Source organism: Diadema antillarum, unplaced genomic scaffold (genome assembly GCF_040938485.1).
Source record: "Diadema antillarum isolate AM-2024a unplaced genomic scaffold, OU_Dant_1.0 seq00000485_RagTag, whole genome shotgun sequence".
NCBI lineage: Eukaryota > Metazoa > Echinodermata > Echinoidea > Diadematoida > Diadematidae > Diadema > Diadema antillarum.
In genome coordinates this window covers 704,102-776,190 of record NW_027271448.1, presented here as the reverse complement: position 1 = coordinate 776,190, position 72,089 = coordinate 704,102, and the positions used below count along the sequence as shown (strand labels likewise).

Genomic DNA, 72,089 nt, shown 5'->3' with positions numbered 1-72,089 from the left:
CAATGCATTGAAGGTAAAATGGATTTCAAGGTTTTTGAATAAAAGTAGCTCTCTGTGGTCAGTTATCTTTAGATATTTCATGAAGAAATTTGGAGGTCATTTTATTTTATTTTGCAACATGTCCAAAAAGAGTTGTAAAACAATGGGCCAGTGCCCAAGTTTTTACAGGGATATACTGAGTGCCTATTTTGATTTTCGACTTTTAGATTCAAAACATACAGAAAAAAGTGAGATTATTGTATGGAATAATGAATATGTTAGAGTAAATGGTAGAACGGTGTTTTTTGCAGAATTTTTTAGGGCTGGTTTATGGTATATTTCAGATCTGTTTGATGGAGAAGGCAGATTGCTAGATTTCAACACATGGGTGAGGAGGGGAGTTGAAAAGCAAATGTATTTGAAATGGTGCTCGGTTGTTTCTGCTATTCCAAAAGAATTGAAGTTGAGATGCCTTTCCAATCGGGAAACAATACCAGCCTTAAAACTCAGTTGTGTTTTTAAGGGCAATGAAGTAGACTTTCAGAAGCTAACAACGCAGATTATTAATTGTATTTTGAAAGGCAAACATTTTGAGACTCCAACATCGGAAATCTACTGGAGTAATAAATATGCGATAGATGATATTACATGGAAGCTTATATACAAAATGCCTTTTGTGTGTTTAGTTGATACTAAGAGCAGAACATTTCAGTATAAAATTAATACAAGAACACTTCTTTTGAACAAAAGATTACACAAAATGAAAATTGTTGACTCTGAATTGTGTACCTTTTGTAAGCAAGTGGAGGAAACGCCAGAACATATATTTGCTGAATGTCAACATGCATGTGATTTTTGGGAAGAGTTTTTGAAATGGTGGCATGCAAAGTTTGACATAAATCTACAATTGAAGGAAGAAGAGATCTTGTTCGGTGTATTTGGTGGAAGCCAGCATAGACCCCTTTTGAATCATTGTATAGTTATAGCCAAACAGATGATATATGTATGTAGACATGTGGGTATTTTGCCAACATTTGAACTGTTCTGGTCAAAGCTAAAAATTATATATATGACTGAGAGGCAAATTAGTTTTCAAAATAGACAACTAAGTAAATTTGAAAGGAAGTGGATAAATCTGCATGCCTCCTTGATATGACATTCTGGCCGTTACTTTTCTGTGGTACATATATGAGATATTGATAGCATAATTCAATATGTTATCTATGCGAAATTTAAATAAGCGCAAGCTTGTGTGCACCTGCTAATCTTCCCTCTTTTTTGTCTGTTTTTGGTTTTTGGTATGTATAATTATGTACGATGATTATTATTGTTTTTGTGAAAGGATGGAAATAAAAAAAAAATGAAAGATAAAAAAAAAAGAAAAATATAGTAACATCTCCGTAAGGATGCGTTGCTTTATTGCATTCTTTTTTTACATTGTAGGATATTTTATGATACAACTGAACTATACATATGTATCAAAATTGTCAAAAACTATCCACTGTTATGTCATTTGTTTTTTCATTGGGGCCGGCCGAAACGGGGGGGGGGGGGGGGGGGGGGGGCTCGGGCCCCCGTGGCGTCAGCCATGTTGATACTCTGTCAGTACATCCTCTGAAAATTCTGGACATTACCGTCTATCATGAAATCATAGTGATACACAGAGTTAAAAACTGGGACTTCAGGAAATCATGACCAATGTCTGATCAGCGCTTGACATTGGTTTGATGGAACGTATGGTTTCCAAGTGGAAAAAAAAAAATGACAAATCTAATCTTGATATAGTCTTCCATTACACGTTTTAAAGTTCATGGAGGTCTATTTTGCCTAGTCGAATTAATGATTCTTGATTCCAGTTGTCTTTATTGCAATGGATTGACCAATAAACACCGATTATCCAATGTTTTGAATACATATAGCCATGAAAAATATCATGGACATAATGGACATCATGGACATATCATGGTACATAAATTTTGAATGAACATGAATCTCGGTAGCTGAGTGAATATGATCTTTGCATAGCAATAAGAAGGTCGTGGATTTGAATACCTATATTTTTGTTTTCAACTTTGGCTATTATGACCAGTTCTCTCCTTTTTCCAACGACCTCTTTTCGGGATTTGTTTTGAAATTTACAAAATTTTATTTCTGTTCGTAGCTTGTTTTTCATTGCACTGTTGTGTTACTAAGTGTGTTAAGATGTTACAATCATATGTGTTGAAAATGAAATAAAACGAAAAGAACGTTTTGTTTGTTTGTGTTCTTGGTTGCCAGTTTCATGTTTGTTTGTACGCCATTGAGAAGATAAAGAAATCTCATCGATGCCCACTACTGTGTGGAACTTGAAACCAGGTTTTGTTTTTCTTTTTGACATCTATGTATTAAAGAAAGAAACGTAAAGCCGAGAGACGATGTACAGGAGACAGCATGTGCTTCCACATGAACTCTCGGTGAAGGTTGAGTTAGACAGTACTCTGGGGTAGATGCAATACGACAAGCTTAAAAGCCATATTGTTGATTGATAAAAAGTAGTTACAAATCCAAATTTCGATACAAGGGCTCATACACTTCGTTAAAAGAGTGAGACATTAATTTTATCTTTTTCATGCATCATTTTGACAATAGCAAATTGAATTACCTAAATACATCACATAAATATGTAAATGTATATTAAATTTCATCTACATACCTGTATAATATTCGTATTGTATGTGCCCATTGTAGGCTCAACTTTGATCTTGAACCACTCAATTCTGTTCTGCAAGCACATAATATACTGTTACTTCGGACCTTGAAAAAAATAAACTTCACCGCCACGTTGAATAACTATATATGCATGGGGTAAGTTATGCGACGACAGATGACGTCATCAATCAAAGATATTCAAATATCAAGCGAATGAATTGATATCGAGAAATGACACGGCGTGGAATAGATCGACCTATATATCCACTCTGCGGCCATCATTGGTGGAAAAGAATTGACACGACTCTTTCTCCAGAGCAAGAACAAATATTGAATTTCCAGAAGAGAGCAAATATCAGTCGCTAAACCTCATTTCTGTCTCCATGTATATTCAGTCCCAGAATTATTAGTTTGGTAAATGTAAATGCTGAATTAGTGTTCTCAGTCTTGCCGATATTCCAGCTGGACAGACTTGAATCTCGCAAGCTTTAAGGGACTTCTCCGTCTCAGTATTATAAAGAGGGAAGTAGACATGTCATTCAGAGTGAATTAGATTATTTTTCACATGACTGTAACAAAGTGTAATCCTTCTGAATAGCTGTCCATATCTACATCTTCCATTAAATTTGTATCAAATTTCTCAAATCTCACCTGGTGATTTCGAATTTGATAAAAATTTGGAATTGAATCGTGTAAATTGGAACTGAAGTACGCATAATATTTTGCATTTTTATCATTATTTAGATTTGTATATGGTAATAGATTTATATATATATATATATATAATGAATATGTGTGTTTGTTATATATATATATATATATATATATATATATATATATACATATATATAGATATATATATATATGCTTCTGTATGATTTGCTTGATGTGTGTATTATATTGTTTACGTCCTGTTTATGTAAGTGATTTTTCAAAATTGTTTTAGCATGTATATTGTACCTTTTATGAAGTGAATAAAGGAGAAACGATATATGAAATGAATCACTATTTACATATCTGCCGGCATGCAATGTATCAACTCGACATAGTTTGTGTACAGTTGTACTTTCATTTCATCAAGCAAATGTTGACGTGACGTGCGAATAGGCCTACCTCTACACTAAGTCCCAATACTAGTTTCTTCTTTTATGATAATGAACAAGCTGTGCCGTATGATTATCATGGTCTTCTGCTGCATGAGAAGCTTTCACGTTGTAATAACAAGGTGTACAAAAAAAAGAAAGTTTGGTTTGGTTTGGTTTGGTTGGTTTGGTTTATTTCTGCATTTTCTTTCTCCAAATACAATAACAACTGAAAACAAAGTGATACAGAGTATGCAAAAAAAAAAGTTAATACAAGAAATATCATTTTCATAACAACATCAGTCTGTAGTGACGTATGAATTAAAATAACATATTAAGGTATACTGTATCTATGAACAAAGGAAAAATCAATACAGGGGACCGTCATCATAAACTGATCATAAGCAGAGCTTGACGTGGATGAGGCCCAAATTCCTTTTAATACCAAAAGTCGAAATGAAATGTTAGAATCTGTCTGCACTGTAGTCGCATTGAATAACTATTTGAAAACAAAAATCTCTCTACCGATAATAAATATCAAACCATACTTCCAGTTAATAACGCTGCTGAAGAATATTAACAGCAACAACGTCTTCAAATATGTTTGCTAATTTCACGACAAAATATTCCTCTCGTGTCGACAAGGACATCTATACGAAATGAAAATGAAATGAAGGTAAGCAGACTGAAAGATACAACAGACCTACTTTTACAATTAGAAAAGTCATCATAGTATAACTGGTCAATGACAATTTTCTCGAGTAAACACGTATCAACGAAGAAACCAACCGGGAATTCCTATTTTCCCTAACACCAGTTTATCAATGTCATCCATACTGTAACGGTTATTGATGCAAATATTTTGTCACCCCTCCCCCCCCCCCTCTCTCTCTCTCTCTCTCTCTCTCTCCCTCATTTTTCCCCTTTTTCATTCATTTCACCCTTTTCTGCACAAAGGACGAATCTATCACCCTGGGTCAGCCCAGTTCATCGGCACACAGCGATTGTGGGTCAAATTCCTTTTAATACCAAACGATCCTTGTTGAGCTGATCTATCAAATACGCATGGCAAAATATGAGAATAATATAATTGCATTGCATTACATCTTCATGCTTCCAAATTCTCCACTACGAATTGACCCGATGCTGCGCAAATAATAATGAGAAAAGCGTAATAGAAATAAATCTAATTAAAAAGTAGGGCAGGTTTACCTAAATCTAAGTGTGTCAAACTTGGGCCTATATATTTTTCTCCCGCTGCCATGTCGAAATGAGAAAAATAAACTATACAAAGCAGTTCTTTGCCTAGAATATGGAAAGAAGAGGATGATTTAAACTGTAAAACATGAGAGCGTATGCAAAGTTTTTATTGCTCTGTTAGGACATGCAGCATGTCTGTGACCCTTGACTGCAATTAATTCCTTTACAAATGTGTATATATATATATATATATATATACATATTTAAATATATATACATTATTATATATAAATATAGATAAATAAACATATATATGGGTCAGAATTTTGAACGATGTACAATTGAGCCAAAACAAGGCAAAATTTAAAAAGTAGGAAATTCTCCAAATCATTCATCTTACCTGAAAGAGTATAACTCAAGCTTTAATATGAACCCAATTATACTAGGATTTTCCCAGAGGAACAAGTTTTTATTCACCGCTGAAGTTTACCATGTCCAGAGCAGCGAACGTCCGTAAGGAATAGTACTGCACATACATTTGAATACCATTTAACATAGTTTCCAAAGATCTGGTTCAGTTCAAAATCCTAACGAAATATCTTAAGGGACATGTGTACGTGTTTGCAGAATATTAAGCTTGTACTCTTAACCTATACGTAATGGTAGACAACTGATGATTTAACTAAATTCGTCATTTCTGTAAAAATATTGCTCTTCCGCTAAACACTTTCTCCACTTTACGCGCATTTTACAGAAACTCAATATTTTCACCTCTTATTTCACTATCCTATACTTTAATCCTCACTCCCAAATAATAATATACCTTTTTAAGATGTATCTCATCTGGGCAGTCTCTATAACCCAACAAACATAGCATAGTTTTCATCACGGAGGTTCGCATGTAGCTCACGGACGTTCGGAACAAACAAGATATTGAACAATGCAGCTCTCTTGAGTTGGAAACGCATTCTACTCACAACAAACAGCAATTTCATGTCGAGAACAAACTCCTCTGCAAAATCCTGAATAGATATTACCAATTCTCATTTATATAAGCTTGTTTATCTTCTCACACTGAGGAATCAAAGAAAACAATTTTCCATCTCTCGTAAATGAACGTACAAACGTACGTGTAATCTCAGTGACGTAGTCCATCCTTGAGAACGAATATATTTATCAAAATTTCGCTATCATGAAGTAAATATTCAGGTCCTAAACTTCAATAAAGTCTACAATGCAAAATTTGCTTTTTATATAACGAACATGGTCACAGCTAGAATTATGACAAAGAATTAATATAGAAAAACAATAGAAATGTGCTCCGTTATAGAAATACGAAGTTTAGCTGGGGAGGGCAAACGAATACGTTAGGAAGAAATCCTTCTGTGTTAATTGCTCCTTGTGTTACACACTGTTACCGAGAAAAATTTGTGTTATTATATTAGTCAGAATTGATAACAGGTTCGATACTGCGAAGTTTCGTCATAACAAGACACAATAAGTCCATATATCTTAGATAGATGTTTGTGACTTCGATATTATACACTATGGTTTGTTATAACAAACCTTTTGTAGCGCGTCATTTCGGAGGCTCGTTATTCATACAGTTTGTCAATACGAAAATTGATAGAGTTCGTATAATTATGAAGCTTTTTTATTCGGTAAATGATAGGAATCTCCGAAGGTTAACCGAAAGGCTTATTAATTGGAACATGAAAACTTATGTTCGCTTATCCAAATGTGGAGAAACAACAACTAAAATCCTGCAATTTCAAAACATTATAATAACAGTTTTCACCTAAACGAATATCAGACCCATTCCACTTTTAGAAAAACGGACCTAAAAATAATGATCCTTAATATCTATTTTTCGAAGAACATTTCTAAAAACAAACCTCCTGAATTAACTACATTTTTTTTTCATTTTGGAATAACAAACCTTTGGACATCGGAGTAACGAAACTTTGGAAGAGCGAACGTATCAAAGTGCAACCTTAAACCTATTCTTAATCATTACTTTTTTAACATGTGTTTTCAAAGTAAGCACAAAAGCACAAACAAACTGACGATCTCTCTGTCTCTTAAATGTAAAATGAAAAAAACAATCTTGGAAAAAATTGCAAATGAATATTGCTTTTCATTGATGAGTATAAAACAACACCATGTGATGATAAGCGGAGGATTTGTGTGTTTTCATCAGACAATAATTGTATACTGCATGATTATTGCTCGCTTTTGACGGCTTTTCGATGAATAAAAAACATAAATAAATAAACAAAAACTTCTCCAGAGGAATTTGGTATAACGGGAGTGCACTGGCAATTCTTTTCTCTGTGTGTTGGAGCTCGATCCCTTCTCTGTTTCTCACCATTTTCATTCAACTGCTTCCACGTCCTTTTGAAACTTTTCCGTTTCTTATTCAACACATGCTCATTACAGACTTCTTCCGTCATTATCCTGAATGTGATTGCGTAGCACTTTTCGGATTCGTTTTGGTTTGTTTTGTTTTGTTTTTGTTTTCTGTTTGGTCGCAGCATGTTCAGGCTATTGAGGGAATGAGAGAAAAATCGTCATGAAGAGAAAAATAAGAATGAATTAAGGCATTTAATATCATGACAATTACAGCGAACGTCCGTTATGGAGACCAAAACTGGATGTGTTCTGTTTGAGACGGCAGCTACCATACTCAAAAGATAAACTCTTAGAGCACCTGTCACTAAAAAGTGGCACTGATCCTCTTTCTCCTACTATGTAATCCATTGACTTATTCAACCAACGAACATCCGTGAAAAAAAAAAAACGTTTTCCGTTTGTTATTACAGGTAAATTGAGTGCTGAACGCTATTCATTTTCGGGTATGAGCGGCTCGGTGATTTGGTAATATTTTCAACTAACATTAATCTTATGTGCAGTGATATATTTGTAATTGTCAGAAATTTCCTTTCTCGGACAGAACGTCCGTGAGCGAAACTTTCAGAACCTGTAACAGTACAAATTGTCTCCAGAACCTCATTAGAAAGAAATTTAAACGCACAGAAATTACAGATTACGCAAAATTCCATTTTCCCATAACTTTGTTTTAAGTGTTTAGCTGTTTTTGTATAATTAGAGGGAAAACAAGCGTAAAATTGTGAGTAAATTTTCAATTGTTTGTTCATCATGATCACATAACGCCTTAAAAATTCTTAAACTACTGCTCTAAACTCATTATCTACTTTGTAAAACTTTATTTGTCGCTATTCGAGCCAAAAGATTTAAAGAATACAGGACACTTTCGGGACAAGTTATCCCTATCGGAGGGATTGCATACGTCACGGACGTTCTCTGGAATTATCACGGACGTTCGTTCTACTACTAGGGTCATGTTCCAGGACGGATAACTAATCGGCAGAGAGTACCTAGCCTTCCTAACTCTTTCAAAAATTTGAAAAGGTATTGTCAATGCAAATTATAAGAAATTTGACATCCTTACAACATATGTATTGCCCAGAGGGGGATCAGGAGGTGAATTTTCAGAGAAAATATCAATTATTTGCTTGGTTTTTGGTGAATTGCATGGTCCAAAAACTGCGGACGAACCTCAGTCCGCTCCAAAAATGGCATGCAGCTCCTCGGCAAGAGAGCCAAAGGTAAAATGCACCTTCGCCATCAAAGCAAGATGGTGTCCCACTCGAAAACGTTTTAATCATCACGGATGTTCTTTCTTTCTTGGAGGTTCGTCTAAAAATACAATTTCCGTTCCTATTTGACAGAGGATGGACAGAAACTCAAAACAAACATATTATCGTGTTGCGAGATCTTAGTTGATTACGACTCAGAACAATATCGCCGATAACGTTTCATGGGCTACGATCTTTATTAGAAAATAGCGGAAGCACGTCCGTGACGAAAACTGAGTATAATTTTGCAAAAAAGAATATTACGTCCCATGTACAGCCAGCAGACGTAAAATTTTTGCAGGATATGTTCATTAAGTGGAACACCAAATTTTCGTATACGTTACAGTTGGGACAACAAAGTAGAATTTGCAGCAGCGATAGAAATAAAAGCATCACGGACGTTCGTCTGTTTAGGACTTTGATATTTTAATTGTTCTCTGTTATTATGTACGTGCTCATAAAGTTCTTATAATTTTGTGGTACATACCCATGATATGTAAGATCCAGAACATGGTCAGATATTAGATGCCACGTACCATTAAAAATGCACATCATTAGTTTGAAAAACAAAAATTATTGTGAAAATAGCGTTTTTACCGTATTTTTACGCTTTAAGTCCTTGTGAAATGAAAAATATCAGGCAAAAGGCAACCAAACCATATATTTCCTGAAAGGAAATTTACCAATCTTTGAGATGACATGAAAAAATCTGGTTTCTTAGATCATCCTGGCGTGTTCTAAGGGAAAGAATGTCAGAAGGTACGAAAATTGGCAATTGTACATCGTTCAAAATTCTCACCCATATATATATATATATATATAATGACTGCATTTGTGTTTGTTTATTTCCTTGTTTGTTTGGTTGTGTGAGTGTATTTGTGTGTGTCGACCTGGTGAGCCTGTCAGTGTTGATGGTCAGTCTCACACATTATGCACACACTTCTAACTCGTCAGACTTTTTAACAAGACAATAGCTACAGTGCTGACTTAGTGGTAAATGAAAGTCGCGAGTAAAGCGTTGGCACGTTGCCCATTTAGAAAAAACAACAACAAACAAAACAACAAAACTCTTGCACTATTTCTGTTTAAATATCTTTCGGCCGGTCCAAGTTGAATTTGGATTTTCTCCAGGTCCGTGAAGGGTCTCCCGGGTAATCTCAACTACTGCATAGAAATTCGGCGCCTTCAGTTCGTTTACCCGGACAGACAGAAGTGCGAAGTTAAACAAAACACATCGTTATGTCATTATGTCACTGGCTGTTTTGGCAGTTAGGGAGGCACAGATACGCTCACCTGTCACTCTGACTGTCACCCGTAGAGTGAGTCCATCCGTTTTGGCGAATTTGCGCAAGTTTGCTCCCTGCGTTTTGGCGGGGAACTCGGTATCCCATAGCTGTGCCTGATTCAAAGTCAAATTCAAGATACAACAACAACAACCACAACGACCAGACAACAGTCGCTTGGCTGTATGACTTTCGTGCATCATGGAAGAAATGTTGGAATAACGTTTGTTACAGAATGTCACACGAATTATCTTACTTCCTTTGTAAGGAGTATTGAGCATTATAATCTAATGACCCCCGTCGCCCTCTCTCTCCATCGAGTATCCCAAATTTTTCATTTGATTTATTCATTTTCATTTTCAGCAACAAATTATATAAGTGTACAAAACATATCAAATATCATGTCAAAAAACAGCAACAATATACATGTACATATTCTATAAATAATCTATATCGAAACATGATTGTATTTATGATGAATTGTGAAGCCTATATAGATGCATTATATTTACCAAATAACGTCAATAATGGAGGGAAACTTTAATAGCAGAGCTTGTAATATGCATTTCCCTCAAAACCATCATTAATAAGGTACAGAAAATGTATGATATACGGGCAGAGAAGCGTATTAATAAACTGACAACTGCACATCCGGCATCGACAACAAAAAACGGAAAAACCCTTAAAAAGTCCTTCACAAAGGTTTCTTGCAGCAAGGAATGGGAGGGTTTGAGAAGGAGTCATGAGTTGAGTTTGAAACGGATCATTTTGGACTGGGAAAGGAAGTTGTAGATTCAAGTTTGCTCCCTGCGACGATTCAATAACCCATGATAATTATGAGAATTGGTAGTATATGATAAAGGGCTTCAAAATTACGTAATGTGACTAAGTTCACTAAATCTCGCATGGTCAATATCAAATTGTGTCATGAAATCAATCTTCAAGACATTACATATTCATTAGAATATTACATGCAACATAATGGTAAAGTATACCTATTTCTATTTTTAGATAAATAAGATTCAAATAAAATTTCAATTAGATTTGGCCATGAAAAAAAAATGGAGGAATGCGGTCTTCCAAAAAAGGTTGTGGCTCAGCGGTGATCGATCAAAACTGGTCAAGGCAGCAAAGTAAAATGCGTGTAGTTATCAAGCACTGAACAGTGAGGTTTTTTTTTCCTTTTCTAGATAAGGAAGACACATAAACAAAACAAATATATTGCAATATATTTCTTAAATGATGATTCCCCAACATCTATTTAGCGTGGCCCAGTGCCACTGGGCAACTATTAATCTTCAGCTGATCTCGCTAAAGTAAGCTTGGTAAGGGAGGTGTTTATGTCACTCCAACATATCTTACACGTTGCCGTTTAGCCAACATGTGTGCACCTTCAACATATACCACTTACCCACCACTTTACTTATCAAATTCTAAATGTTATCCTCCAGTTTTGTGTATGTCATAAAGTTGGAATATAGTCATTGTATAAGGAGCATGTTTTGTGTAGAGGAACGCGGGCTGAAGTCAGTGACACATGAGTCATCAAGGTTACTTATACTGTACTTAATGAATGAAAAGAATTTCAATAGCAAAAACAATGAGTATGAAGGAAATTTATATAAGTAGTACAATGTTATTGTCACAAATCTGAATGTTATCGCATGATCATAATATTATGGGATATTCTCTTTCTTAGACTTCAATCTCTGCTGATTTAATATTGAATCCTGGTGAATTCACCGTCACGTTGCTGCAGGTATTAATTTTGACAACTCCAAAACGTTGTTGAATTTGAAGAAGCTTTGTTTAAATAAAGTTAAAGGGGAATCAGTTAACACTTCTACTATTCTGTCTACAGATAAAGAAAAGACTCAGCAGTAAGAATAATTCAAACAAACAAACAAACAAACGAAATTAATTCAACTTCCATCGTCCTTTTTAAACGTCTTTTTTAAGACGTACGTTGAACTTCAATGAATATGTGTACAGTGTATAAATCCTGGGAAATCAACCAATAGATTTGTTTTGTGTTGTCAATCTTTTATTTTTCTTTGTTGTTCAAATAAACAATAATTATACAAAAATTAATTACAAAATAATACAAATTTTATGATGACATCATTCTGATTTTCTTTTGTGTTTAAAAATTTCACTCATCTCTTTGCTCTAATAAAGCACCAATGGCTTCTTGGAGTGGTCAATATTCTGTAGCTGTCCAAGATACATAATGTGCTATAGCTACTTTATACTTGACGTGGATTTGCAGTGATAGATATACGGGCCTTGATCTGAACATCTCTCCCTTTTGGACAAAGTTGTATGGTTTTCTTGTGTGGGTTGACCTGATAGAGGCGAGAAAGCGGGTCAGTCAGCAATCACAATGGCGTAATGGTGGCGGGGACGCGTAGGCGGGACAAAGCCGATGGACCGTCGTTCGCATTCTCCGCACCCAAATTCCATTTTTTTCTGCTGACCTCCACAAGCATGACAAAGGTTTTTTTTTTCATCTTTTTTTTTCTTTTTTTTGGGTAAACCTTTTATCAATTTATTCGTATCATTCTGTCTGACATGTCCTCGTAGTCACCACTCTGCCTGGCATATATCCATTTATATTGTTCAAAATTCTTATATAGTTATTATCATTTTGAGTTTGTATACACGCATATTACACTCAACAAGAGGTTGACTCATAAATATACAGATTGAATTTCATTTAATGTTATGTACGTGTATTTTCTGATATTGATATCTAAGTTTATAACTCTGTATGGGATATGCATTCTATGTATGTATCGATGTAATGTGCATGCATGAAAACAAAACGAATTTTCACAAATGGACAATAGAATAGAATAGAATAGAATAGAATAGAATAGAATAGAATAGAATAGAATAGAATAAAATAAAATGAAATAAAATAAAATAAAATAAAATGAAATGAAATGAAATGAAATAAAATAAAATAGAATAGAATAGAATAGAATAAAATAGAATAGTATAGAATAGAATAGAATAGAATAGAAAAGAATAGAAAAGAATAGAATAGAATTTAATCGAACACTACTTTGCATCTAAAAAGCTCAATCATTCACATCAGCTTTGTTTTCTAACATGAATGCAATACGATTTTCTTAATCATTATACATTGTCAAAGATGAATGAGGCGAAACAGATGAGCTTATCAAAATGAGATAGGAGATGTACTTTTGTCCTACTTTTTAATAATCACGCGGTCTCACACACACACACACACACACACACACACACACGCACATACACATACAGACACATACACACTGACACCCAAAACGGAATCCGCTAGCTGAAGAGTACAGATAATATCTTTCTAAACATACTCCTTGATTCAACACGTCCACGGTCTTGCCCTCAGTCCACTTGCGTAACAAAATCAGTGATACTTTGCAAAACTTACACTTAATGATTAGGCCTATATGGCTACAAAATACATTAGATTTGCTAGTGGCAGCGGTCATTATTCTGATACCAAAACCAAACTCTGTTTATTTTTTTTATGTTAAATGAGTGTGCGCAATTTATGTTATTTTTTATGAATGTGCATTTATGAAAATAATAATTATGAGAATTGATTTGATTTCTGACCCTGTTTCATTTTATAGATGTATGCATTTTGCTTGTGATATCCTTGTCGTATAAAGCAGCGATCACCAGTTGGAAGTTGGATGGGCTGAAAGTTCATCAAAGAGGCGCCATGGCGACAGATAAGGCGCCACGGTGTATACTACTAGTGTACGCACGCCAATACCAGTCCTGCCGTGTATACTGTATGGGTGACAGGTGGCGCCTACCAGGTTCGCTGGAAGGTTGCATGAAGTAGATAACGGTAAATACTATCGCAATCTCTCGAACAATCTCTCCTTCGCTAGACGAGCACATACAGACATATTGCCTAAAACACATTATGTGTGTGTGTGCGTTACGTAAAATATATATTGTGTATTATGCTTTCATATATCGGTTTCTATTCATCTGTCGAGATCTATCATATTCTATATGTTTTTCTCTCTCGATCTATCCATCTATCTATATATCTATCTACATCATCTATCTGTCTACATGTTAATGCAAATAGACGGAGTTCGATGGATATAATAATTATATAATTATGCATCACATATAAGCGAGGGTGTGGGTGTGTGGGTGTGTGTGTGTGGGGTATACATTATGTATCTAGTTTTACTCATCTGTCGGGATCTATCATATGTTTTTCTCTCTATCTTTCCATCTATATATCTACATGTTAATGCAAATAGACGGAGTTCGATAGATAGATATGCATCACATGTGGGTGTGGGTGTATACATTGTGTATCTATTTCTATTCATCTGTCTAGATCTAGGTATGTTATTATATTTTTCTATCTATCCATCTATCTAATTTATCTATTATGTTAATGCAAATAGACAAAGTTCGGCGGATAGATATGCACCACGTGTAAGTGAGGATGTGTGTGAGTGGGTGTGTATGTGTGGGTGTGTAAATCTCTTCAAGAAGAGTTTACATCATAAGTCGAGGTGGGGCAGGGCAAGGAGGGGACGAGGGCAAGCCCTGTGCGCACGGCTCGTCACACACGCCCATTCGCTTTACGTCGCGGGTCATTATTATTATTATGCAAAATGATTTCATGGTTCGCCGCACCCGGCTTGCTTATAGAAAGACCGTGCTCTTGGCCCACTTCGTAGTCTTGGCAACTCAGACAGGATAGCAAGATGTGCTGTGTGTCCCAAATCAGCAAAGTCGCATGAGCTCATAGAGTAATGTCGTTCACTGTTCAAATATTACTCAATAACGTTGTTCATTTGGCTTCCTGTTATAACCTTTTATGAAAAAGGGAATGCAGAGATAAAATCAAAACATAAAAAAAAAAATCCGACTGATTGCTTGCTGAAAATTATAGATCTGACTCCAGGTCTCACGCAGGGATTTATTCATGAGGCTTTTGGGAAGTAGAAATGATCTAACATTGCGTTTCAACGAAAATTATGGATTGATATAAACCTAAAAGCAAACTCATGTGTAAACTACACTGCAAAAAGTCCGGTGTTAAATAGTGAACACCGAGCTGGTGTTAAATTTTCGGTGCTCATTTATGGTGTTAAATTAACACCTACGGGTGTCATTTCCAAATTTTAAACTGTTTTTTGAAGAGTTTCTTAGTAACTGCACTTCTTGTTGATTTTTAATTTAAACAAGACGATCAAGAATTTTACATTAAAATACTAGATTTTTGTAAAAATGTGAAAATAAATTTACACCAAAGTAACACCAGCTGGCGTGGTCTCTTATTGAAGCTGGACGGGTGTTAAATCATTGATATTAACACCAACAAATATCAAATCAACACCATGTGGTGTCATTTTTGAATTAACACCAGTACAGTGTCAAATTAACACCACGAAGTGTCAGGTGAACACTTTTCAACACCATCACAGTGCATTTTTAACACCTGTGGGTGTGGTCCTTTATTGAAGTTTGATCGGTGTTAGATTTAACACCCGTGGTGTTAAATCTAACACCGATGTTTTTACAGTGTATGTTTAGGCGATTTGACTGGTTGTGTGTTTTCTATGTCATAAATCGAATATTGAATTGAAACGAATTTATTTTTCATATATTCCACGACAATACACAGCCGCACAGACAAAACCTAAAATCACCAAAATACAACTCCACACTAATTACAAAAGCTTACTTGCTTAATGTCACAAAGGCTTTAAGCTCATGACAAATACAAATATAAAATATGACGGAACCAATCAAAAGGAAAACATGAACTACATACATGTACTGGGTTCCTTCAGTTGATAAAAGAAGAACAAATAATGTCTTCTAATGAATACTGATCATTCTGTGCTTATACTACTTCGATGTTATAAGGCAATTTGTCAATCAGTTGCAGCAAAAGCAACCCTACGAACGAAAGAATATCAAGAATTTGAATATATAGGGCCTACATATATATTGGATTTTTACTCTAGATATATACTTTTGCCTCATGATGACGATTTATTCTGTATATCTCTTCGATGAACTTTTCAGCTTTGCGCCTGTTTTGTTTCATTTTGTTTGATTCGGGGAATTCTTGAGTTTAGCTATATTTCTACCAACATTGGTCTTCGAATTAGATAGAGGTATCGTTTAAGTTTTATCTTATACCATTTTCACTATTAACGATAGTTCTTGTACGAACCTGTGTTTGCATTAACCATAATCCTTACACGGATTGGTGTCTGCAAAACTAGACTAATACAGGTTGTTCATTAGAATGTGTGATGAAGCGGGGATAATTTGATGACGTGTGATCGTTTTAATACACGTCCAATTTCTATTCATTTTAGGACGAGGAGATCTATCAAGTAGTCTTTTGTTCTATACAGCAACATTAGCACTCGAGTTTCTCCCCTTATCGGCTCTTAGGCCATCAGTATTTTCTCTTCGTTTCTGTCAATTTCACGTCATTCCTTACCCGCTAAAAGGATTTGAACGATATGCCACAAAAACACCAATAGCAGCAGCAGCAGCAGCAGCAACAACAACAACAACATGCACCATGAAGTCGTGGCTATAGAGTCTTGATCTAGACAATTCTGAAATTTTGCCAATAAACGTACACAAAATAGATACTACAGCACATGTGCAATCACGTGGTCACCGAGAGAACATTGTAACTAATTAAAAGTAAATAGCAAATTGAGACACAGTCCATTTTCTTTTATATAATCATGATGTAATGTTCGAGTTTCCAAGGGCATGCACATTCAAATCGGCAGAGTTGCCTATAATGGCCTATGTATATATAAGAATTTTACTGATTGTTCCTGGAGTGATGTGTGGCTCGGGCTGCTTTCCCTGACCAAGACAAGAAGAACAGTGTCTCGTTGATTCTGAGAACACGTAAGCAGGCCAATTTTACTTGCTGACAAACATTGTGATAATATGGTACAGTGTGACTATATCCTTAACCGGTTCGTGTCATCAGCTGTTTAAAGATGAGACGACAGTTATTGAATGTGGCAGTTTCAGGATTGCGTGAACGGCCGACGTCTCAGACTTGTGAAGTTAGATCTTGATCTTGCTTGAATCAGTGCTAATTTAAAGTTTGCATTGACGTTTATGACATGTGCACGTTCATGTTTGAGGCGGTTTGTAGAATCACAATCCAAAATGAGACACGACATAGACAACAAACAGAGCTGAGGCATTTTGCACCTAATCAACTTGCTTGTACATACACTGACATAAGAAAGGGGGATCATGGTGGGGTAGGGGTTAATCATAAATTGTGGGTAAAATCATGTCAGCAAAAGAAAATCTTCTCTCCAGAACTATTTCAGTCAAACGATTCTTGAAAAAGGAAAATGAAAATAAAAGATAAGGGGCAATGGTAAAAATGGTTTGATGAGTAAATTTCATCAAAAGATTAGAAACTGCTTTCTGCTGGCCTATCTCTAAATGTCTTTAAGAATATTCCATTGCTGTTTTGCATCTGAAAGCTAAGACGTGTTTTCCTGGTACACACAATACTATCTAACCAGACATGCTCGGGGCATTTTCTCCGGGACATTGGGATACGCCACGAACATTTTACAGAAATTGAATGAGTATAAACTCCATGCACTTAGTGATAAACTACAATGCCGTAACACCGTCACAACAGCATGGGACAGGATTTTCAAGGGGGCTGCAGGCGAGTCGACTGCCCAACGTGAGCCCCTTAAAAGAGGCAGCCTGTAACAAGACTCATTAACTCTTTTTTCTGTTGTACCTTTATCTAAATTCACATGTATATCTTGTGCACCAGTCATGACCAATTTTAGGTTTGCTTGAGTAGAATTATAAATCATTATAGGCCTACACTCACGGCTACATTGCAAGAGAGCCAAACAAGCCATTTTCTGTGATGAAACATTTGAATTATCTGAAAGTACTCAAAACGGTCAAACATCTATTCAGTGAAAATTTCCAAATGAATTTAGGTTTGAAAAGCGCTCTAGCATTTATCTCACTTAAACTGTAGGCGCAATATCAGTATAACTCATTCTCACAGGCCATCATATACATTCACTGACATTGACAAAACAAGAAGAGAGTGAACAATTGTAAACAATGTCTGACGAAGTTCTGAGAACGCGGGGTCACATGCAAACACCTGTTATCATGAGTAACCGATTTGTAATCGATACTGTCATCGGCAGGACAAACGCGCGCTGCTTCCTGCCCGGGTGTCAGCGGCATTGTCTGAACTTTGGGGCCAGGTGTCAGCTAAAAAGAAAAGCGAGTTTGTTGAAAACGTTATGTTAACTCTCTTTGTGTTCCCCATTGCAGCTTAATTTAATGAGACTAAGAATGAATGGCAGACGGTGGACTTGGCAGAGGAAAGATTGAAAAGGGTAGAATCCTGAACACTGGAGGGGAATTATTGGATAGCAGTCATCACTGTGGAATCACCCTGACACTTTAATGAAAACCGAGGAAATAATATGTCGGACATGAGAGAGTGGGGGGGGGGGGGGGGTGGGGTTAGGGTTAGGGGAATATGGAAGGAGAGATGGAGAGAGATGGAATGTAGATATATAGGTAGATAGGTAGGTAGATAGATAGATAGGTAGGTAGATAGATAGGTATAGTAGATAGATAGATAGATAGATGCAGATAGATGAATAGATAGATAGAAAGATAAATAAATAGATAGATAGGTCGATAGATAGATAGGTAGATAGATAGATAGATAGATGGATAGATAGATAGATAGAAAGATGGATAGATAGATATATAGAAATATATATATATATATATATATAGATAGATAGATAGATAGATAGATAGATAGATAGATGGATATATAGATGGATATATATACATATACATATATGTATAGATATATAGATAGGTAGGTATGAAGGTATATATATAGATGGATAGAAATACCTAGATAGATAGATAGATAGATAGAGAGATAGACAATTCGGAGGGAGGGAGATGGGTAAGCGTGTGTCTGTGTCTGTGTGTGATATATAAAAAAAATCTTTTCGTCTTTGGATATCTTCACAATTCTCCCGATTATGATTCCTATTCCAGATACTTATTTCAATTCATTCATGCATATTTTCTTTTCTTTCTTAACACTGGTGCTTTTATAGGAAATTGAAAGAAGTTACCAACCTACCAGACGTCCTCTTGCGGGAATGTACAGACATTTCCTGCATTTTTTATCAACGTGAAGCCCATAACCAAACATTTGTAAGAATTGCCAGTGTCGCTTTGCTCTTAGTTTACAAACACAATTTGTAAACATCGTTCCGCAATATATGTATCAATTGCGAAAAGTTGTAAAAAGCACGCCCTCTATGGGACATCACTCTCTGCCCCTACCTCCCCCCCCCCCCATCTCTTCCTCTCCCTCTCTCTCCATCTCTCTCCGTATTGTTAATATGAACTGTTGATAATGATGAGATATAATAATATCGTGGCAAATGATACACTGATCCAGGTACTCCGCATCTGTCCCTTCACTGTTCAACACGCCCTTAATATCTTTTTTAAAATACTTTTTACCTTATGATCCTGTGCTCAAAGGACTGGTTGAAAAGTAGCCAACAATTCGAATGATAAAGAACGAGAGGGAAATTCCGAGTGTGGGTTAATGGGGACAAGGGAAAATGAATCGGAGATGACCCAACCTACATATTATTTCAGTGCCATGTTCGCGAGTAAGAACCAGTACTTTAGTCTTTTTCTTTCTTTACCGATGTGTGGAATACTTGCCTTTTATAAGAGCTGTTAGCATAAACGCATAATCTACTTTAAATCATTATTCATATTATTTTAGCAAACTTATATGCAAGAATGTGTAAAGTATAATATGTATATACATGAGAATGATTAAAGTCACAATGTGTCTCAGCTGAACTCTCCCCGGTTTATAATGGGCCCTTAGTAAGAAATGGAGACAAAAAAGAGGGTCGCCGGAAGACCGTTCCTCATTTTGAAACATAAAAATGTATGCGAATGTGTGTGTGGGTGTATGTGTCTGTGTGTGAGTGTGTGTGTGCGTGTGTGTATGTTTACGGAGTGGGGGAAACCATTCAATCTCCCCCGATTTCTTTTGTTATGTCCCTCATTCTGTCCTCTGTGTATTCAAACAAAGCTAATATCAGCGCAAAGTTTACACTCGCTGTTGGCAAATATGAAGTCCTTTGCTGCTCGGATGCTCTTGAGGTATTTCTCCCTTAAATATTAGATTCAACGGCATGTGAATGACAGAGTTTGTGCCCCTAATCTGGTGTATGAGCAAGGCGTGTTTAAGGCGTGGTAAAATTTATTTTGTCTACCTACATAGGCTTTCTCACACATTTTGCACGTTTTTTGTTTTCTGGTAAGATCAATGTACTGTTTAATTCCTCCTAGTTCAGTTTGCGGCTCCATGAAGGTTAACAAAGCTTAATAGAGGTTGATAGAGGTTATGTTTAGTATTTGTAAATTAGTAATCTTATAAGAGTTCTTTGAGTGGTTCGCAGTATACAAGCATGCTCTTTAGCGGACCTTTCTATTCTTTTTTTTTTCTCTCAACATAACTTTGTATTTTGCTGGTATGCATGTATTTTGTCAACTATCATAATATCCTTTGCACAGTTGAATGTATGCCTGCGATATAATTCCTGATTTATTGTGTGTTATGTTTGGTTGAAAAAAAAAAGGAATAAAAATGAATGAATTGAACTGAAAGGTATTTAGTACAAAATCTACCTGGCCCCTTGATAAGCGATTACCTTTGGAAGTAGGGCCTATACCGACTTTAACAGCAATGGCAGTACATGGTATCATTGTAGCAGATGATTGTGTGGTAGTAATAATGGTTTGTTATAATGATAACAAAAGTGAAAATAATGATAGTGCTCATGATAATGATGATAAGAATAGGAGCCATAATTACAATAAGATATGTAAATTCATTTCATGTCTTTTCTTACTTTTGAATAGTCTTAACATTGAAAGTATATGCTAGGCCTATGTAACCACTAACTCCGTTCAAGATATGATATTATGAAAACGCAAGTAATCAAGCTAGTATTACTTTGAAACTTGTATTCTTATTTTCTTTCCAAAGTGAATATTACTATGTACTTTCGATTATACACAAACAAGAAATTTAAACAATGTTTATGAATCACGCTGGAAAAGATTAACAGCCCAAGCAACAGAAAACGATAAAGACGTATCATTGATGTTATTTCTTTTAAATGTTAAATGCACAACAACACCAACAAAAAATTCAGTGTAATAGAACAAACGATTTTTCATTTGTTTTTTATTCTTTTCTTTTCCTTTTTTTGTCATTGATATTTGATTCCGGTTAAGATTCACTATTCAAAGATGTTTATGCACGAAATCAAACAATGTTGTTGACTGACAAAATTAAAAGAGCAATAATGTGAGATTGTGTGTTTTTAACTTATGATTCACATGATTATGATCTCCATTCTACTCGACGGAAAATTTCTAGCCGAAACAGTCCACCCAGACAATGTATATGCAAGCCATGAAATGACCTTTGTAGTCACCGTGTTATCATTTGTCTGGTTTTATCCAGTCAATTATCGTCAAAGTTTTGCTTCTCCTTGTCTCACAGATGTGAGACTAAAAAACATAGTTCTGATGATTATTCTGAAAGGGATTTATCTTTTCCCAGGAAATATAAAGCGGATGTTATCTTAAACATTGTAGTGGTGCGGCGTACGTTCTCTACGAGTTCTTTGAACAAAATGCGATATATCGTGTCCTTCATTCATTAAGCAGCGGAAGTCGGGTTACCACGCACTACATTAGGCTGGCTACATGGACTAGGTTACGTGAACTTTCTCTAGTAATTATCATGTCACCGGCAAAATTCCAACTCCTTTTCCTAGACTACCTTGTCGATTAGCCTGGATGTTGTAACGAACTGCGTGGACTGAAATGTTTACTCGTGATTTTTGTTCCAGGAGAAATTGCAGACCCAAGTGAGTGTGTTCTTGATTTGTTGCCAAGAACATGATATTAATCCAAATCTTTGCCGAAAAGTTTCTCGGGTATTGATTAATCTTGTTATCACGTTGAAGTTAATCGGAATTCATTGCACTTCCCCCTTTGCAATATTCATATATGTTCTGATTATTGCAGACTAAAGCGTTGTTTGTTTGTTTGGGTTTTTTTCGGGGGGGGGGGTGGTCGTTATGAGATATGTATGTTGATCTCTAATTTTCTCATCAAGAATTGACAAGTAATTAATTAATGCACGGGACAGTGGTAGTCATTTCATTTAGTCGACCAAACACACGTCTGGTCGCATGACGATCACAGAAATGAGATGGATTCAGTCATCAGAGAAATGCCATGATGAAATGATATCCCTGCAGGAAAAGACACAATGTCCCACAGTGTGAAACACAATGTGAGACACAGTGTGAAGCACAATGTGAGACACAGTGTGAAACACAATGTGAGACACAGTGTGAAGCACAATGTGAGACACAGTGTGAAACACAATGTGAGACACAGTGTGAAGTACAATGAGAGACACAGTGTGCACACATAGTGACCACAGTGTGAAACACTATTCTCTTCAAATCATTAAAATTCGAGAGTTTTAACATGGTGAATCATCAATGTACAGTATGAAACAGAACATTACTATGTGAAGGACCACAACACAGTGTGACTTCATCTTCACACTGTGAAATTCGAGCCTTTTAGAATACACAACTATGTGGACACATTATGTTCTCTTCACCAAGGTTGCATCATGACACAGTAATTGTCATTAATTCATATAGGTCATGTTGGTGGTCTCCTAGAGACCTCTTTGTGATTACAGACAAACGTAGAATATGCTGGTAGAGAATCGAAGAGAGAATTAAAGAGCGAGGACATAAGAGAGATAGACCGAGGTAAACAGAGAGAGAGAGAGGGAGAGAGAGAGAGAGAGAGAGGTGTGTGTGTGTGTGGGGGGGGGGGGAGCAGAATTTATTGCTGGTAATCATTGGCCAAAATTACTATCTTAAAGAGACACTTAAGAGTTCTATGAACACGTTCTATTGTTTGTTCTATTCTAGATGAATATCACTAGTGGGTTCAACGAGTAATTTTTCTTCCTTCCTGAATTATTATGAAGAGATTAGCTATACCGTCCTTCAATTTGTAATAGAGGATCGCTTAGCAATCTCATCCTTGATTACGTAACAATCATGGATGACTCGCTCCCAGGGCAGGCTACACTCTTTCTAGTCTGGCGAATTATCTCATTTAAGTGCCAAGCGTTAGCGTGTGTTATAATGTTTTCCTAGGCTCAAGGAGTAGGCGCAACCTTATAAAGTTCATTGAGCCCTCTGATTTATCTTGAGAGCCAGGGGAAATCAAAAGAAAGAATAGGTAATATTGACCTTCTAGAGTAAGAAAAGAGATTGTATTCATTGAAAGGTAGTCCTCTTTTTTTCTCAGTGGTCGAAAAGAACAAATTGTTTTGGCTGTTGACACGCTAATTTGACAAGGTCGCATCATATGAGCTCCGGTTGATGCTTTGATCGTATATGACTAGATTCCTTTACTTCACTGCAGTCTGCACCTGCCGGTTGTATCCCCGGTGAAGTAGTGTTAGCGGCCTGATTTCTTCTATTTTTCTTTTTTTTTTGAATATTTCATTCGTTCCAAACCTCTCTATTTTTCTATGTCCATTTCTCTTTTTCCCCCTCAGTCTTTCCCCCAATATGACAACCAAATTGAATGGCTGAGCCGGGTTTGTAGAGTTGGGAGTGCTTTACATGCTCATCGAAGCATGCGGCTTTGGTCCATCCAAGCAGAAGCTTGAAAAGCAGAGAGGCGAGCGGCAGTGGCGGCGCGAGGCCCTAGCTCTCCGTACGTGCATGTGAAGCGAATAATACCATTGAGATGAATTAGCGCGGAAAGCTATGCAGTCGTCGGCACGTCGCCCCGAAAGCTTCCGTCTGACGGGCAAATTGCACGCGTTGAGCTCACACGCAGCTAACTACCTCTTTCCAGTATCCAATGAACTAAATATTATGTGTCCTTGCCTGCAGTTAGCTCCGTATATCTCATTTAAATCTTAGCTAAGATATAATTCGTCCTCACGGAAACAGACGAATCGTGCGCCAGAAACGCTTCTGAAACTACCCTCGGATTTCAGCTCCCATTACATTCCTTGTTGCTTGCGTGTTCGCCGGCTCGCACGCCCGACTTGTACTCAGGGTTTTTACGTGTCTGCATATCGGGTTTCACTCAACGTGCTTCTTCATTGGTAGATAGTTTTCGTCCGGATCAAGTCGAACCAGGACCGTGCTCTGCGCCTTCCAAGATGCTGGAGAAACTGATGACCAGCAGCGCCCTGGCGCTTCTCTCTTCCTCCCTCACCTCGGCCCTGCTTCTCTCGTCGACTCTGATGCTCCTGGCCGCTTACATGCTTCGAAACCAGCGACACACGTCGATACAAAACGACGGCAAAGCCGTAGGGGAAATAGGACGGGCGACGGTGCTATCCGGCGGCTTGCGTCGGCTACGAAGACGACTACCACCCGGGCCTCGGGCCTGGCCGCTGCTGGGCAATATACCAACCCTGGTCAAGATGGGGAAGGAGTTCGGGGCAGGGGCGTTAACGGAACTAGCCCAGAGGTACGGGGGCGTGTACATGGTACGCCTAGGATGGCCTGGACAGAGGTTGGTCGTTATTAGTGATGTGGAGATTCTCAGGGAAGCCTTTGTCAAACAGTCACACGTGTTCTCAGATCGAAAGGCGGACGGACTCACAGCTGTTTCATTTCCCGTTGAAGGTAAGAGCAGCAATTATCGACTCTTTACTCTAAAGTACTTCGACCTATGTGTATCATAATTACTATCCCTGTCTGTGGCCCTTCAGTGATATACGACGCGACTTTCATATTATCAGCACAATACTTTCCAACAGAATTCAACTATCTATCAATCGATTAATCCATCTGAATGTACACGTGTATATATACAGATAATAAAGAAACTACACATGCAAGCTGCCTACCGTGACTTATAACAGTGATGCATAATAGTACATACACACACATACGAATATGAATTTCATTTACCTTTTGTCATTTCACGGCTATAGGATAGAATAGAGTTGGTGGCTAGAATTAAACAAACAGTATGCTGTTGTTTACATTCTATATCTTACTTACTGTCCTATATGCTCCCCTGCAGGAGAAGGTATCGAATGTTTTATAAAATCCAGCTATGTCGAACTGCCGGAATGTTTCTTGATTAAGTAACTTTTATCCATACCAAGAGCACTCGAAATTGACCATGACCTATTAATTTCTGAAATTTGAAAGGGAGACAATGAGTTTACAGACATTCGATTCAAAATACGTGCACGTTGTTGGAAAATGTTCTGCCGACACCGTGTCGTGTGTCATCATGTATGGGGAACGAAGCTGCTAACTGCATACACTCACCGTACTGCTTGCCTTGAATGACAGATCGTTTGAAACATGGGCTTATGTCTATCCATGTCGTGGTTCCAATTGTACATATTTTCATACGTCAGAACCTTTTTACCTGAAAGTGAATGCAAGACGCATTAGACACTGAGATAAGAAACACGAATGCGTCGGGAGAAAAAAAAAACAGCAACTCGTGTATTCAAGTGAGAAAGCAAGCGTCATGTCCACCGTAAATTTTGTTTACATCGAGGAGAAATCACAGGCAGATGATCACTTGTGACGTCAAAGGACGTCATAAAGATTATATCTCGTCCAAAGAGAAAAGAAATGAAAAAAGGAAGGAAGAAAGAAAGATGTGCAGGTTAATTAGAGATGAACTGATCGATTTCACTTAGATGTCATTCGTTGTAAGCGTTAACAATGTGGTATATTTTTCATTCGGAGTATATACCTATACAGCCGCCTTACTTATTATCGTCATCTTTTTGATTTAAGTCTTCCTCTCTGATTAAAACCTTACAATGCAATGACAAATTATGAATCTATATTGGCATGTCTGTGCAATCATCTCCGGTTTTGAGACAATCGTTATATACTGTGGTCACCGTAAACTGCGAGTCTTGTCTGAGGCAACCGGCTCGAGGTTCATGTCATTTAGTTAACTTGAAACGTGAGGACACGGCGACGAATCATACGTTGCCAATTTGGTAAAGGTGGGTATGTTCCAACGAATACTTAAATTTGCGAGCGTTCGGATATGAAAAAAAAAAATGAGAACGAAAGAGAGAGGGACACAGCGACGAAGCATACGTTGCCAATTTGGTAAAGGTGGGTATGTTCTAACGAACATGTTCTAACGAACACATTTGCGAGCGTTGGGATATGGAAAAAAAAAGTGAGAACGAAAGGGAGATTGGAAGGGGGAGGGAAAGGAGAAAGGATGTTGGTGGGATCGAGAAATCCATGACGTAAACAATCAAATGCCTTGTATTGCTCCTTAGCAGGCCTATAATGCGCAACCATCGAAAGTTAAAGTTATACAAGAGGACGTGTCTCGTATACTTTTACACAAAGCGGTTTTTTTTTCCTGCCAGTATAATCAGTTTTCCTTCACTACATGGATATAATTTAATGTACTATAATCATACTCTTGGTAATTGCTAGATGTTTAAGAGAAAAAAGAAGAAGATGTGTATGTTTGTGTGGGTGCGTGCATGCACGTGTGTTCTCGCTCATTGAAATTCGTGTCGTCCCGAACGAGAACAAGGGCAAGTTGAGACGGACATGCTGGAGATAATTTACACGACCCGTCTTTTTTTTCTTCAATTCGGACACGAGATTCGTGGGAGGCCTCAGTCTTGCATAATAATATTCTTACGTATATGGTTAAACCTTAAAGATGATTAGATTTGTAGGTGTATGGAGAAAGAGGGCATTTTATTCACCTTCTTCTCTGGGTCACTTAATATCATAAAGCAAATTTTTCGAATTGACAGCAAGGAAATAACTTTCCAGGCTCATCAAAACCCCAGGTTCTGGAATTTACTGTATAGGTTATGAAACTTGACAGTAGAAATCCATTATCTCAGAATGAGAATGAAAACGAACATTTACACACACACACACACACGCACATACACACACGCATATATATATATATATATATATATATATATATATATATACATATATATTACATACAATACATTATAACGTGATTTTGGTCTTATGTTGCTTCCAGAATCAGGGATTCTCCTGCAAATATCTAACATCTCAAACAAAATTTTGCGTATCTTGCCGCCGAATCTTGACACTATAACTGATGGTCTCATTACATCGTCCCTATAGCTTTCAATGCATATTTATACCGAATCGTAGTTTTTTGGAAATATAAAACACCACATCAAATCCCATGTAAGCCAGTGAGTGGGTGGTAGCAGTTGATTTCGTATGGCAATGGGCTTTAATCCACGTGATAGCCGTGGGACTTTTCTTCTCATTATTATTTTCATGTCGTATTATTTCCGAATGATCACGAATAAAAGTACTATATAAGTACTACGCCAAAGTATTATCCCAACACTGAAACCAGAGAGGTTATTTTGGGTACCATCCCCGTATACAGTTATAATTCTCGTCTGCAGACACATCAAATACCTCGAAGATTCTTCTATTGTATCTACCAATACAGTATTTGGTCCTCTTTGTATAATGTTTGCTTTTCTTTTCTGAAGAATATTCGTATTGAAAACAGCAGCAGCATCAAGAACGGTAACAGCATTAACGAACATACTTTATTACAAATCACATCATGCCTGAGTGCATTTGCAATGATTACCTCGTGAAAGAAAAGAAAACAAATGACACGGAACAAAAGAATGATTTCTGAATAGTTCTTCCTTTGAAGTGGATTTCAAACGACAAACAAAGAAGTCACAGTCTTAAACAAGCTGAACTGGGCCTGGATTATTATTAGATGCACAAACTTTTAATCATTGTCTTTTAGTTTTAGGCATCGCTCGTTGTTATTATTACGTTTCGCTATATGAGCTACACTGTGTACTCACATCAAGAGTCCTCTAATTAAAATTTGTTCTCCGTTTATCACTTCGTTACGGCAAACATAATCTCCCTTTTCGTCCGAGGATCATGTGACGAAATTGTCACGTTATCCGTTTCATATATCAAGCACATTCTAAGTAATATCAGCGAATGCCTTGCGTCAACAGATATTGTGGGAGATTATTTTTGAAACATTATAAAAGCGCATCATGCTGATCAAAATAGGAGAACAAGTTACCGTTACTTCTCAAAATTCCCGCGTCTCTTCGAGTTATACGGCATCAGTAAATGTTTGAATTGACTGCTAAAATCTCAGCAAAGGTTGTCACGTTTATTGTCATCCGCTAACTATCCCCAACAGAGGGACAAGGCTGTTAAGACTATTGTGCCGCAGTGAGTGTGTGCCTTGCCGTTGGGCACGTCGACCGTCTTTCGGTTGGTGTGTAGAGCGACTGACGCGTAGCGAAGCGTATATCGATGTTTACTATCCACGCTGACAATAGGGGCGGGAAGCGGGGTGGATGGGGAGGCAGACCCGCCACGAGCAAGGTGAGGAGGCATACATACGATGACCATGGAACTATACAGCGGCCAGAAATGACATATTGATTATATTATTACTATTCTATTGGAGTTTTAAGGAGCTATACGCGCTTTTCATCTCACAATCACTGAAAACCATTAACGATCTTGTGATACAAAATTAGCTCATGTATCTTACATCATCACTAATACCACCACAACTACTACGCGTTGTACTGCTGTTACTATTACCTACTATGCACCTGCTAATACTACATCGAACCATGGAGCTACAACACGTGTTCCATCTTCGAACTATGAGTGTGTCTATATCTACCTGAGACCACTCGTGCTTTTATTACTGTTTGTTTTTGCGCTGATGGGAATAAGTATCTGTCTTAATTTCCGAGGAGTGATCTCGTTAACAAACGAACACGCCGAAAACAATAAAATGACAATGATTATTATATCTCTCTAGAACGGGAAACCCATGGATTCCTCCGAAGCGTCTTCAACGAAAGCAGATCTTTATTTTGTGTCTTGTCCATCTCTATAGAACAAGTGAAAAACACTCAGAAAACAACTGATTAAAAATCTCGTGGGCAGAAGTCCAAGCTGTTTAATTCTCTCTTCTTTAGGGATGATACGAATAGACTGTTGTATATTCCATGAAAGCCTTGTCTTTTTTTTTTCCTTGTGTCACTTATTTGGCTTGTCCGCCTTTCTTAGCGGAGGCTCGTAGTAAAACCTACTTTGAGAGCAGGTTAAACGGTAGCCAGATATGATTTGTGCAGAGGGGAACGCCAGACCAGCTCTGCTAAATATTTGATTACGTAATGTACGGTTGAGACATAATTGACCTAAAGGTATACAGACATGAGTGCCTCAACTAAAGAAGAATGGCCGTCCGCCCTAAGTATGGGCTTAAAACCTAGTGCTTTTGAAGAAATCGATAGGGGAAAGTATTTAGTAATTGTGTTTGCGTGGGGGAGGATATTAGCGTAAAAGGGGGAGGAAGAGGAAGAGACATAGCTAGAGAGAGCGCGCTATGTGTGTTAAGTGTGTGTGTACAGGTGAGTGCTTAGATGTAGTGGTGCTGTGTGTATGTGTGTGTGTGTGTGTGTGCGTGTGCGATAAAGAGAGAAAAAGATTCGAGGAGAAAAAAAAACAGAGGGAGAGAGACAGAGAGGGAGAGATCGGTACAGATGTGTATTGTTTTCCGTCTTATTTTTCGAGCGCACCCTGGAGACTTTAAAGGGATGGTGTAGTTTTGGTTGAGACCTGGCTTTAGGTTTTTAACTTTTTTGGTGAGATAATAAGAAACCTCTTATGAAATATGAAATATGAAAGATCATTTGATTCCCAGAGGAATTCAACGTTTATTTGATGAAAATTGGTTTTGAAATAGCGATAGTAATAAGAAGTGGGACCCACTTTTATTAGGATCGCGTTGTTTTACTCTGTCTTGGGTATCTCAGCCGTTTCAAAACCAATTTTCAACAAATAAACGTTGAATTCCTCTTAAAATGGTATGCTCTATAGCATTTCATTAGTGTTTTTTTTTTCAGTATATCTTGCAAAAGTTCAAGGCTCAATCTTCATCTCCACCAATACCATACCATCCCTGTAATATCATAACGTGTATACAATTTGGACTGAAGTGTACCTTTAAAGGTTTTCTGTATTTGTTTGTTTGTTGTTGCTGTTGTTGTTGTTTGTCGGAAGAGGCTGATACTGTGGAAAAGTTGTCGTTGGTGTTTATCGGAAGAGGCTGATACTGTGGAAGAGGATCTAAAGGCGATTTTCTGATTTCTAAAGTGAATGCTTCGTCTGTACATAATTGCGGCAGGGAAAGCAGCATCGACTGACGTCCACCATCCGCTTTTAACGGAAGGACCTGTCGCTCTCTCAGCCAGTTGGGGGGGGGGGGGGTTCAGTTTCCTGTGCGTTGTAACACTATACATGTCATCCCCTCCATAAACACAAACAAACAAACAAACAAATAGATAAAGAACGAAACAGGTAGTCAGACAAATAAACAACAACAAACAACAGAACCAAACAAAAATAAAGTATCAATCATCCTGTTACGAAAGCTATGTACCAGTAGATATTCTGCATGGCCATGGAACCTTTTTTATGTAGGATAAAGCATGGAGATAAATCGATCATTTTGTTGGGCCCCGTTTCATAAAACTTGTTATCAGTGACAAGTTGTCATAGTTGTTATAAGCTACTGAAATCCTTGCATCTGATTGGCTAAGAGCAAATTTGTCACAGAAATGTGGCAGTTGTCACTGATAACAAGTTTTATGAAACGGGACCCAGATATGAACGTTTTGTATCTTATAAGGACAAAACAAAGTAAGGGGATGGAAGTCGACGTTACATCAATAGTGATAAAGTCATTCATATTATATGTGTGTGTGTGTTTGTTTGTTGCGTTTGTGGGTTTTTTTTCTTGGATTTCATGGTACACGGTGTCTCAGCATACGTCCTCGTCCATTGCATGTTTGCTCACTTAGCAGTAATTAACAGTGATTGGCTGGTTTTGAATGGTAAGCACGTAGACAGCATGGATGGCCATGACAGCGCTTTGTATGGTCGTTCCGCGTGAATCAGTGTTCATTTTGTGAAGATCGCGTATTCATGGCTTTACCCCTCCCTTTACCATGTGAATCGGGAGCGAAAATAATTGAGAGTGAGTGAAAGGAACGAGAGAGATATAGCGGTGAGATTGGAAGGGTAGGGGTGGTGGTGGATTGACGCAAACAGTCCTTGATTATCAATCCAATCCAAATTGAGCTTGTTTGAATTCGAGTCAATGAGCGCGTCCAATGAATCCCACTTTTCATTGAACCGACGGAGGTCCGGAGATTAAACTGATAGGAATTGTATAGTGATTGGGGTGTGCGCTCAAATTTGGGTGAATGAAAGGCCATGGGTACGACCTCGGAGGACGTAATTGGCCAAAGATGACCAAACAACGAGGACAGTGGACATATTAACCACATCCTCTTCTGGCCAGCATAAAGGGAAAGAACAGGACGAAATATGGCTGCTGTCTATACTGACAACACAACTATGAGATACAGCTCAGCTCGAGGCTCCAACCTGCATATAAACTGCCTTACCAAGCTAAAACAGACTCTAGAATCAGAAGGAATCATGATTTACTCCCACCCTTCAAGTAATATCGGTCAAAAGGGAGTTCAGGAGAGGGAAAGGGAAAAGGGGAAAGCACAGGCAGAGCGCCATTCAAAATCAATTCAGTTCAGTTCAATTCAATTCGTTTCATTTCATTTCAATTCAGTTCAATTCAATTCAACTGAGCTCAATTCAATTTAACTCAGTTCAATTTCGTTTAATCCAGTTGAATTCCATGTTCAGTTCAATTCGATTCAATTCATTTCAATCTAATTAAATTGTTCTCTGTTTATTCTCAGTGCAAAACAAAATGTTATATAATTACAATTGAATAATTAATCTGATATTCTATAATGCATTTGACAGTTCAGTTCAATTCAATTTAAATCGTTTCATTTCACTCCAGTTCAATTGAATTCATTCCAATTCAACTCGATTCAATTTTTTTTCAATTTACTTCAATTCACTTCAATTCAGTTCAATTCAGCTCAACTCAGTTGATTTTAGTTTGATTTACCGCAATTCAGTTCAGTTCCGTTCCGTTCAATTCAATTCCGTTCAGCTCAGTTCAATAATATTTAATTCAATCCAGTTTATTCTTTATTCCAAGGCAACAAAACGTTATCTGTAATACATTATGCATTTGACATATTATACTTTGCAAGCAATCCATAAGAAGTACAATGCATACATGTATTTTGAAAGTGAATATAGCGATGGAGAAGAGCGATCTACTAAAGAAGGGACCTTGTAAGACATGGATCAATCGAAAAAAAAAATAATATGTCGATAACAATCCAAAATTTATGAATGCATAGTAAGAGCATCTAATGCCTGATATAATGATTATGATGCAGTTAATCATAGCATAGAAGGTATTTGTATTATAATACAGGGCAAGTACAAACTCAAAATGAAATATCAATATATGTTACGGCACAGACACTATTCATTATAAGAAGTGTATATACCATTAAAATTTTGAGACAAAAATGATACAAACATAGCGCACAATTGCACACCCAAAAATAAAATAAAAAAGGGAAAACAGCACAAATAGACAGAAGTCATTGGCTATATAATAATTCCTTCAAGTGCGTTCTCGCTGTCATTTTGAGATTCAACGGGTTAAACTGCAAGAGTTAAGAAAGATATTGAGTATCCTTTTTAACTGTTGGTGTTCCAAATTCACTCTTGTTCAGCCAAATAAACGTATGACGAATAAAAAATGCATGATTTTTGGATATATTAAACTTTTTTTATCATTCAGAAGAGAGCTGCGTATACTGATGTGAGTGGGTGGACTGACATGCACGTTGGTGGCTAGTATACAGTGAGCTCGCGCGTGTGTGTCTGCGTGTGTTTTGTCTGAGTGTGTGCAAAGGTCTACGCTTGTGGGAATTATTGGTTTAACAAGCTCATATCTCATACCCTATACCAAAAGTTCAAAGTATTTTTCTATCGGCTATGCTGCTCAACGGATTTCCGTCTCCCAAGATAATGGATATTTTCGGCGCGATAATTCAGACAATCATGGGCAGAGTGTCTCGTATATTTACTCAAAGGGGGCTCAGAAAATTTCGCTTTCAACAATTTGACTAGCATTCTCTTCTCTTATGTTTTGTCGATCGTACATCAAAGATAAAACCTAGATAACCTGATCCTTACATGATATGCCGAAAATGTAACTCAAAAGGATGCATCTAGAAATACGACAGTCTGTCGATTTGTAAACACTCTATTTGGGTAAATACAGGTGTTGGATCTACAGATACGTCGTTTTGCCAATTCAAAAGAAAGAACATTGCTAGAAAGGCAGAGAATGGACCCCCGAAATATCACAAAAAACAACAAAATCTCAATTAATCATGACAATATAAGCTAAATGACATTTCGGTCTTATATACCATATACTAGTACAAATACTGATTTCCCCCTACAATAACGCCATTTTACTACGTTTAATTACGTAGTGGAGTCTCTGTATTAAAGCTATCCCATTGGTTTGTGCACTAAATGAAATACCAAATATGTTTTTCGTATAATCATGATGTACGAACTGCACAAACCATTACAACTATCATTTTATGCAAAGGATATACCATTTTCTATCTCAACTATCATTTAAGTTGTAATTGATGTAGATTTGTGGGCAGCACGCACAGTATGACACGTGTGAAGCTGTGATGTTATCACTTCAAACCCTCATAATGTGCAATTTTATGTGTGGTTGCAAATAATGTAACCATGCACTTCATTAAAACATTTACTATGAAATTTCTAGAAATTTTGTAATTTTCTTACCGTAAGTCTGTGGAAACTCAGACAAGCTGGTGAGGGCGTGTTGCATAAGAAAGCCACGACTAATCGGGTCTAGCTGTGGGTCTTAGAAATGGATGAAGCATTGTTATTTTTTTTTGTAGCTAGCAAAATTGATGCCGAAATCATTTCCACACGTTTCTGATACGAAATAGCATCTTTTATTGATGTATAATCATTTTAAAAAGTGGTAAATGTTCACATCGCTTGGCTTGAGATGTAAAATATGCACTGTCTTCAGTTTACGGAGAAAGTGATAAAATAATTTGTAATTGTAATGTGATGTTTGCTTTACTGTTTTTTTTTTTATTTGGAACTATGATATTACCCTGTGTTAGTGACTGACTTTGTTAGAAGTTGGTATCCTTGCTAACTATTGACACTCACAACAGTGTCAAGCTGGGCATATTATTGTAGGCCTATATTTGACATCATCATCTCATTTCAGTCATGATTGATTAATACATTTAGAGGACATCCGATACAATGGAGAAGATTAAGGAGAGAATCTACAATTTAAATGAGCCTGACGTCGAGGCAAGATCATTTACAGTCAAGATAGTAAACTGATCAACACCAAGAAGCGATGTGCATTATAGTGTAGAAAAAAAAAACAGAGCATACTAGATTATTCATGAACGTACAATGTATTATATTTAGTTTTCAGTCGTTCCTGTTTATTCAAATCAAAGTAGAGCGTCTATATGAAGGGATTCTACATCTGAGGAATGTTATATTTTTCGAATTACAACGGACATTTCCACTAGACGATGAAAACACTAAATGTTTATGCTGCAATGTAATTCATGACTTTTCTTTTCGTTCACTAATAGCCATGGATAATTCTACAGATAGACAGAAATATACACCACGGATTTGCGCTGTCCACTACCAACCATTTACCATATCAGACAAACATTCATATACTGCGCTTGAATAAAGCACTGTTAAAACGTTTAGCAATCTTGTGACTGGTGTGTTTGGTCAGGAATATTCTGCCTCGTTTCTATAGATACAACTTAAAGTTGACGTCAAAGGACAGAAAACTGTGTTTCTATGACGACAAAATACTAAGAGCGAAAAGCCTGCAAAACATCTAGAATACCTAATGCGTCATCGGAATAATATCCATTTAATTTATATCGTTGTGATTGGCAGCTAAAGGACGCAATTTCTTTAGGACTACATGTACGGCATCATTTCCATAACGATAACAAATTTATCTTCTTGTAGACCCTCCCTCCTACTTTGGGTTAATCCGTAAAGCACTGATCCGAGGCAGGTCGTGTGCGCCACCGAAAAAAAAAGAAGAAATGGCACCTCGCTTACAACAGCTTTTGCCGTCGCTGGAGGCGACAATCATGTACAGATGCAGTCAAAGCATCACATACAGTGTGACACAAGGATCCTGGTACTTTGGACGAACCAAGCACCAGATTTGGTCGGCTCTGCTTTTCATTTCCAAGTATATTACGAGCTTTCCGCTCCCTCACTTTTCCTGTAGCCCTTCCTTCTTTTGGTAATGTGTGTTTTACAAAACAGGCAGTGTTACATTAGATCTGTGTTGCCTATCATTTTAAATCACCATTAAAAAGCAGCTGTACCTTCTTTTTTTTTTGTTAAACGGCCTGCGGAAATGTCAGTTCAGGTGTCTCACCATCTTTTTGCCCTCGCCCCACCCACCCCTCTCCCCCTTCCCTTAGCTCTATCATTTTCTCTCCAAACGAGCCATCTCTTTGCACAATGGTGCATAATACAAACTGACGGCAGGTATACAGGTTGATAGCCCTCCATTTTTTTTTCTCTCTCAAGAAAGCACCGTCTGTAAATACATTACCGAGCTGAAAACTAGCTATCGATGTTCGGAAAAGTAACCCTATTATGCGTGAATTTATGAACTCGGGACGACCGATGTCAAGCCTCGAAAATTAAAGAAGCAGAGTAAGGGGTCATTTAGGGATTGGATTAAAGAGCGGCGGAATGGGGATGGCATGATGCGACTATAGTCCGGAACAGAGATGGAGCATTACGGGGTAAGAGAAGAGGAGAGAGGGAGTGGGCAAATGATGGGGTGGGGGTGGAGGGGCGGGGTGGAAGAGAAAGGGAGAGCAACTAGAGAGGGGGGAGAAATCGCGTATCGAAAACGTGGAATATCAACAGAATTTGTCACAGCTTACATTATTCAGGGCGCTGTATGCTTGTTATTTTTGTTTTTTTTTTATAGAAATAAAATGCTGTCTACACTACACGTTTGTCTTGAAATCATTATTATACACAATACGTCTCATACAACAAGTAGAATGGAGAAAAAACATACATAAGATCGAACTCAACATTGCCACTTAGAATGTCGACATCTGCTATAATTTACTCAAAGTGGCTTCGCGAAAAAAAAAACAATAAACAAGTCCAACATTAATTTGAAAACAAAACTTCCGCAAGGTTTTGGTGTCAATTGAACACAAACTGAAAGTCTCTTTGATCGCCTCGCGTTTGACATGGACAATTTCTCTTTGCCTCCAGATAATCAAAATAAACCTCAAACGTTAGTGATCATGCAAAAAAAAAAAAGAAATCCCCCCGCGCGCGTACACACACACACACACGCACACACACACAAATGCGGTATGAACATTGTGGATTTAGACAGTAATTGTTGGTCTCCATCAATATAACATCAGAACATAAGAATGTGAGAGGATTTCTGCGACATCAAGTTTTCTCATTCTCAAATGGTTCGAATGAATTAAGGAAAAAGATAATTGCATTCTTCTTTTTTTTTCTCCCATCACGGATTTTTTCCTCTCCTCCCCCCCTTTTTTTTTTATTCACGAGAAGTCTGGTCTTGACCGCAAATGATTTCCAATCCATTGGATGCTTGCGTGTTCTTGGCCATGCTCGTATTGTAAGCTGACGTGATGAAGGATCGACCGTGGTGCATTCTCGGTCTTTGTGACAGAAAAAGAACCAAATATTCCGCGTGTCTGATTCGATATTTCATTTCATCTCAAAACAGCGTTTGTGGCAACCAACACACTTAAACCTACTATGTCAAAAATATATGCGGAGATTATGCGTACAGAATGAGTGCATGGTGAGTGGGATGGTTGATGGGAGATTATATCACGTGGTCTTTAACTCAATGCTGATTGGTTGGTTACATCTGCACATTAAAGAAACTATGCAACGCAAACGCATGTTGACTTGTGTATATAGATTCATGATACCCTCACCACCACTTACGTGGCCGAATGAATATCTGAAATTACGTGCTATATATTGTACAATAATTTTTCAACTATTTTCTTTAGATTCTTGGATATGCGTCCACAAAGATCCCCTCCAAACCAAGATTCTGTCATCGACATCATCTGTCCATCATTGCTAAAGTATACTAACATGATTAACAAAAGACATTGAGGTATGCTCGGTCTAGGGAATTTGCATTCCAATGTATTTTGTTTATCATATTAGTAATGTAGTATCTAATGGTTGTCAGATAATGTCACAGGCCGAATCTTTGTTTGGACGTGTTTGTGTTTGTGTTTGTGTTTGTTTTTCTTGTGAGCGTATCCAAGTAGTCTGAAGAAAGATAGGAAAATTATTTCAAAATACACGACACATATTTATATTCTTTTGGCCACGTAAGTCATGACCGGGGTTTGTAAAGCATTACAAGTCAGCATGCATTTGCATTGCACTGTCCCTTTAATTGGTGTCCTTAGTAACTGATATGTGTAACTGGTAGCTAAAAAAAACAAAAACAAAACAAACTAATATACACCCCAGCATTTTCAAGTCGGCCGCATGTCGCTTGTACTGAATATAATTATAAATATTATACATATATATACACTGTTGGTGATGCTAGATTACTCGTTTGCATTTGACACTATTGACCACAACATCATGCTCCGTCGTCTGTCATCGACTTACGGAATTGTTGGTACGGCGTTTGATTGGTTTCAGTCTTATTTTAGCAACCGAACACAAAGTGCGTCAATCAATGGTACTGCATCTGCCCCTTATGTTCTCAGACAAGGGGTTCCTCGGGGTTCTGTCTTAGGACCACTGTGTTTCATCATGTACACAGCTCCCTAATTAGAGGATGTAATTGACAAGTGTGGCATAAGTAAATGCTGATGATACTCAGATTTATCTTTCATTGCCAAAAAGCACTAATTCTGATGTAGCAGTTGGTCAGATTGAATCATGCTTAGGTAAAATTCAAGATTGGTCTCTGCAAAATGGTCTGAAATTAAATCTTGAGAAAACTGAAGTTGTGCATGTAAGATCTCGTAACAAGTCCTCAACAACTTGGTCCGTCAATGTTTGCGATATTCCTGTGCTGCCAATTTCTAAGGCACGTGACCTTGGTGTCATTATCCAAGATGAACTTAGTATGAAAACTCACATCAATAACATATGCATATCTGCAGCCATAGGTTTACACAGGATTGGAAAATTAAGACATGTTCTCGATAAAGCAAGTACAGAAAAACTGGTTCATGCGTTTATTTTTAGTCATTTGGATAATGATAATGGTTTGCTCATTGGAGTTCAAGACTCTCAGCTGAAAGGACTCCAACGGATACAAAATTCAGCCGCAAGGCTTGTAACACGCAAAAGGAAATTTGATCATGATTATAACTCCCATTTTTCGTAGTCTTCATTGGTTGCCCATGAGAGCTCGTATTAGGTTTAAGATTTTGACCCTTATATTCAAATGTTTTCATGGAAATGCCCCTGCATATCTCAGTGAACTCATCAAGCCATATCATCCTGGTCGTAATCTGCGCTCAAAAAAAAAAAAAAATCTCCTCTCTGAAATAAGTGTCAAATCTAAGACATTTGGTGATAGGGCTTTTGGAAAAATGGCACCCTCATTATGGAATAATCTCCCTCTCAGTATTAGATGCATTACAGATTTCGATAAATTCAAATCTGTGTTAAAAACTCACCTTTTTGATAATTGTTGATTACATGTTTGAATAGAGAAATATGTGATAGATTTTGTTTTCATTAATTTTGTACACGCATAGAGACTATCTTATGGTATTCTGCATTCTAAGAACCGAATTTATGTACACACATTATATATTTTTTTCATATTTGCTGAAAATAAATGTCACTAAACCTGAAACTAATAAGGCACGGTCTGTTGATAGGCCACTCCATTATATTGTCATAGCCCTTGTCTTTTGGGTAAACCATGAGGTAATGAATTGGAATTAAGGTTTGTTTATATTTATCAAATCTATTTTGCTTTTAGTTTTCATACTCTCCCTTCCTTGATTCGATTTTGATGATGAAGAATAAAAAAAAAAGTTTGTATGAACTCTATGAAAAAAAAAATGAGAGACGGCGAGAAACTATTGATATTAATATACTTGTCACATTAATTTCATTCTTGCAGAAGTTTGATACAGGAAGATACATGTCACTATTGAGCTCTCTCATTCATTGCAAGCAACTTGAGACGTCACGTTCGATAACAGACATAATATTCACACTAAATGTTATGATATCTGGAATCCTCGCATCAGCTAACCTGCAGATTGTTTGGTAATATTAATACAACTGTATTTATAGTCGGAATGTGGTAGAAAGAAAACAAGGACTCACCTAGTCCACTATACTCCTATACTGGAGAGACATTCGACATTAATTTGAGTTCTAGACTTATTGAACGCGGTTCTACTTCAAGCACTTCTCAACTAGTGACTCGCATTCAATTTCATTAGAAAGCCAATCAGTAGGATAAACAGTCGTACTCATGTCAGACTCATTAGGTAAACTGTGGGTAATTTTGTCCTACAGTTTGGGGGGGGGGGGGGGGTGTTCAGTCACTCTTTCCTGTGAAATATTCCGCCATTAGCTTTTGGAAGAGGCACAGGTTTTAATTTTGTTCAAATGCGCATGTTTTTTGCAGAGAAAAAAATAAGAAGAAGCAGAACAGCAATGTGTACAATTTGGCAAGAAAAGTTGATGCCACAAAAGGGATTGCAAGTACACATTTAGGGCGCATATCCTCTTCTTTACTTCCACCATTCTCTCCTTGTTTGACCTATTAATATTCAAAACCAAATGCAAGGGTATGACTCGTTTAAAGTGTTATTGCAAGTGCATGTCCGTAAAACTATAATGGTATACGATGATGCATCACAAAGAATGGGAGTTTTTCACCAGATGAGTACAAATTGTCGTAACTTAAATCAATGTTAGAAATCATTTCAAATGGCAAGTTTCGTTGTCCGCCCCTCCCTTTCTCCCTCTTGCAGACAACCAACGTGTTTATCTTTGCTCGGTTTGCTGTGTCTTCAGTACACGCCCTACAAAAGACAGACATACTCAGGGTCTGTCGACCCCGTGTTCTCTTGGTTGCTAAGTCCTACAGCAGGCTGGCCACTCGCCTCCCTTATTCAACAACCCAGACACACAACGTTCATTAAATAAAGTGATTTCATTCCCAATCTATTAAGCCAAACACCCACCCCACTGATCTACTATAAAAGCAGGCGACTCTGGCGTAACGGGTTGCCGAATTTTGGCCTCAGGGGACTTTAACGCGAGCAGGTGCGCGCAGGCCCTAGGAGAGTAAATATATCCAGTCTAATTATATTTCTATTCCAAATCATTTCGCGTAAATTTGTCCAAACATTTAGGCTGGATGCGCTCGCGGCAGACAAAGCACGCTGGTTACAGAGATCAAAAGGCCGGTAGAGCAAGTCATCAGAACTGGCTGTGCGTGATACACACACATTTCCATAGCTGAATGACGCCCGGCGAGGGTAGCTTTCTAATGTTGACTCTACACATATCAATAATTTCTCTTTTTCCCTGCCGAACCTGTAGCCACTGTAGTCGTGGGAGACGAAATGACGTCACATATAATATAATCCTAAATGTGTGGTCTCCCGAAGCCAGGATGTCAGTATACACACAATATGACCTGGAGATCTGAAATGTCCATACATTATAACATTATGTACAGAATCTACGGCTTGAAAGATGTGTTGTTGTTGTTGGTTTTTTTTTCATTGAGTTCCAAGTGAATGTCTTGCCAGTGCAAACGTTTATTACTCACTCATGCGCCTCCCCCCCGGAATGCATAAACACACACAAACACACACAGGTATAGGTCCTACATCTATCCACACTTACACACAAGTAAATACCATCGTCATCATGACAAAATATGAACAGATAACCTGTACGTGGAATAATATAGGCGTCAGTTAATAAGTTAATAATGCAAAGTGTCCTCATATATCAACCCATATACTAAGTACTGACGTCCCAACAGAAGCCGCCGACAAACCAATCGCCAGTTAGTTGCATCGACGACAAAGCACATCATGTATATAGACAGACCATCCTGGCCCTCTAAGAGCATGCAAGCCTCTTGCTAGCAGAGTACATGTATATTGTTTTGGATGAAATGCCATGAAAATGCATAACTCACGGACAACAAAGTGCGAAGGATATTGGTCTTACGGCATCATTTAAACAATAATACAAAACGATCTAAGATGAGTGTGAGATTACGGCAGAAATTACAAGTTATCAAGCAGAATGTCGTTCACGTACGAGGATGGACAAGTGGTTTACTTGTGAAAAGAATTATACCCACGAATGAAGCTTTCCTCTATACTTTGACGACTGTTGTGAAATATAGATAGTACTGCATGCAGGCGACTGGCGGATGAGCCTGTTACCATTTTTTTCTTCTCTTTTGTTGGAGAAAGCGAGGGAGAGAGAGATAGAGAGAGAGGAGGGGGGGGGGTGGGGAGGGAGAGAGGGGGAGTAGACACAAAAGCAGTAATTATCTGTTCATCAACGCTCTCCTTAACTACAAATTCGTGCCAGACAGCATATCAGACTAATCGAGGACCAGCAGCTGTAGACGGTGCTTTTTTAAAAACTTACCATTTACTAGTAACAAACATATATATTAGGAGTATAATGTGCAAGATGAGGCGTATAGTTGAATAACATAAAAAGAAGGCGTCTAGCAGTGTTTCGTTGGTATAATGTCAAGGTCGGCTGATAATGATTCCTCATCGTCATTTCGCCCAGACGGATGACCTTGGACATTTATGGCGTAGAGAGAGAGAGAGAGAGAGAGATAGATAGATGGATAGATCGAGGGAGAGAGGGCTGGTGTATGAGGGTGAGCACTGGTGAGAGAATTTTGTGCTGGTTGCTGCATAATGAGACGTTAATAACACAGCCTTTGTATATTTTCTTCGACGAGGCAAAGATTATCATTGATACACACAACCTTCCGCTATTGATTACGTTAATGAAATGTATAATGCAATTCTGCGTAATTGAATAGAATCCTCGCCATAAGTAGGAGACACTTTAAAGGCTATAGGACCTGCAGTCAACCCGTTTTTATACAACTGACAATTTTCAGAGTATTATTCGAGCTTTCGGAAACAGGTATAGCCATCGCGCGAAAGATTTCACATTTTTTTTGGGTAATATATTCAAATGCCACGGAAAGGATGTATTACATCAATCTTGAAATTTGTTGTTTGTAAACCTTGTTTATTTGTTGTTTTTATAATCTCACAAAGGAATATTCATTGCGCAGTATTTTCACAATGGCCTTACAGAATAGAGAGCTTTCAACGTGACGAAAGCAGTTGTCTTATTTTCGGTTAAACTGTGTATAATCTGTGGCAATTATATCATGACTTGATAAATATAAAAAAAAACCAAGAATATTTGATGAGGATTACAGTGTTTGTACAGCATACATAGTAATTCCATACAGAAATCCGATTTGTGTGAATCCACAATGTTGAATCCGTGCACACACGCGGTATGCATTTGGATACACCACGTGTGTGCAGGAGATTCACTGTTTAACACAGGGTATGTGATCTACACATTCGGCATGCTTTTTCAAATGGATGAAAACCAAAAATAGTTTCCATCAGTTCTCATTAGCTTTAAATATAATGTCATACGATATAGACTTGTATCCGATGTTTAGGAATCATCAATGGACTCCAACTGGAAACTGCCATCGAATCATGTTCTTTTCTCTCTTCTCTCGTATACTCCACGGAAATAATATAGCAGACAACCTTGAAATATCAATTTAAGATAATATGACACCTATGGCGGTGAAAGCGAAAGTAAGAAATATTACCTGCGCTTCAAGGAGGCACGGAACTAAAGAGAAGTTTGAATCTCACATCCTGTTTCGAACACTTGGCTCTCACACAACCTACTGCACTCTTTTCACTGTAAACAATATAGCCTGCCGGAGAAGCATTACTTTCCCTACTTTGTTATCAATCATTTCATGGGCAACGCTGCTATTTTGCGAGACAATGAAATCAGCCAAACACCTGCCAAGAGACTAGTTCCGATAATGAATACGACACTCCGATGGGAAGGGAATCGATCATCACTGCCGGATTTTACGAGGCTTATGCTACGACTCTACGAGAGGATTCACAACATGACGACAGACTGTTCAGCAGTATTATCTTTCAATATCGATAGAATATTGCATGCATAGGCTTGTTTCCAGTCGTTTATCTTCTAACGTGTAATTGGTGGGTTTTTTTCCTTTCTTAATAACATTACAATCTATCACACAACGGTCATTTTCGTTGTAACTGAAATTATGATTTTATGGACAATACAAACCTGAAATTAATAAATGCATGTGTTTATTTTAGTTGAGCACTTTCAAATGTTGTTGATCATATTATTGATATGCCCCTGATACACTCTGGATTCCAGTTAAAAGGATTGAATTCTTCTTAAAAAACAACAACAAAAACAGTGCGATTAAGGAAATAAAAGGGCAGAGAATTTGCACGCATTACATTCCACAGCATGTTCAAAGTGACTGGAATTTTAGGTAAAAAGAATTAAAACTGGGTGGAAAATCCTCATGACGATAAGGACGTTTGCTGATTAACGGAAATTCCATGTTTTGTCGAGAAATATTTATATTTGCTATGGTGACATGTACAAAATGAAATGAAGTTCTAACACTTCACTTCACCTTTGTATGCCAGTGTCCCTATATGACTTGAAAACAAACCTTGTGTGGCTTTCCATTTAAAATTGAATGGAAGAAAATAAATCATACCTTCACATTAAAGTCATTGTACCCTTCAAGTCAATATATTTCAGTGTAGAGTTGTACCAGAATTACATGATAAATTTGAAGTGGGAGGGATTAGATTTGATATATTGACCATAAATTCAGTAGTTTAAGTTTGTGAGATTAAACATTTGCAAGCTAACGGAAGGTGACAGCGTAGCATGATCTAGACTACTTCACTAATTGTGACCTATATTAGTATTCACGTTGCCATGCCAACACGTCCAGTATGTTCTGGTCGTATGCTTGATATCTGACATGTTCTTCTCATTGATGATTCTCTTGAGTTTTGTTTATTTAAATGTTTAGGGCCTGATGTTTTAGATCTCTGCACACGAATGCTTTATCTAAGTCGACTCGAACATTTGCGCCTAACTTTCAAAATACGGATTGTTTCCACGTTTCCTGCGGGGAAGAATTCGTGTCCACTGTCAGTGAAATAATACATTGCCTCATGTAGACATTGCGTCTCTACTAGCAAAATTGACTAGACTCCTTTAATGAGCCTCAGTGGTCCAATCAAAAGAAGAATGTTACCTATTTACCCCTAAGCCTAAAAATATACATGAAACGATACATGACCGCAGCCAGTACGCATTACCTGGCTTAATTCGCTTACCTTAAGCGGCATCCATAAACTTTCTTACTTGTCTATAATGTGGGCAAATGTTTCTACGTACGAAGGTGGGCCGTTTTTCCATCGAACTTGCTTCAGACTGGATTCGTTAAGGGGGGGGGGGGGGGGGGTAAATCCGCCCTGGTTTCCAATCAATCTGCATATTATTTCCATCTACCCTTTACTTTCAGCTTTTAGAATGCTCTCTTTTGAAGTCGTTCTCATGAGAAAGGCCGGTCGGGTGGTCGTACCGACTTGTCCTTTGGCATTTCTGCTGTGTTTTAGCTTCGCAGATTGAGTTCGCTCTAGTAGAAGTCGCCCGAAATCAGGCGTAATGTGTCTCCGTCCATATCTACCGAAGCTTGGCCTCTCTTTGCCTGCGTTCAAGGCGGTCCCGTATTGTTTCAACGAGTCAACCATCACCAAATTACGGAATCACAGACAACAAAAACTCGATAATTTTACAGACTCATCCAGTAGAAGTTGATAGCTTCCCTTATCGAGAACAGGCCTACTGATATACATTTTTGCTTCTTGTCTCCCTGCAATAATGTCACAGAAAAACAAAACCCGATTGTGTTGTCTTGAAAGAGACTACCGTGCCGTCTTGAGGTCATTCTTGAATGATTACCGATGCCTCTGTCCTCGAACTCTCTCGATTGAAAATAATTCGATGACGGAACAGGGAGAGAAGGCCTTCCCTTCGCCTGTCTTCTCTCCAATCCAATGTCCTCTATAGCTCCCGAGGCTACAGTGTTTGTGCTCTCCCGTGTCTTAGTAGTGCTACATTCACGTCTAATCAAGACGTGACATTCGTCAGCTGCCTTATCAGACTCACCTCGGGAGCACTTAATTGGTGGAGAAAAACTTTCTCTTCTTTCTCAACAACATAATTACACAAAAATGAAATATCTATCTTTTTTTTTCTTCAACTGATCAGACTCTAATCAGCACATTTATTATAATCTTCACCAACATTATGATGTGTTCAGTTCTGGTTTCTATTTGAAAATCATTTGCCGTTTCTGTAGTGTTTTTATGAACTGATCATGCAGACTTTAATCCACACTTATATCTTCACCAACAATTATGATTTTTCTCAGTTCTGGTGTCCATTTTGAGAGAATGTTTACCATTCCGTAGTGTTTTCATTTGCTTGTTTGTTTGTTTGTTTGTATGTTTTTGTTTTGCTTGTATGCTTGTTTTGTTTGTTTTTGACCGCTGAAAATCTGCTCAGAACGCAAACGAAGACGGTTTATCACGTTCTCGTTGAATGTGAGCTAAATTTAAATCTAGTTACTGAAGCCAACGATGATCTGGGGTATAAACGTTGATTAGAAGAAGTCTGAGCGTTGAAAAGTGAGATGAAGGTTGCCGCGACGTTACACAGTTTGAACTCTTTCCTCTTTTGATGTCACTTCGACTATCTGCTATAAAGGTATAGTGAAGTATAAAAAGGATAATATTCGGGTGCAGGATCTCTTCGGTTTTTTCTGAGATATCCTATCATTTTCAGATACACCAGAAGGAAAATTGAATAATTTAACTGTTTCTTTTTTTGTCTATGTAAGCCTAAAGAAATAAGGTAACATACCATGACTCGAGTGCCGTTACACTTCACTCATGTCAGCGTATAAAAGGAAAGTTTTAAGATGAATAAAACATCAGGATCAGGCAGCATGTGTTTTGCCTAATTTGCAGAAGGCAGTGCATTTTATCAGTCGTGTTTTCTAGCCTCCATCCCCGCTTCAGCGCAGTTGATGGGTCTAATTGAGGTGGGAGTGTGGAACAAAGGAGTTGCCTTTTTCGTCCTATTACCCAAATGACGTCTGTGATGAACCGTCTGGCGTGAGTATATAGGACCATTAGACTAACAGGCCGATCAGTCACTCAGACTATTTTATTCCTCCATTTTGATTTGCCATGCCGCTTGATGGGAAGTAGTTACTAGTTCTCTGAACAATGCCAAATTGCTCTCGACAGGAAGGGAAATACATGGGGATAGCTTTCATTAGGTTATTAGAACAAGAAAAATACCAGGCCTGGTTGTCATTAATCTTAGTTCACTCCATCAACTTAACGAGTTTCCATCTCATATTCTTCATTAAGACCGTCGTCCCTTTTCACAGCGCTCTGCTATGCAATTGCTTCCATAGAATTATCCCTGTTTTTTTTTTTTCATCTTTCCAGCGGCACGCGTAAATACTCTTCAAAACACTTGGGCATGATAAACTAATTGTTGGCTTATGGCTCTAGCGCTTCAACTCGTTGAGCACCTATCGAATTTCTACGAAAGCTTCTCCCGAAAAAGAACACACAAGATTATTTTTTTTTTTCGTGGGAACTCAACTGTAAGGTTTAAGATTGAAGACTGGGGTGATTACAAAAAACAAAAAAAGTTTCTATTCCCTCCCGTGATGTCTCGACGAGTAACCGTGTCTTCCATTCGGGATCTTGTAGCGAAACCAACTCTGAACATAGATATAACATTTACATTGTAAGTCAGCGTACAGCAACACGTCCCTCTTTTGGCTTTCTGAAAGCCCAACACCCGATTGGACACATTAATTTATAGTGCACACCGTTGAATGTGTACTATACTCCTGAAGACACATGTGCTGGTAGTATGATGTCAGCAGATTAAACACAATTACCTAAAGGCGCACATGTTGTTGTCATTTCTCGAACAGGTGGTATATTTCTAACTAAATATTTTTATTTTTTTTTTCAACCATTTGCCTCATCTTTCCTGATTTGGAATGTAGCGTAGGCTTGACTTTTTGATGCTTTCTGTAAAACGAGGAATTTTTCGCGAGCATTTTAAATTTCGCGAATTTCGCGAGCGCCAAAATTCGCGAAATTAAAATGCACGCGAAAGTTTTTGTCGTATACTGCATGCATCGAACGCCAGTGGCAATTCGCGAAAATTTCATGCCACGAGAAAAGGCTGTCGGCTCCAATTCGCGAAAATTTCAATCCGCGAATAGTAAGTATTGCTGTGGAAAATATATTTTGCATTGTTGATAGACTATAGATTTCAGGTCTGGCCTCGCTCTCTATCCTTTCGTCTCCCATTCCCTTTCTTTTTTTCTCTCGCTCTTGTGCCTTGTCTGAGCAAAGAAATAAAAAAAAAAACCAAACAAACAAAGAATGAATGAATGAATGAATGAATGAATGAGTGAGTGAATGAAAGCATGAATAAATGAATGAATGAAAAAAGAAAGAAAGAAGGAAGCCGCCCTAAACTTTAGTTCGATAATCTTACATATCTTTGTGCGCAATGAAGCACCAGACACTTGCCATATAAGCGTACATATATATTCTTGCTGTGCGAGTTCCCCTTGAAATTCTTTGTCTGCCACGGTTCATTTACCGCCTAGCTAGTTCACCGCCTGCCTGTACCACTCGCCTAATACTCAAAATGCGCTGACTTCAGGACGGCTACACAGGAGCCATCTCGCCCTAGACACATGGGCGCAGGGCTGCCCGCATCTCGTCGCTGGGTGCCGCTTCTTGGGATTCTCCATAAAATGCAGTTTAACGAATTTGGCCTTGACGTCGAAAAGCCCCCTCCCACTCATCTGTTTATGATAATATTATTTTTCCTCGGGAAATATAATTCAGTTCAGTGAGGCTTGGTTCTATTCCTGCAAGTTAGAAAGACAGAGAGAGCATCATACACACGCACAAACACTCACACCCATCTCTCTGATAGAAATGTGTGTATATATACGTGTAACTATATCATTTAATTATTCTCGTTCAGGTATACGCATGAACATTTTCTCACATAGGTATTAGATCGACTCAATCAGCAACTGGTAAAATTCTGACTCAGATGTGCTCCATTCTAGGATGTATCTTACCCTGCAAAACCATACTCTCATTCCCATTATGTTGATATTAATCTGAGGAACCTGACCTATCAATTCATGTGATACCATGCCTCTCTTGTTATCAAAATGATCGCATTTGTCAGCAGTAACATTTTGTATCTTTCAGTTTTGTCTATTGTGCCGAAGTGGTTGTGTTCAACTTTGCCCTATAAAGTGAGAGCAGATCTTTAACTCGCTGCATGCCACATTAATCACCTGTTCATAGGTTTGTGTGCAAAATTTGTGCATAGTTGACTCATTGGTACGAAAGTGTTAAACATTAATATAATATATTATTACTATTGTATCATATAATTCATATTCTCCTACTCAAAGGTTGTGAACTATCCTGTCGATGTCTATATTTTTTTCTCTAATGATGTGACACATAAAAACTCATGAGTATGAGAGCGGCAGTCAAACAAGGTCCTCCGTCATCTTGATCATTGTAATTTTTAAGGGATCATTATCTTCACGTCATTGGCGAAGCATAATGCAATTTTCCCATTAAGCTCACAGCACGTCAGCACGAATTCAACAATCAGCTTTTGATGATTCGAATCGCTAACATCTTGCCGTGTCAGGGTAGGTGTCCCTTTTCAGAAGGTTTTGCATTCACAACGGATCGAGGTCAAGTTCAGCGTCTTTTGTAGCGACAGGTGAAATAAAGCAATATCCCGAAGGCAGCTCGTTATGAGAGTCAGTAAACCCAGATTACAATCTTTTTCTCTCTGGGTTCTGACAATAGCCGAATGCTACCTGGAGCGAAGGGGGAAATCAGGCTTGGAAGCAAGTCTTGAGGCAATACACAGCCCCCTGCCGCGCCTATGAATTAAATCGGATACAAGAAGCAGAGAGGGGCCAATCTCCACGTCACCTGTTCGGGTTGGGCGCCTGACCTTGACCATGACAGCGCCGTACTGAGTGAGGGCGTCTGCACTTTGTGAGCCAATTTTCAAACGAGGCTGCATTAGAGGGAGATGGCTTTTTTCCCCTCATAAATCCCCTGATGAGTTTTGATTGAAAGTCCATTCTTGATAAACGAGTAAAATGTCATCTCCTATTATTTCAAGGCGGGTATTTACTGACAACTTCATAGATCTGCTGATGTGGCGTCTGCACTATAGGTTTAATGTCATGTGTTTCTGTTTTGTTGTCTAAAAGGTAACTGTTATTCTTTAGCAATTAATTAGTTATGGACACCAACCAAAAGATCAGCTGTGATCTGTCTTATGATTTTAAAACACCATGTTGATGTCTGAAATATACGTACGTCCTTCAATGACTACCAGCAAGAGCTTTCTTCCAACTCTGGTTGTATACTCTTGACGACTTCTACGAATTTCTAAAGATAGCTCCAAGGATTTTGAGAAGGTCGTCGAATGGAGTTACAAAATTAAACTGTAAAACAAAAAACAAACAAAACGAAACACAAAGGCATTACCGGTGAACGTATTGGTATAGAAAAATTGAATGTCACAAAATAACCAAGACAAATGTTCTGAACAAAAAGAGTTACTATTGGTATTTTTATCATTATAATCATCATCATTATCATTGTCGTTGTATTCTGTATACTCGGTAGTAGCAACATTAGTAGTAGTACTATTATACGGCCTACTACTACTACTACTACTACTGCTACTACTACCATGACTACTACTACTACTACTACTACTACTACTCTTGCATCAACCCCATCTCTTCATGTTTGTTTTAGTTAATATTGTTTGATAGAATTTATGCATTTGTATATCCCCCAAAACATAGGACTGAGTGCCCTTCATGAAGATAAACGTCGTTGATCATTTCCAGTTTAAGGAAGAAGTACATTTTGTGATACACAGCAGATTTCAGATTATAAACTTTCTCATAAGAACACAACGTAATATAGACCATGATTTGCACCGCAGTTAATTCCATTGAGTGTAAAATAAGAGTTAAGATAGACATAATAGAGTATATGAAAATACTTCCACCTGTTCTAACCGCCTTCGCAGGCAGTTTAGGAGTGCATGGTAATCGAGAAAGCCGAAAAAGATAAAAAAATCTAGAAAATAGATTTTAATGCGACCACGCGACCAATATCGAAGGGATGGTCCTCAAATACTCTGTGAATACTCTTTTAAGTCAAACAGGACTACGATTAGGGAAGGTTTATGCGTCTTACAAAGAGAATCATCAGCAATAACGTAACATTCATACGTTTAATCTAAAGTCAACGGTTTTGCGGAAAAGGGATTTATTGAGAGTGTAGCAGAATTACTCCTGACCATGCATGTATGAAAGAATCAATCTATATTTGACGTGGTTGGATACGTGACGTGATCTCGCAATGCGGCCTTTTTCCTCTTTCCCATTGGATTTAATTTTTTATTAGCGATGAATCAACCTAATACCTGAAATATCTTATATCACCAATGACAATCATGATTATTGGATGAGGAAATTGTGTTTCAGTTCATTAGTTAAATTCAATTTAGTTCATTTCATTTTTTTCTTTTTCCACAAAACTAACATAATAATAGGAAAATGTACAAACGATCTTGAACGCACATTTTTTGTTTTAATATGTGAAATGGAAAATAGATTAACAATCAAACAAACAATAGTTGACTGCACAATGAAAATTAGAGGTATTAATAAACTGCAAGCATATAATCATACAATGTTTCCCACTGATTATGTAATAGGTTAATACGTTATCCATGCTCTGAGGGAAAAAAAAGAAAAAAGAAAACCCACTGCGGCTTTGCCGAATATTCTCCAGACTTATGATATAAACACTCCTCTGTCTGTCTATCTGTTTGTCTGTCTGTTTGTCTGTCTGTCAGTCTATCTGTCTATCTGTCTGTCTGTCCATCTGTCCACCCCCTCTCATTGCTGGTGATACAAACAGGAGCAGAAGTCTGTCTTTGGCCTTCACTTGACGACTAATATCTGCTCGTGTATTAGTCTTGCTCTTCCGGGCGTAGCAGTTGAAGTAGATACGTCACAGGCCCTAGGTTATTCAAGACCGACTTAAATGCACGGCGTTCCATAACACCACTTTCCAACTAGTGATAAGATGATTTGATATTCTTTTTTTCTTTTAAAGTCGAAGTCTCTAGCAAACTCTCAGTATACCCCTCAGTTGGCTCTGATCTCGAGTAGGAGTGTATAGAAACCCGTGTTGATTTGCAGACTAGTAGTTTAAGACACAAATGAAATTCCGGTTCCAATGTTCACCAAATTTGCGCTTAATCCGATATGGCATTTGCCAGTAAACGAAGCAGAATGTAGAAAAGGTCATGGGTAGCACGCAACAAAAACACAGTGATCTCTACGGCCACGCGCTCTTTTCATGTGTTGGGCCACACATGCATTGCAAATTATCATTACTACATTACCTTAACTTGCAACATGAAGAATTATCCCATCCTCCGTTTTGATTGATTGAAAGCGAATAGGTCAGACTTTTGAACAGGTAAATTAGGGAAATGTATACAAGTTCACATGACTGAACATTTCTGCTGCTTGCATAGCATGCCAAGGATGAAAGTTACTCCACAATGAAGTCAGTTACCATCCTTTTTATTCACAACGAAACAAGAGATACTCTGTCACGTGACCACCGAGTATCTCTCATCCTTCTCACCCTCCCCTCCTATTCATGACGTCATTTTTCTTCTTATACTTTTATCTGTCACTCACGATTAAAACTGATTCATGCGATTTTTTTCCATCTTTAAAAAAAAAATAAGATTTTAAGAATTACTTAGTTTTTTGTGTTTTAGTTAATCATCTATGTATGTTTGATTACTTGGTCATTTCTATTTTTTTGTCTGTCCATTTATATACAAATTCATTTATTCATCAATCAAAACATTATTAGATTTATCCAAGTATTAGGATATTTCTGCGTGTTTGGTATAGCTGCTTTTCCTTTCTTGTGTCTTTTTATAGATCTATTTATCTGCCCATTTCTCTAACCACTTCGGGTCCATGTGCATGTAGTCAGGTAGTGGTGTACATGATTAGTTTTACGTCATCACAATCGGAAAGTCGAGATTCTTTTCACAACTATAGCTGACCTACATTATTTACGAAAGCCTACTGACATTAAAGGACAAGTTCACCTTCACAGACATATGGGTTGACTAAATGCAGCAATATTAGTAGAACACATCAGTGAGAGTTTGAGCAAAATCGGACAATTCGTTAAAAAGTTATGAATTTTTGAAGTTTCTGCTCAGTCACGGCAGGATGAAAAGACTACGACTATAGCATGTGATGTCACATGAGTACAACAATGTCAAGAAAGAATAAAGAAAATTCAACATATTTCCATTTTTCTCGCATAACAAAAGAACACTCGACTTCTCTCTTTCAGAAGGCAGGGGGAATAATATTACCCTTAACATACGTCAGTAGCAAGTCGAAGAAATGTGCACTTTATTCAAAAAGTAAAGTTTTGTGAAATTCTCTTTTTATTTTCCTTATATCATGTATATAGTTGTACGCATGTGACATCACACACTGTAGTAGTCTTCTCTTCCAGCAGTGACTGCGCAGATACTTAAAATATTCGTAACTTTTGAACGGATTGTCCGATTTTCCTCAAACTTTCACTGATGTGTTCTACTAATATTGCTGCATTCTCTCAATCCTTATGTATATGATTTAGGTGGACTTGTCCTTTAATCAATGACGACACAAATGTACATTTTTTTTCTCGTTTGAACGACACATAGAAGTGTAATCTAAAAAAAAAATGAATAGGGTTGTTTCCATGGCGACAAGACACAGGTTTGCAGAAGGGCGTGGTTCGGATTCATTTAAACTGTTACCATGGTTACTAACACCAAGCTAGCTCATTGGGTATCGTAATGCCTATATGGGAGATGACTTAGCCAGCTGGTGAACATCGTGTATAGACAAATCTTAACGAGACATAAGTCTCTCCTTATGATTCTATATTTTTGGATGAATCATGACTTAGGGTGTCAAGTTTGCAACGCACATAGAATGCCAATTTCCTCGAGATGTTGTTGCACAGCAATACTCACCACAGATTCTTGTGATTTGAGGAAGTACAGTAGAACATAATTTCAAACTATTCATTTACCTGTGTAGAGCCTAATTCCTCTTCGCCTTTTAAACGCGAAGTCAAGTACAAAAAAAGACATGATGAGAGATTTGAATATTTTTAATTGATTCTTCTCAATACCTGACTGCACTCTCGATGGTATTCATGAAGCTTTTTGTATCGTTCTTCAATTGATTCAACATGTATGTCGTACTTGATAAAAAATCAGATCTCACGAGATATAGATTGCGAAATCATTTTTCAAAAGTGTCAGTCACCACTTAATTGATATCTAAGGTCAACATCACGAGGGTGTATAGTAGGGGTCTTGAAAACTTGCGATGAGGGGTTTCTAAATTCTCTACAGCAAAAACAAACAGACAAACAAAAAACGATCGATTCATACAACGCCTTTCTTCGGTTGACAAACAGGTGGTATATAAAGTTGATGAACTCCTGTCTTGTGCAGAACATATTTATTGCATCAAGCGCCCTAATTCTTATCATCGTTCAGCGAATGTAAAAAGAAAACAACGACACGTTGACACGCTGTGTTGTATCATGACACACGCAACACGCAGCCATTTTAGTCCTCATGTATATAAGTATGATGTTAAACAACGTGATGTAGATCAACGACTCCTTCGTCGCTAAGCGAAAACCTTTCTTTGTTTCTGATGTCCAATCATTGTCATCAGGCGAGCAGAGATCAACAATTATCCAAATCCAGGTTAGAAAATGTTAGCCAAATAACTTCTCGGGAGAAGGTAGCGAGAGATGGGGGAGGGAGGGAGGGGCGAGAGGAGAGGGAGAGAAGGAATGGGTGAGAGGGAAAGAACGGAAAAGAAAGAGGGAGGAAGAGATTTAAGATTTTCATAAAGTGTTCAACGTTCTGCGGCACACCTGTTTTTGTTAAACCGTATCTGTTCTTCCTGTGTATATTATGACCAGTTTCATGTCGGTTGATAGGCAAAATAAGCTCTACTACAACCACTATACGTAACACAGCATTCATGGCATATGTCTCTTTATATTATGTTTATTGGTCTTTCCCAAGTCTATCTTTAAACGCTATTCCCTCTTTAAAAGGATAATAGTCTGAAGTTATAAAACTGATAAGACATTGCTCAAATTTAGCTCTACTGCAGTCATATAGTTAATAACCTAGGTACAGTATAGTATAGTTATCTCTCTTCATATGTCTCTTTCAAGTCTATCTTTATTTGCTTTGACCTCTGTTAAAAGTGACAGATAAGACATGCGATACATTTTAGTCTGTTCAAATTTTGTTGTTGTTGTTGTTGTTTTTCTCAATCTCTCTCTCTCTCTCTCTAATTCATTTGACAAATTACCTTGCTCGCAAAGGGCTGTTCAATCCTTAGTGGTATATCTTACCTTGATATGAAACGAGCGTTTGATATGCTTTACACCTTATTGCTATATTGGTTGGTTTTCTTCTGGCACACGCGATCGATCTTATATCATACATTATGTTTGTCTTGACCTTGTGCTCGGTTGACATTGTGTGTGTGCATGCAGTGTGCATAGAACTTCAATATACCTAAATTGTGCACATGAGTTTGACCATGACATGATGTTTATTTTTATTGAATGAATTAATCAAGTTAAAGTTGTTATGGTAAGGCATATAAGTCACACAATATGTACCGTATAAATATTCTTAGATAAAGATGTGGAGAGATTAGATTGAAAGAAGAGAGAGAAAGAAAGAAGGAAGAGATCCGAGGAGAGAGAGAAATAGAAGAAGAAGAAGAAGAAGAAGAAGAAGAGAGAAAGAGAGAGAGAGAGATAGAGGAAGATAGAGAAAAAGAAAGAGATATGGAATCTATGTATAATCCTATGTATGACATACATTCAAGTGCATGTTCAAACTAAAGATGCGTGCCTTCTAATAACAACATATACGTAGGACCTACATATGGCACACAGCTGCAGCAGCCTTGATGCATACTGACACTCACGTAAAACGTAAATCTTGATCATACAGTTTACCTCTACACAGCCGTATTCACATCGCGCAACACAGACACACACTTGGGACCCCGGTGAAGTTTTGCTATAGGCCTATACGGCTGCGAGCGACGCCCAAGCGATATATTCGTGCATTAAAGAACAGCGCATAATGCGGGACCTTAAATTGTGTGTTTCGCCGTGCGGGGAATTTTTCATATCGGGCTATTCTTGCCCCGGGCACAGGGTAGCGATGATGGTATATATATGCTGCGATGTCTCGGCCCGCAAGCACAGTCAGGTGTAGTTAAAGTCCACTCAGGTTGTAGAGGAAAGAAAAGCATGAGAGATGTTGTTTGATACGGCCGGTGATTTCTACCGTTTTTTAGGCTCTTCCTAAATCGAGGGTGGATGGCTGGTTCTGGTACTACATCTTCAGAAATTCCATCTAATTCATGCACAATGTACCCGGAATCATACGAAAAATGCGTGCTGATTGGTTTTGAGTGCCTGCCTTCATTTTACCATTTCCTATGAAAAAGAGTGGATGCAATGTTTTGTTCTGTTTATTTCAAGAATTGTGTGTGTGTTTGTCTGTTTGTTAGTTTTGTAGTGATCAATTTTGATTTACAAAGAGCAACGAAATATTGTTTTTGCTTTTAATCAGAAGCCTATCAAAATTCGCTGCTTTCATTTCCGAATATGCTATAACGTGATTTTATTTTTGTTTTTGTCTGTTAAAGGCACTACATTAACTGGTGATGACAATTTCACGAAAAATAACCATGGAAAGTTAATGATTACAGCTAGTAAGTCAATTTACACCAGTCCACATAAAATCCTTGAACGTTAAATGGCTGGTTTTATTCTAAAATGCTTTTTTAGCTCACATGAAAAACATGAAGATCGTATCCGAAATCAGTGTGTTGTGTTTCAAACTTCACTACCGTAAAATGCATGTCACACAGAAGGCAAAACGTAATTACTACTACACCGATTTTCGGACAGGACTAGAGCTCTACTTCACGAACTATGTGAGGTGTCACACATTAATGTGACGCAAGCTTAATGATACGACTTTACATTACGTGTCTTTTTCAATGCCGACCGTATCACAAGCTGACCTCTAGATTTTCTGCTTTCCCCAAGGGGATTCTCTCTGGATCATTCTTATCAATATTTATTAACATTTAAATAAATAATCCTTATTTTCAAGGACACATGTTGCAACGAAGTAACCAATGCAGCCAGATCTATTTCATCAATATGAAATGACTTCTTTCTGTTTTTTTTTCGTTTCGTTTTTTTTTTTTTTGTTTGTCTGTTCGTTTGTTTTCGGGGGTTTTGGGCGGAGCATGACGAAGAATATGCATGTCGTTTTATTTCTTAATAAGCACAGTCTTGATATCGATTAAAAAAAAATCTCAAAAGTCGAATACGCCTATCATGACTGTTGACCGAACGATTCGATACAACTCTCGGAATGAATTGGATTGTTCTATTTATTTTGTTTTCTAGACTAGAAAATGTTATTCATGGAAAACTGTGCACACTAAATTTCTGTCGCATAATCTTTATACAGTATTAGAAAGTACACAAGTTATTAATATTGTTGTATAAAAAGACTGTGGAATGTTGAGTGTTTTATCCATTGCATTATGTTAAAAACTTTGCTATAGATATACTGGAAAGCATAATTTCTCCGCTTAAAGCTACGACCACTCTGAAAAAACAACATTAAAAAAATCAGAAATAATTCGATGAAGGTTTTGGGAATGGTTCGGTGTGGCACTATAAGCCCGTTTTAACCACGAGAGGATGGCACTGGCCTGGCAGCCTTTTGCAACTAAGATGTATATCTATATTTTCAAATAGATATGAAGTGCATGTAACCACGATACACAATAATAAATAGCGATGAGTTCAAACTTTCGATCTATAGAGAAATCCTTGAAAACGAACCAAAGATGTGTAGAATTCCCTTCTACCACTCTCCCTTACTTACTTCGGCCTTCTTTTTCACTCCAGCAGTGGCATATCATATCATTATCATAGTAACATATTATTCAGTTCATGTGTTGTTATTGCTATCAAAATTGCTATTGTTGACTGTTACTGTCATATTTATTGTTATCGTGATTACGAGTAGGCCCTACAGTTCGTGGTCAAATAAACATAGATAGATAAGATGTTACTTTTTTAATTGATCTTTTCTCTCCTGCGTACCGATGCTCTTACTTCACGTCATCTTTTTTCCACCGTGCATTTCTGTGGTATTATAAATCCGAAAGAGGCTCTTAGCATTTAAGTTCCCTTAAAATCAACCATGTTTTTGATGTATGCTCGCCTTCTACAGCAGGCAGTGTGTCCAAAAAAAAAAAATCAGTTGACACACCCTATTATGCTATCTAGACTTAACAAATAAAGTATATACGTCTGTATTCTCTTTGTCTATTGTGATCCGACGTTACGTTGGTCTGTTTTTCAGTACATAGCGGCTCCCTCCCACTGCTTTCTGTACCACGGCACGTATGCACACAATCTCTTGTTTCCCTTTCTATTCCCCCAAAGTCTCGTCCTTAATGAGAATTGATATTCTGCTCGACCTGCCCCAATATCAAATTGATATTGGCTGTATGACTCAAGAGCGGCTGTATAGCGGGAGGGTGGATCGGAGAGCGCAGACGACCCTATAGTGAATGATGCCAACGTAATAGAAGATAGATTGTATGTCCCAGCCAACGACAATGGCCAAAATGTCGCTGTCTGAGCGATGCCTGTGGTGTGCATGCTTCCAGCTAGCCCAATCCGTGTCTTCTATGTCCCCCGTTCGTCATAACGAACGATCATTACCTTCACTCGGCTCCACATGAGCATAATTTCACCGTATACATAGGTGGTGTATATGTTTACCTCGCAGGACTAACATGACCTGAAAACACCGACATACGCGAGACTTTTCAGTTGTAAATGGATAAAGATTGAGAAAAAGCCCAGAAGCTGACTGGGAAATGTTGGTACAATCTTAATTTAATCGAGTGCATATAGAGTATGTCAGAATGTAAGGAGTGTTTCATATTATCAGGCCCCACATTATTGCTACTGATGAAAACAATGATGTAGTTATGACGTATATCCCTTTTCTCACGCATACCGGTGTAGGCTTATGTGTTGTGGGTATGTTGTTCAGTATGCCTATGGAGATGCTTGCTGCCTATGACTTGTAACATGTAGGAAAACATGGTACGTGGGTGCGGCCATATGTGAATGGTCTTTTAACCCGTAATACACTTGGGGATAATATACTCCTGATAGAAGGAGTACACCACCACTTCTACCACATATTCAACGTCTTAAATTATTCTGTAATCATCTGAAATATAATAATTTACTGTTATTTCGTCACGCATTTCGTTTACGATTTTGTTTTAACTACGCACCTAACTTCTGTGCAACATCGGCTGTATATTTTAACTTCGACAACCGATATGTCTTATTATTGTGAGGCTGCAAAGACAGGTACCTTTACAGCTAGGATTTCCTTTATTGGTAGAAATTGATATCACTTTGGCAAAAGTTTGTGCCGACATTTTACTTCTTCGTACAAGGTTCTCGAGAACTTGGGATGCGAGCAAAGTATTTTCTTCGTTTGGCTGTAGAAGGGATGAGGCTAGTGTATCAGGAATTAAGCCAATTTGATATATCCGCATTACCACAGCTGCTACTGACAGCAACATTAAGTAAAATGTAGATTTTGCAACTAACAACTACTTGACAAATTGTCCTACATCGACACAAATAAACCCGAAGTAATCAATGTTTAGTAGTAGCCATGATACAAAATCACGGTCATAATTCATACATACTCGTGCAGAATTCTAATCTAGGCCCTACGACCTCCTAATCACCGGACAAGCGTTTTATCAACTGGACCACCGAGCTTCCGCCCGACAGCCAGTGCAGGTTCTAATCCTTACAGCATGCAGCGGGTACTGTGTGTTTTGAAAAGTGAAAATGACTGGAAAGAGTGGTGTTAGTTCTCTACCCAATGAAATTAAACAGGAATATCATTCTCTATGTCGTTTCCTACAGGGAGCCTAGCTTGGCAGAACGGTGGGCCCTGGAAAGAGCATCGTCGTTTCATGACGTCGACATTGAGAACGCTTGGCGTTGGCAAGAACGGTATGGGCGACAGGATAGGTGAGGAATGTGGGTATCTATGTGACTACCTCGATGAACTTGGCGGGAAACCCATCAATCCATATCAGCTTGTCGTCTGCACCACATCGAACATTATGAACGCTGTGACGCTAAGCAAGCGTTACGACTACACCGACCCGCACTTCATCAAACTACGACAAAATTGCCGGGAGATCCTCGACAAACTCTCCAATACCTCCATCCTCAACCTCCTCCCGTTCCTTTACCACACTCGCTTTTGTAAGAATTACCGACTTGCTGTCGAGAACATGACTCGCTATGTCCAGAACGAGGTCAGTGCCCACCGGAAGTCATTCAACAATAACGCCCTGCGTGACGTCATAGACTTTTACATCAAGGAGGTTGGACGGACGAGGCCGGGATCGAGTCACGGGGGCGACGAAGGTGGCGATCAGGAGGGTCAGATCAATGAGAACTTTATCTGGAGGGGTGTCCTTGATCTTGTCATTGCTGGTGTGGACTCGACCTCGAACCTCGTCATGTGGACTCTTTTACATCTAGCGTATTATCCTGAACTGCAGGAGAAGGTACGATATGAGCGAGAACTCGATATAGTATAATTACGTCTGCAGCATTTTACGCATATTTCTATTTTGATATAATGACAAATCATACTTGATATGAAATAACATTGAACAGTTTCTTGCTTTCTACTTTGCTTCTACGGTAAACATACAAATAATTAATGCGCATTGAGCTTATAAAAATGTGTCGTTACGACACTTGGAAAAAGAAAAGTTCCATTAATCTCCACGACATCACCAAACCATACAGTCAAAAATTTGTCTTGGTCCTACACTACCTCCAAGTTTCCATTGGAGGTCATCTAATTCGTTTGTCAAATAGTTATGTAAACATATATATATATATATATATATATATATATATATATATATATATTATTTTTTTTCTGTCGGTACCAATTCTTACCGTTTGTATTATAATTCTTATAGTGATCTGTGAGTGTGTGTATTTTTATTACTTCTTCCATTAACAACTTGTTTCTCTAAGGAGATGGCTAGTAACTGATCAGTTGGAATCAGTGGGAATGCTGGGGATGATTGTTCCAATTCTTGTGGGATTCATTTAAGAGTACATTATATATCTATTGTGTGAACATTATTTGCTTCAGAACGGTCTCATAATCACGTAATGTGCTCTGTAATGCTCCGTCACTGTACAGGCATGCTAACCTGGAAACATCAAACTGCACATTACTTGAATATGAGACCATTCTGAAGCAAATAATTTTCACACAACAACAGATATGTACTCTTAGATGAATCCCACAAGGATTGGAACAATCATCTTCAGCATTCCCACTGATTCCCACTGATCAGTTACTTGATAGCCATCCCCTTTAAGAGTAAACGTGAATTCAACAGATGGGTGGATTGTAATATTGCATTGTAAGCAATGCGATTGGCCCAATACATCTGCGCATGCTATGTGGTTTCAACAAAATGACAACATCCGATCCGACGCCATTACTTCATATCTACAGTGTAAAATGAGAGTGCGGATGACCTGAAAATCTTCATGAAATGATATGAAGTCAAGTATATTGAATTTTCACTTTTTTTTTCATCTGGAAGTACTAGCATTTGAGCTCTAAGTTACTGGAATTATGTACATTGATTTACTAACAAATTACTAATGGTTGGTACTCAGTGTAATGAATTGTTTATTGGTAAACTCGTGTAGCTTGCAAGATCGTGGAGATAGCGGCATGCAAAGCTGAACGGAGTTCAACCTTGCTTCTTGTAATCAAGTCCTATAACTCATCAACCATTCGTTCAATGACCACAAAGTCATTTCCTCCTAAGATGAAGAGTTTGTTCCAGTATGTCTAAAAAGATTTAGTCCTTGTGTGTTCCATTCAGGTCCATGCTCAGATAGACGCCGTGGTAGGACGAGACCGAGTACCAACCATCGAGGACCGGTCTAGCCTCCCGCTCATCACGGCTATCACGCAGGAGATTTTACGGACGCGAATCGGCACGACGACTGTGCCACATCACACGGCAGAAGATACCTACCTCGGGGATTACTTCGTGCCCAAGGGCACACAGGTAAGAAGTAACACCTTACCCTTCTGACTCATTGTAGCCTCTTATCTTAATAAGCACTACCCGGGGAAAAAAAGGAGAACAGGAATAACCTAGCATTGTAAAAATGCCCCCTAGTGGCCAAGAAGGATGTATTAGTTTGTAAAACACGGTACCTTGTTTGAGAACCAAATGTGTTGCGTCAGGACAATAATTACCCCCCCCCCCCCCGGCTAAATAGGCCTACCACTTATTGGCTTAGTGATATGGCTATAGTAAAGATTATGGGGTTAGGGTTAGGGTTAGGGTTAGGGGAAGGGATAATGCTTACCCTATAGAAACCAGCTATTCTGATCACGATATTCCACCACATGATGTGGATATGAATTCAATCAATCACCCATTATGACAATTTATGCATTTTTGTTGAATTCATGGCAGGTTCTAGGGAATATCTGGAGCATGCACCACGACCCAGCGGTCTTCGAGGAACCCAACAAGTTCCGGCCGTCTCGTTTCATCTCGGAGAGTGGGGAACTCATCAACCTTCAGTCTCTCAAGACCTTTGGTATAGGTAAGCTTCTCCATAACCCTACCTAAGATTCCCCGACACTTCAGGCGTGGTTAATACCCCCATTCGTCAGAGCTTTTCTCTCATCAGTCATTCCTCGAAAGCAAAGTTTGTTGCTTCCGGTGACCCACCAAAGTGCATCGGATCGCAATCTGATGAATTCTACTTGTGTTGGTCGACTATCAGGTGAGTGTCAGACATATCGCTCTTGCGCTCTAACGATCTTGCCTCATCGGATCACCCCCGACTTGTCTGATACTGACCTGATAGTCGACCAAAACATGTCGGACCCATTGGTCTGCGATTCGATACATTTCGGCGGGTGACCGGAAGCGATAAACTTAGCATCCACTGAGTGACAGACGAAAGAAAATCTCTGTGGAATGGGGGTATTACAAGGCTCTATGACATTACCTTTTTGAAATTACCTGCGACAATATTGCTCCCATGAAAGATCTGCACGCAGAGCCAAACATAGATTCTACCCACAAACATAATCCTAACCATGCTAACCCTTATCGTAATCCTCGCATCAAACTAAACCTAAAAACCCATCACAACCCCCTAACCCTAACTTTAAGTCCTTGAAGATAAGACCGGAGCATTCTTTTCACAGGAGTAAAATTGTCGTTTCACCAGTTAACAATGCTGCGCACATCCGCTTTTAAAATACATGGTAGTTGTCTCGTGAACAGAAATGTATTGATATTTTTCAAAAAGTGGCAGAGTGCAGATGTGCCTTCTAGTGTCTTTTCTCAAGTTGTACGCAATACTTAAAGCCATTTACGCCCATCATAGTGATCCTCTTATTTGGGTGTCACAATGTGATCCCATCTTCATTTTTAGTAGATAGTAGTTTTAAGAGCTTCGATTGACCAGCAATAGTATCATCTTGTGCTGATGCACATAAATTTTGTAGTTGAGGATAGATTCTTGTTGTTTTTTTACCACAGCTATTTTTCAACTTCATAAAGACACGTCTTATTGCACGAAGCAAATCAAATATTGAGTCGATGATATGCGATACATGACAGAGACATAAATATATAGGAAGTCGGTGTGGAATTATCAATGCGCCGAGTGTGCAGTTGGTTTCGAACTGAAGGCAGGAAAGAATATGTGAATAGCCGTGCATGTCGTTTTTATCTTTCTTCTTGAAAGCATTGAAGATTTTTTTTAAAGATTTTATTACATAATGTATTGGAATATCTGATAAGTCTGTCCGGCCATTAATACAATGATCACTGCACTCAGTGGATATTGACACCAGCTGTATTTGTTGTCTTTACTTCTTTCGTTGCTTGCAGGTCCGAGAAAGTGTCCCGGTGAAATCATGGCGCAACAGGAGAACTTTCTGATCATGGCCATCCTTCTCCATCGCTATCGCCTTGTCTTCCCCGATGACGAACCGGTGCCAAACATCGAAGGCAACGTCCAGGGAATGATGCTCCTCCCCGACCCCTACCGCGTCAGATTTGTTCGTCGATAGAGTGATTTATTAATTTTTGTCTGTAGAATAAGGTTCTTTCGTCTAGTAAGAAGTATCTTTTCATTGGTACGACGAGATTTTTGTTTATCGATAGGACTGTTCGTTCGATAGGAAGAAATATGTTCATGAGCTATGGGAAGAAAATGTCCTCACAGTATAAGCCGATACTCACCATCGCCGCCCTTCTCATGGTGTTCAACTTCTGACGTCACGAGAAAGAAGGATTACCATTGGCTAAGCTCATGTACCGCGGATATAATCAAGTGATAGATAACCCGGAATCCTGACAGCGCGTGTTTGAACATTTTGCTTTAGCCGGTGATTCGGCTGCTAACCAAGGGAACTTTGGGGCAGTGGCCGCGGCAGCCTGGAGAGCACGCGTATCGAAAAGGACGTGTAGGAGCTTCTGTGAGTTTACATGTGAGTCGGCAGGTGGAAGAGGAACTACGTCACCTCGTGTTCAATGGGGGAGTTCACGGTTAGCGCCTGTCTCATTGCCCCTACTACACCACAGATTTTTAAATAACATGGAAATGTCTTGTCATGAAGCATTCTTTGCTGAGACACGCCATCTTTGTAATCAATGTCTCTCAAATGCACGGAAAGCTTTACTTAAATATCAATGATGAATCATTGTAACTTGTACAATCTATCAAGTGTGAAACACGTAACTTAACTATTCCAAGCCTCATTTGCCTGAGGATTCCTTCCGTTTTAGTGTCAATGGCAAAGACACAAACATTTCCATTATTTTGTCCTTTTTTGGCGCATGCGCAAATCAGAACCGTGAACTCCCCTATTCAGTACAACTCGGAATCAACCACTTTGTGGACATCCGAAACGACGAAAAAAGAAGAAGAAGAAGGACAAAAACCAATCTGTAATGCCAAGAAATCATCGGAGGGATGAACGGTGAAGACACCCCGAGACAGAACGTGATCAGGTTAGGGGTAGAATATGCAACTCCGAAAACATCTCATATTGTTTTATACGGTGAAGATCTTGAACATCGTCAATGTGTATTAACTTTGCGTGTGAGAAAAGGATTTCTATGTCTGCGAAGCGCTTGCACGTTTCTTCAGCACGCGTGTGGAGCGGGTACACTACAAATCGCCTTGGGGAAAAAAAATATTTACAATGTATGTGACATTTCTGGAATGCTGGCTTGAAGTTTGCTATTTGTAGCAGTTTATTTTATGATTTTGGGCATTTCTTTCCTTATTTTTTAACGAACGATTTACTCTCTTCCTGTTTACCAAATATCTAAAGTAAGTGCGCTTGTCATATTTAGTTATCTCCAAAGGATGTGTTATTTGGCTTATGTTTATTATTTGTTGCTCTTTCATGATGCAAACAGTAACATTTGAAGAGTTTGTTTGCAAAAACCGATAAGTCCATATTTGCCAATTGGAGATATTTGCGATTAAAGGTCAAGAAAAATAAAGAGGATAATAAGAACATTTTTGCTTCTTCTGACCATTACTTAAAAAATGTACCTTTATATGGAGTGACCAATATATCATTTAAAAGGTATTATTTTGTACTCTATGACAGAGACCGTACTTCAAAATCTTCAAAAATGGACTTATCGGTTTTTGCGAACAAACTCTTCATTTTAACTTTATGGGTCGATGTAGCGTGTAATGGAGAAGGAGCGAGAGTTCTTTCTGGTAAACACTAATGTCGAGCTTAAGTCTGGACGTTAATGCTTTGGTGAGCCTGCATGGGCCAACTGGTCTCGCTGTGCACACTCTATGAAGAAAAGCAGCTTCAACTTTGCACCTTTACCACTGTCATACCGTGATCACCTTTACGGATGCAACTTTGCACCTTTCAGACAAGGTGCAAAGTTGCTCCTTTAAAGGTGCGTCATCGTGATACTCGTCTCATAGTTGCAAAGTGGCACCATAAAGGTGATCCCATTGTCACACTGGTTAAGTTACAAAGTTGAATGTACCAGTTGTAGTGTATTTTTCTTCGAGTGTACGGAAGGACATTATTTGGAGTTTAGGCTGACGACTGAATGACTTGTGTAGCGACGGTTAATCGCGACGGTTCACAAAACAGCGCCCTCTTACGCAAAAGGCTGGACAGAGACCGTTGCCAGTACCAGTGATCGGTTGGGCCTACGGGATCGGTCCATTACACCGGTGGAAGCCTAAAGGACTCTCGATTAACTTTGATTAACTAGAACGGGTTAAATTAGTGCTGATTTCATTACATTGAAGCAATAGCTATTAAATAGGAAAACCCGGTAACAGCTTTTTTTTTTTTTTTTTTTTTTTTTTTTTTAAATAGGATCTTTGTGGAGAGTCTGAGAAGAAATGATTTTTAACTTTGAAAATCGACATTGCGGGTCACTTAGTTATGCAATCTAGATGCCATAGTTTGGTCTTTATGAGATTCATTCGAATCCATCAATAGTATTGGCCAGTCGCTCTATCGCACATAAATGTATCTGAGTATGTTAATCATCATTGATGCAAAGAAACAACTTGTTATACCTTCAGCAGTGCCAAGTATCAGGTGTTTGTCGTTTGTATGTTGTCAACAGATACAGCTTTTTTTCATTGAAGGAACAGGGTCACGCACATTGCGAAAGTAACTACAGCCGAGGTTAAGAAGTTGCAGCGTTTTGCTTGTTCTTTCTTTTTTGGTGCTTTTTACGTAGCGCTGAAAATTGATATTTTTATTGTACATACTGTACTTCATTCTACCTCACTTTAATGTGTCTGGTTGACCTTATGATGCTTATACTTGTGCTTGCCTATAATAATGTTGAGTCTTGAAGTTATGGAACGCCACTTAAAAGCAATTCATGCAGAATAATCTGACTGAAAACCCACACACCCTCAGATAGATATCTCATGCTGGTCAGATGTGCATCAAGCCGGATATTCTATGCTGGAGGGAACACAGTGTCCCACAGTGTGAGAAACACATTGTGAACACAGTGTGAAATCTCTTCACACTGTTAAATTCGAGCGTTTTAACAGTGTGAACACATTGTCAATCATCAATTCACAGTGTGACACAGAAAATTACCATGTAAACACTCTGTGAAAACCACACCACATTGTGAAATCCTCTCCACATTGTTAAATTCGAGCGTTTTCACATAGTCGACTATGTGACAACACTGCGAACACACAGTGGGACACTGTATTTTTTTTTTCCAGAAGGGTACGTTTCTCAAATTGTCTCTTCACCTCTCATATGTTTCATTATAATTATATTAATATCATTTTTCGTTGCCGTTATTGTTATTAATATCACTACTACTATTATTATCATTATCATTACCATTATTATTATTATTATTATTATTATTGTTATTATCATTATTATTATTATCATTATTATCATTATTATCAAATCATCATCACCAACAACAACATTCCCGATACACATCATCGGTACAACACTGAACAGGTAGCTATATAATTGTTGTGATATGTCGGGGGGGGGGGGGGGAGTTATGACTGAGAAATAGCAGTCAAACAATGGTACAGATGTATAAGATGCAAATCGGAACTTATCTTACTTAACTTGGTGATATAAACAGATAATGGACATCTGATGTCGCTTGTTAGCGGAGTTAGCAGTCATTTCTCTAATCACCATGAGCATGAGGCATGATATCAGTCAGGTTTTTAACAGTGGGCCTGCCAGTAACAAGTGTTCGATTATTGCAACCTACGACAACTCACTTATTTTTGGCTGGTACTAATCATTGCTTCCATGGTACCTTTGATTCGCTATACAGCAAAAACAGTCAACTCCATAATTCCTTCTTATCTTTTTTCTGTTTTTTTTTTTTAATGTGAGACACGAAAGAAACCATTCATAATCAATACGTGGGTTAACACAAGTTATCATATTTAGTGATGCCTTCAGGTGTGAGTGCGTTCCTTCGTTGCTGATTTAAGTGGCAGTTTTATAAAAGCAAAACTGAGACGACATACAATGGGTGCCAAGCCAAACAGTTTCACAAACATTATTTTCTTACGTGTTATTTTCAATATTATCCTTAGCCCGGTGATAAAGTACCTCGCATTCTATGCAAAATGTCTTACGCCTGATTTTATTTGTATGCAGTTACCCAACATGCATCCGGATTTGGGTCTAACAACTGACATAGCTGCATTGCTATTGCAATAATGTGCGTGGTTTATTTTGCGACATGTCTCTGATGGAAACCACTTGCTTCACAACGGCATTGCCTTTTCTTGCTTATCTCACACAAGTGACGAGACAATTGCGACGAGACCAACAGGTGAAAGACATATGAGCCATGTTTCTTATCACCTTATAACAAAGTCACACATTTCTCATCGTCGCTGAGGTGACAAGACCTTGGATCTAAATTTTTGGTGAAAATGACGTTTTTTTTTATTAATGGTCAGATAATCACTTAAGTGATGTCCTGTCCAAATCATAGTTGTCTAACACTAAAAATGAAGCCACCACGACATGTAAAAGGAAAGGCTATTCCATTTGACACAGTGCTTTGGCGGTCATGTTTCTTTGCTTTCCTGAACATTGACATTTTGTAGATACGAGGTCTTGTCGCCCCAGCTACGATTAGGTTCGTAGATGATGAAGACCAATCACGTTACGCGCAAACGAAGGCAAGAGCAGACAACTGAATGTGAGCAAGGGGCAGAAGATCAAGGCCTAAGTGCTACTATACTGTATTCACGTATCTTTTGACACTCTGTCACTAGATTTCTGCTCATTAACATTCCTCGGCCTTTAATGATCTTTATTTCGCAACATCATACTCCCATTACATGCATTCTCGCATTACAACGGTTCATTAGATATAAGTTGAGTTTTTTGGATCAGTAATTGAACTGGCTGAACTGATCTGAATTCAATCACTATTGAAAGACAGCAAAGTAGGTGCCACGGAGATATGGTTGCTATAGTTACCTCAGTATTCATTCAAGTCGTAGGCCTACCTGTAAGCTGTTAATAGTGAAGCGTTCGCTGTTTTTATTTCGTATTTTCTTTACAAGTGGTCCTGCTTCTGTACAAGAGCAGAAACATGCAACGGGAGTGAGAGTGTGTGAGAGAGAGAGAGTGAAAGTGAGTAAGAGATTATTTTTTTTTTTTTTTTGCTTTTGAAAGAAATGCTGAATTTCTCGCCAAATATTTTTGGTTTGTGTGTGTTATCAATTAATTTCATTTGTCTTTCAATTCCATTAGTTCCCATTTTTAGTCAGTCATTCCAGTAGCAAAGTTAGCGGTGGTTTCCTATCATTTACGAGAGGGTACCGAGAGTTCAAACCTGTTGAAAATAATTTTGCATTGGCCGATGCTGGTCACGTGATACTACTGGTCATGTGATATTACCTGCATGACCGGTCATGTGATACCTGTCAGGTGGTATCTATAATTATGTAGGGTGATCAGGGGGGTGTTTCATCAACGTTTGTTGGCGCTGACAACTTGAATCACCATAGTAACAGTCAGTGACCAGAGCATCTCAGCCAATCAAAACCAAGGATTTTGCTGAAATTGGTCAGCGCCGACAGTTGTCGGCGCTGACAAGCGTTGATGAAACACCCCCAGAAAGTCGGCAATAATCGATCGCTGTTCTCACCCCCTATTCACGCCAAAAGACATTTATGTACGGACTACGGGTCTGAAGAACACAAGAAATCGACGACCTATTTTCATGAAATGCGTCATTTACGTTCTAATTCATGGTTAATGTCTGCCTCTTTGAAGCAGGGTTATTTCAAATATAGCTACTAAAGTGTTGGCCATGCAGTCCTAGCCGCAGCTGCACGTATCTCGTTACCAATGAACCAACCAATTCATCGCCATCTTGAACGGCAGATGGTTGCTAATGCAATGCTAGACAACGGCCGCTGAAAGAAGAAAGGTTGCGCTAACTACAATATTATTTACTTCTATACCTTCTTCCTATTTCAGGAAAATGATTGCGTATGGAAAGACTGACCCACATCTTGCAGTCTTTTCTTTTTCCTTCACTCAAAAAAAGAAATGAAATAATAAACTAACATTTTAAAGGCTGTCACTCCTATTTTGTAAATATTAGACTTAACACTCAAAATGTTGGATTTACCATTTCTGAATTGGTATGTAGTTCGACATTTTGAATGCCAAATTTAACATTTGTGAATGTTAAATTCAACATGTAACCAAAGGTAAGAGTGACACCATTTAAAGTGTTAAGTTAGAATTTCAATTCTAGAATGTTCCTTTCTAGCGGCGCATTTTAAACATCTTTTTTTCCTCGTCAATGCTTTGAGAGAAAACAAAAATTCAATCCAAATTTCGTGAAAAGCATGGGTGTATGGGCCGAATGCCGAAAATAATGTGGGAAGATATTCTAATGCCGAAATGTTTACACTTCATGTCCGAAGCAAAGAAGAGAGAAGAGAAAAAAAAAATCCGAAAAATTTGGTTCCCGCCATTCAAGGAGGGTAGACTGGATGGAATCCCAATCTGTTTGTATGTTTTTAGTATGTAAAGCATATTGTATTCGTGTAAGTTTCTGTACATATTGAACATTAAGCAATGGGTCTTCAAGAGATTTTATATTTTTATAAATATTATATATTCTATTAGTTTCATGTCCGCGTTACTTTCTTTTTTCCAAAGTAACAGGAGCGGCAGGTGTGTGATATACATATTAGAATGTCAAAATGCGTTCCGCGTACATGCAATCTCTATTGGTGTGAGTTCAAATCAAAGGTTGTGCAGAAAAGTCATTAAAATCAACGATGTAATCGATACGATTGTTGTCTGTTTTCATTTCTTCATGTTTGTGCGAAATTAATTCATGAATTTGTGACGCATGCAAACACAGACGTACACAAATATGTAGCTTTTCTTCTTCTACAGCATACAAGTAGAAAGAATAATGTTGTAAGTTGTGGACACATGAATTCATAAATAACATTAGGGCGCCAGGAGGAGTTGAATTCAAAACTACAAAAACACTCAGCATATGTTTGATTTGCCTTCTTTTGAAAAAACAATAAACATAATATAACTAGATATATCGCTACGGCGACTGATATGCCTCCGCCATAATGCATGGTTCTCCTAATAGGTCTATAGTACAATGTCTTGACAATGTGTGATGACAGTTTCAAACAATTGGCAAAATATTAAAATGACAGGTTTGACACAAATGTGCTGAATGTTCACTTTCCTAGAACTAGGTTCAATTGGATGAATGATTAAAATGTCAGAGCGCAGGTATTTGGGGAACTGATGATTTTTACTTGACTTTTGACCCTTTTATAAGTTTATGCATTGAGTAATTTTTCAAGGTATTGAGAAAAAGTATAATTTCAGTATCAAATGGGAAAATAGCATTATCTAAACCTGGCCTTTGACCTTTGACCTCACAGTTCCAAAGAGAATCACTGTTAGGTTGAACATGCATAAATATGTAAGTTTCATGATGATATTTTAGAGTTACTTTTGAGATATGGAGGAAAAAGTGCAATTCAGCACTTTCACTTGACCTTTGACCTTTTGACCTTTGACCTTTTGGCAAGAAACTTCCCACAGAATATATATTGGGTAATACATGTATACATCAAGTTTAAAAAAAAAAAAAACCTTCATTCATCGCATAAATATAGGGAAAGTAGTGATATTTTGAGGAGTTGACCTTGACCTTTGACCCATGACCCCCAACTTCCCTAGATAATCACTGCCCATCGGTACAAGCATATATACTAAGTTCCATGAAGATACCTTGAACCATTTGCGAGATATGGAGAAAAACATGAAATTTCAATTTTTTTTTCACAAAATAACCTGTGACCTTTGACCTTTGACCCTGTGACCCTAAAATCCACACAAAGTATTATCCCCCAAGGATATACCCTCATACCAAGTTTGATGTAAAACCACCACACGGTTCTTGAGATATCGACAAAAACAAAACGGGACGGACGGACGTACGGACGGACGTACGGACGGACGTACGGACGTACGGACGGACGGACGGACGGACGGACGGACGACCCGAAAACATAATGCCTCCGGCCACTTCGTTGCGGAGGCATAAAAATCAAGATCTACAACATTTGGTGTTCTAGAAAATGGAATTCTGTGCAACCATTTGCTGTCCCATTGTTTTAGTATTAGATC

The 72,089-nt window shown here is 38.1% G+C and overlaps 1 protein-coding gene across 1 annotated transcript; it reads left to right on the top strand.

Annotated features, from left to right (window-relative positions):
* The first annotated feature begins 24,259 nt into the window (after nucleotides 1-24,259).
* On the top strand, nucleotides 24,260-63,944 carry LOC139733640 (cytochrome P450 2U1-like). The gene is made up of 5 exons (XM_071644454.1): nucleotides 24,260-24,752; nucleotides 59,708-60,363; nucleotides 61,720-61,908; nucleotides 62,326-62,458; nucleotides 63,763-63,944. Exons 1-5 carry the CDS (start codon nucleotides 24,281-24,283, stop codon nucleotides 63,942-63,944), a joined length of 1,632 nt encoding a protein of 543 aa, XP_071500555.1. The 5' UTR covers nucleotides 24,260-24,280.
* Nucleotides 63,945-72,089: the final 8,145 nt, after the last annotated feature.

Coding starts and splice junctions, on each gene's coding strand:
- LOC139733640 (XM_071644454.1), top strand. CDS start 24,281: ATGCTGGAGAAACTGATGACCAGCAGCGCCCTGGCGCTTCTCTCTTCC. Junction 60,364..61,719: donor ATCCTGAACTGCAGGAGAAG/GTACGATATGAG, acceptor TGTTCCATTCAG/GTCCATGCTCAGATAGACGC. Junction 61,909..62,325: donor TCGTGCCCAAGGGCACACAG/GTAAGAAGTAAC, acceptor AATTCATGGCAG/GTTCTAGGGAATATCTGGAG.